We start from the raw sequence: 72,089 nt of genomic DNA on the forward strand, positions 1-72,089 counted from the left end.
CGACCACTACCTCTGAAAAGACAATCGCAGTTCTAAGAACCATATTTGCAAGGAATGGGTTGCCGGAACAAATATGTTCAGATAACGGACCACAGTTCGTGTCAGAAGAATTCCAGAAATTCATGAAAAAGAATGGGGTGAAACACTATACATCTGCCCCATATCATCCGGTTACCAATGGGTTGGCCGAGAGATTTGTACAAACGTTCAAAAAGGCGATAAAGGCCATGAGCGAAGACCATATTCCACTACAACACAAGGTGGACAATTTCCTGATGGCATATCGAAACGCCACGCATGCAGTGACAAATCAAAGCCCTGCCATAATGTTCTATAACAGGAGGTTGCGGTCCCGGTTGGATTTGTTAAAACCCAATGTGCGTAGGGAAGTCGAAAACAAACAATTCCAGCACGTAAATAACAAGGCCACTCGGAGTTTCGAAATAGGACAACCAGTGTTGGCCAGGGACTATAGGAATGATAAATGGCAATCCGGAACAATTCGTGCCCGACAAGGACCCTTGATGTACACGGTAGACGTTGGAGAGAATGTAATACGTCGTCATGCTGACCAACTTGTGGAATCGAGAACAAGGGTCGACCCCATGTCTACGGCAGAGACACCAGTTGAAGAAGTTATTGAGCCTGTAGCATCTACCTCAGACTCGTATGTACATGATGATGTTCAATCCATAGGAGATCAAATGGATCAGTCACCCCAGCAACGAGAACCAGAGACCCCTGAAAGGCGTTATCCGGCCCGGATCAGGAGGACTCCTCAGAGACTGAATCTTTGAACAGTTTTGTGTGAAAGTTGTATACATGTTATCCATGTATTGTTTAAATTGGGGTGTACACTGTTCAGCTAAAAGGGGAGGAATTGTAGTGTATGTAACCTGTACCACCTTAAGAGGATACCTTAAGGTGATGGACTACTTTTTGATGGCTCCTGTACATTGTAGTACCGGTGGCGACCACACCGGTATATAAACCCTGTGGAGCAAAGTGTATTCCAGTTCAGCCCTGACCCTCAGTTACTAAAGACCTGTTTAAGTATTTCTGTTGTCTGTGTCCAGTTATTCAGCATAACTGCATTTGAAAGCACAGACTCAACACGAAGGGTGCTCGGGAGCGGGCGGGGAAGTGGCTTTGAGCCCAAGATCAGCCATGATCTTATTGAATGGCGGAGCAGGCTCTAGGGGCCAAGTGGCCTATTCCTGCTCCTATTTCTTATGTTCAAAGCAGATAACTTCCCACTTCTCCACATTATATTCCATCTGCCATGTTCTTGCCCATTCACTTAACCTGTCGATATCCCTTTGCAGCCTCTTTGTCTCCTCCTCACAACTTATTTTCCCACCTAGCTTTGTATCGTCAGCAAACTTGGATACATTGCACTCGGTCCCCTCATCTAAGTCATTGATGGAGATTGTGAACAGCTGAGGCCCCAGTAATGATCCTTGCGGGACCCCACGAGTTACAGCCTGCCAGCCCGAAAATGAGCCATTTATTCCTACTCTCTGTTTTCTGACCGTTAACCAGTCCTCAATCCATGCTAATATTACCCCCAATCCCATGAGCCCTAATTTAGTGTGACAGCACCCTGGGAGGAAAGGGCACCTGCTCCTGATCGCCACCCACTTAACTTGACATGGTCGGACTGTCTACACCACAACTCCAGATATCCACAGCCATGCCTCAGCTGTCCAGAGCCTTGCTCAGGCCCCATCCGGAGGACTGCCTTCAGTTTCAGGCACCGCACCTCAGAAAGGGACACACTGGCCTCGGAGGGGGTGCCGGGCCGATTCACCAGGAGGACACCGGGGCTGAGAAGGTCTCATTATGGGGACAGAACCATCGAATGAAACAGCACAGAAGGAGGCCATTCGGCCCACCGTGCCTGTGCCGGCTCTTTGGTCGAGCTCTCCGATTAGTCCCACTCCCCCCTGCTCTTTCCCCCGCGCCCTGTAAATGTCTCCCCTTCAAGTATTTACCCACTTCTTTTTTGAAAGTTACTATTGAATCTGCTTCCACCGCCCTTCCAGGCAGCGCGTTCCAGATCATAACTGGCTGTGTTTAAAATCTGTTTCCTCATGTCGCCCTCTGGTTCTTTTGCCTGAAATCTGTGTCCTCTGGTTACCGACCCTCCAGCCACTGCAAACAGTTTCTCCTTATTTACTCGATCCAAACCCTTCATGGTTTTGACCCCCTCTATCAGATCTCCCCTGAACCTTAGCCGGGCAGGTGGAAGGGGTATCAGTGGGAGAGCATTGTGGGGGTAGTGATCATAAAAACATAGAAACATAGAAGATAGGAACAGGAGTCGGCCATTCAGCCCTTTAATGAGATCATGGCTGATCATCCAAATTCAGTCCCCTGTCCCTGCCTTCTCCCCATATCCCTTGATCCCTTTAGCCTGAAGAAATATATCCAACTCCTTCTTGAATAGCCATGATCGCATTGAATGGTGGAGCAGGCTCGAGGGGCCGAATGGCCGACTCCTGCTCCTATCCTCTATGTTTCTATGTTTCTAAAATAGACTTTGCTGACTCAGCAAACCTCATTTGCTTTGCTGTTTTTTGGCTGACTAAATAAAAGTGTTTTTTGGCTGCATGCAGGTATTTAATTGAGTTAGTTCAGGCTTGCTGTCAGTCCTGGCCCTGGTCCCGCCCCTTCCTGCACCTCATTGGCTGACACCGCTGTCAATCGACACCACGAGTGGGAAGGGAGGGTGATTGACAGGCGACGATTAATAGAAGCGCCTGCCCGCGCTGTGATTGGTGCAGGGGAAGGCAAGTGGGCGTGTCCGGCCCCACGTGGGGGAGTCACAGGATGGCTGGAGCGCATGCGCAGCCCGCCTCGCACCAATGGGACGCTTTTCAAATATTTTATTTGCGAAACAAATTGAAAACACTCATTAATTCCCCCAACCTCCTCCCCTCTAAAGTGCGATTATTATTATTCTTGTTTTTCCTCAATTGTGTGGGGTGTCTTTTTTTTACCTTGCGGTGGCGTGCGCCGATCCAACCGACCCCTGGGCGTTGCGTGCTGGCGTCAGCGCGTAATCGGAGGGGGGTGTGATTGACGCGAGGCGCCCGCCAATCAGGAGCGCGGAAAACGCTGGGAGGACCGGGCGGGCTGACGGTCCTCCAACCAATGGCGGCGCGGGACCTCGGTGGGCTGCGGGCCGCAGGCCGCTTTCCTGCTTTCATTGTCTGCAGGAGCTGTTAAAGGGAAGGGGAGGAGGGGGTGGAAAAAACCAGCTTGTGAGTGTTTATTCCTTTGTATTACCTTTATTGCAAGGCTGTTCATCAACTGCATTCATTTAAAAATAAGTGAACCTTTTCTCTTTTTGACTTTTATCCAGAACAAAGAGCCCTGGTGCTGTGAACATTTTGGTGGGCAGCCACTTTTAAAGGGACAAAGACCAGCATTCTTCCTCCTCTCTCTCTCTCTCTTGTGAGTATTTGTGGTGGGTGAGAGAGGGGGGGGGTCAAAGGGGACTGCGGCCCCTTTTCAACAAAAACAATTGCTTGGCCATTTAAAGGGGAATGGGTGCCCCCCAGGTATTTAAAGAGGCAGTGCCTCTCTCTTTCTGTATCATGTAAGAGCAGGGAGGTTCTGCTTGAACTGTACAAAACACCAGTTAGGCCACCGGCTAGAGTGCTGCGTGCAGTTCTGCTCGCCCCATTGCAGGAAAGATGTGACTGCTCGAGACGGGAGATTTACGAGGATGTTGCCAGGGCTACAGAATTTCAGCTACAAGGAAAGATTGAATACATAGAAACATAGAAGATAGGAGCAGGAGTAGGCCATTCGGCCCTTCGAGCCTGTTCCGCCATTCAATGAGATCATGGCTGATCATCCAAATTCAGTAGCCTGTCCCTGCCTCCTCCCCATATCCCTTTAGCCTTAAGAAATATATAAGTACAGGAGTAAAGAAGTGTTACTCCAATTATATAGGGCCTTGGTGAGACCACACCTGGAGTACTGTGTACAATTTTGGTCTCCTTACCTAAGGAAGGATATACTTGCCATAGAGGGAGTGCAACAAAGGTTCACGAGATTGATTCCTGGGATGGCGGGACTGTCGTATGAGAAGAGATTGAGTAAACTAGGCCTGTATTCTCTTGAATTCAGAAGAATGAGAGGGGATCTCATTGAAACGTATAAAATTCTAATAGGACTAGACAGACTAGATGCAGGAAGGATGTTCCCGATGGCGGGGGAGTCCGAAACCAGGGGTCACAGTCTAAGGATAAGGGGTAAGCCATTTAGGACAGAAATGAGGAGGAATTTCTTCACCCAGAGAGTGGTGAACCTATGGAATTCTCTACCACAGAAGGCAGTGGAGGCCAATTCATTAAATATATTCAAGAAGGAGTTAGATATATTTCTTAAGGCTAAAGGGATATGGGGAGAAGGCAGGGACAGGGTACTGAGTTTGGATGATCAGCCATGATCTCACTGAATGGCAGAGCAGGCTCGAGGGGCTGAACGGCCTACTCCTGCTCCTATCTTCTATGTTTCTATGTCTTAAAGAAGGATAGCGAGGCGGAGAGGTTCAGGGAGGGCATTCCAGAGCTTAGGGCCGAGGCAACAGAAGACACGGCCACTGATGGTGCAGCGATTATAATCAGGGATATTCAAGAGGGCAGAATTGGAGGAGCGCTGATGTCTCGGGGGGGGGGGAGCGGGGAGGGGAGGAGGTTGTTTTCTTTGGAACCGGGGAGGCTGAGGGGAGACCTGATTGAGGTGTATAAAATTCTGAGGGGCCGAGATAGGAAGGACCTATTTCCCTTGGCAGAGAGGTCCACAACCAGGGGGCGTAGATTTAAAGTAATTGGTCGGAGGTTTAGAGGGGAGTTGAGGAGAAATGTTTTCACCCAGTGGGTGGTGGGGGTCTGGAACTCACTGCCTGACAGGGTGGTAGAGGTAGAAACTCTCATCACATTTTAAAAAGTACTTGGATATGCCCTTGAAGTGCCGTAACCTACAAGGCTACGGACCAAGTGCTGGAAAGTGGGATTAGTGTGGATAGCACTTAATCGGCCGGCACGGACAAGATGGGCCGAATGGCCTCCTCCTGTGCCGTAATTTTTCTGTGATTCTATCGCGGGGGGCGGGTGGTTGTGAGGCTGAAGGGAATAACTAAGGTAGGGATGGGCGAGGCCATGGAGGGATTTGAAAACAAGGATGAGAATTTTGAAATCGAAGCATTGCTTAACCGGGAGCCAATGTAGGTCAGCGAGCACAGGGGTGATGGGTGAACGGGACTTGGCGTTGAGTTACGACACGGGTAGTTTTGGATCACTTCAAGTTTACATAGGGTAGAATGTGGGAGGCCAGCCGGGAGTGCGTTGGAATAGTCGAGTCTAGAGGTAACAAAGGCCCGGGTGAGGGTTTCAGCAGCGGATGAGCTGAGGCAGGGGCGGAGACGGGCCATGTTACCGAGGTGGAAGTAGGCGCTCGTTGTTATGCTGTGGATATGTGTTCGGAAGCTCATTTCAGGGTCAAATATGACACCAAGGTTGCAAATAATGTGGTTCAGCCTCAGAGAGATGTTAGGGAGAGGGATGGAGTCAGTGGCTAGGGAACAGAGTTTGTGGCAGGGACTGAAAACAATTGCTTCAGTCTTCCCAATATTTAATTGGAGAAAATTTCTGCTCACCCAGAACTGGATTAGAGATCGTGGAGGGGTCGAGAGAAGTGGTGGTGAGGTAGAGCTGGGTGTCATCAGCGTACATGTGGAAACTGACGCTGTGTTTTCAGATGTCGCCAAGGGGCAGCATTTAGATGAGAAATAGGAGGGGCCCAAGGATAGATCCTTGGGGGACACCAGAGGTAACGATGCAGGAGTGGGAAGAGAAGCCATTGCAGGTGATTCTGTGGCTACGATTAGATAGATAAGAATGGAACCAGGCGAGTGCAGTCCCGCCCAGCTGGACGACGGTGGAGAGGTGTTGGAGAAGGATGGAGTGGTCAACCGTGTCAAAGGCTGCAGACAAGTCACGAAGGACGAGAAGGGATAGTTTACCTTTGTCACAGTCACAAAGGATGTCATTTGATGAGACTTTGATGAGACTTGATTTGACTTCAGGGCCAAGTCAGTGAGGTGGATTGGGCTGTTTCTGGCCCGCTGGTTATTGTGGGCAGGGCTGGACACCAGTGGGACCGGCTCTGCCCTGTTTGTTCTTTGAGGCAATATTAGCCAAAAAAAATTCCTGCTTCCCCCCCCTTACCATTTCTACACTCCTTTTACAGGGTTTTAGAAGTGGAGCATTTACAGACAGGAAGCTCAAACCAAACATCACCTCAAATTCTGACAGAGCTATGCGATTCATCAGGACCTGATTCAATCGCTCCTTGAATCTGCTGGCACCCCTGTGAGTTCACACTGATTAGAGACCTTTTAAATGTTCTGAAAGAGCTTCAAAGTCTACAAATACCTGAAGCGACACCAGTGCCTACACACTGGGGGAAACCCGGGCCCTGTGTGTGGAAGGGATTCACTCAGCCATCCGTTCCGATGATACACCAGCAAGTTCACACGAGGGAGAGACCTTTAACCCGCTCCGTGTGTGGGAAGGGATTAATTGCACCCTCCGTGCTGCTGAGACACCAGCTTGTCCACACTGATGAGAGACCTTTGACCGGCTCCGTGTTTTTGAAGTGATTCTCTCATTCTTCCACCCTCCTGAGACACCAGCTTGTTCACAGTGATGAGATTAAATGTTCTGTCTGTGAGAAGAGATTTAAAAGGTCCCAGGACCTGAAGAGACACCAGCTGGAGAGAGCAGGAGAGATTCTGTTCACCTGCTTCGTGTGTGAGAAGAGATTCACTCGGTCCTCGAATCTGCTGGCACACCAGCGAGTTCACACTGGGGAGAGGCCGGTGAAACATTCCGACTGTGGGAAAAGCTTTCAAATGTCCCAGGAGCTGAAGGGACACCTGCTGGAGAGAGCAGGAGAGAGACCATTCACCTGCTCCGTGTGTGGGAAGGGATTCGCTCAGCCATCTCACCTACTGACACACCAGCGAGTTCACACTGGGGAGAGACCATTCACCTGCTCAGTGTGTGGGAAGGGATTCACTCAGTCATCCAACCTGTTGAGACACCAGCAATATCACACTGAGGAGAGACCATTTAAATGTTCTGACTGTGGGAAGAGCTTTAAAACCTCTGGGAATCTGAAGCAACACCAGCGAGTTCACACCGATGAGAGACCATTTACATGTTCTGTCTGTGGGAAGAGTTTTAAAACCTCTGGGGATCTGAGCGGACACCAGCGAGTTCACAGTGGGGAGAGGCCATTCACCTGCTCCGTGTGTGGGAAGGGATTCACTCAGTCATCAAGCCTGGTGAGTCACCAGCAAGTTCACACTGGGGAGAGGTCATTCACCTGCTCCGTGTGTGGGAAGAGATTCACTCGGTCATCCCACCTACTGACACACCAGCGATATCACACTGATGAGAGACTATTTAAATGTTCTGTCTGTGAGATGAGCTTTAAAACCTCTGAAGATCTTACGCAACACCAGCGAGTTCACTCCAATCAGAGACCATTTACATGTTCTGTCTGTGGGATGAGCTTTAAAAGCTCCAGGAATCTGAACGGACACCAGCGAGTTCACACTGGGAAGAGACCGTTCACCTGCTCTGTGTGTGGGAAGGGATTCACTCGGTCTTCCCACCTGCTCACACACCAGCGAGTTCACATTGTTCTGTAGCGCAGGGCCCTGTAGACAGCAGGGGTGACATGAACATGGAATGGATGAATGTTTTATAAATTCTTGTACTGCTGTTTAATCTTTAAGATTGCTGTGCTGATGATTCCCTTTGTTTCACTGTTCATAGAAAGATAGGAGCAGGAGTAGGCCATTCGGCCCCTCGAGACTGCTCTGCCATTCAATGAGATCATGGCTGATCATCCAAATTCAGTACCCTGTCCCTGCCTTCTCCCCATATCCCTTGATCCCTTTAGCCTTAAGAAATATATCTAACTCCTTCTTGAATATATTTAATGAATTGGCCTCCACCGCCCTCTGTGGTAGAGAATTCGACAGGTTCACCACTCTCTGGGTGAAGAAATTCCTCATCTCTGTCCTAAATGGCTTACACCTTATCCTTAGATGGTGTTACATAGAAAGTACAGCACAGAAACAGGCCATTCGGCCCAACTGGTCCATGCCAGTGTATATGCTCCACACCCACCCTACTACAATTAACCCGATCAACATCTCCTCCCATTCCTTTCTCCCTTGTGTGGCTTCCCAATAAATCCATCTGTGCTGTTCACCTCAACTACTCCCTGTGGTAGCGAGTTCACCAGTCTCACCATTCTCTGGGTAAAAAATTTTCTTCTGAATTCCCTCATTGATTTAATAGTGACTTTTATATCTATAGCCACATAAATATGATGAGATTCTGTTAAGCTGACCAGTATGTTGTTGTACTTTGTCTTTTTCTGATGAATGAAACATTACTGAGCCCCTGTACCTGTGTTATGGGATGAAGTGCCAGACAAGAAAAGACACAACGTCTGGGTGTGAATCTGATAATAACCTCACGGACCGTATAGGTGTGATAACCAGACAGGCTTGTGGTTATAGTCTGGTCACAGATGGACTAAATTCCCTGAGTTAGCAGGAGTTCAGGAGGCAGTCAACAGACGGGTCCAAACAATCCCATTTCCTGAGCGGTAACCAAGCTTGTGTATAAGAACAGGCCACTTAAGCTGTTGTCAGTTGGAACAGACTTGAGAAGATCGCGCGAATCCACTGTACTTCTATTCTCCAGATTGAGGGAATTATCACCCGATCTGTGTTATGCAGCGCTCTTAATAAAGCCTGGAGAGACAATTTGTGTTTATGTGAGCTTGATTATCTGGTATCTGAAATCCTGGGACTCCCGATCATTAGAGTCAACCTCAGTGTGTGGAAAGGGATTCCCTGGTGTATCCCACCCGCTGACACACCAGAGTGTCCACATTGTGACTGCGGTGGGTCGATTAGGGGAAGTTGAAAAGGTAGGTTCAATTTATTTTATTTCAGGAGCCTAACCTAGGTGGAAAAGGTTCCAGGACAGGAGGCGGCAGTGAAAATACAACACCAGAAAACAGGTAGGTGACTGGTTGGTGAGTACTTTCACAAACTTATTCTAAGTAGAATTCAATAATTAAGCTAAATCGTAGTAAATAAAAGGGTATTGTAAGGGTTAAGTCATGGAAGGGCAGCTCGGACCCGTGTCATGCTCCTCCTGTGCCATGTGGGAAATCAGGGACACTGTCCCTGACAACTATGTGTGCAGGAAGTGTGTCCAGCTGCAGCTCCTAGCGGACCGCATGGCGGCGCTGGAGCTGCGAATGGACTCACTCTGGAGCATACGCGATGCTGAGGATCTTGTGGATAGCACATTCAGTGAGTTGGTCACACCGCAGGTAAAGGCTAGCTCAGACAGTAAATGGGTGACCAAAAGGCAGGGTAAAGGCAGGAAGGTAGTGCAGGAGTCACCTGCGGTCATCTCCCTCCAAAACAGGTTTACCGTTTTGGGTACTGTTGGGGGAGATGACTTATCAGGGGAAGGCACCAGCAGCCAGGTTCAGGGCACCATGACTGGCTCTGCTGCACAGAAGGGCGGGTAAAAGAGGGATAGGGCTATAGTGATAGGGGATTCAATTGTAAGGGGGATAGACAGGAGTTTCTGTGGCCGAGACCGAGACTCCAAGATGGTATGTTGCCTCCCTGGTGCAAGGGTCAAGGATGTCTCGGAGCGGGTGCAGAGCATTCTGAAGGGGGAGGGGGATCAGCCAGTTGTCGTGGTACATGTAGGTACCAACGATGTAGGTAAAAAGAGGGAGGAGGTCCTACAAGCTGAATTTAGGGAGTTAGGAGCTAAATTGAAAAGTAGGACCTCAAAGGTAGTAATCTCTGGATTGCTACCAGTGCCACGAGCAAATAAGTTTAGAGAGAGTAAGATAGATAAGCTAAATACGTGGCTTGAGCAGTGGTGCAAGGGAGAGGGATTTAAATTCTTGAGGCATTGGAACCAGTTCTTGGGGAGGAGTGACCTGTACCAAGGGGACGGTCTACACCTGAACTGTGAGGGAGCCGATGTCCTCGGGGTAATATTTTCTAGGGCGGTTCGGGAGGATTTAAACTAATTTGGCAGGGGGATGGGAACCTAGGTAGTGGAAAAGAGGGAAGTCATATGAAGTCAGAAATAGATGGTAGAAAGGTGAGAAGCAATAAGCAAAGGAGAGAAACACAAAGGGCCAAACTAATTCATAATGAGAGTGTGAAAAAAGCAAGCCTGAAGGCTTTGTATCTTAATGCTAGAAGCATTAGGAACAAGGTGGATTAATTAGTTGTGGAAATAGAGGTAAACAAGTATGATTTGATTGGGATTACAGAAACGTGGCTGCAGGGTGGGCAAGGCTGGGAACTTAACATCCAGGGATATACAATATTTAGGAAGGATCGGCAAAAAGGTAGGGGAGGTGGGGTAGCATTGCTGGTAAAGGAGGGGATTAATGCAATGGAAAGGAAGGATATTAACTCGGATGAAACGGAATCTGTATGGGTAGAAATGAGAAATAGCAAGGGGAGGAAAACGTTAGTGGGTGTGATATATAGGCCTCCAAATAGTAATATGGAGGTGAGGGAAGGCATAAAAAGGGAAATTAGAGAAGCGTGCGATAAGAGCACAGCTGTCATCATGGGTGACTTTAATTTACATATTGATTGGACTACCCAAACTAGTAAAAATTCTGAGGAGGAGGAATTCCTGGAATGTTTTCGGGACGGTTATCTGGACCAATATGTCGAGGAGCCGACTCGAGATCAGGCCATTTTAGACTGGGTATTGTGCAATGAGAAGGGACTTATCAGCAATCTTCTTGTACGAGGCCCCTTGGGTCAGAGCGATCATAATATGATCGAGCTCTCAGTCGAGATGGAGAGTGAGGAAATTGAATCAGAGACTAAGGTCCAGAACTTAAATAAAGGGAATTACGAGGGTATGAGACGGGAATTGGGTAAGATTGATTGGGTGGTGTTTCTGGGGGGATTGACAGTGGATAGACAATGGCAAGCATTCAAAGATAGAATGGAAGAATTCCAGAACATGTTTATACCGGTTTGGCACAAAAATAAACCTAAAAAGGTGACTCAACCGTGGATAACGAGGGAAATTAGGGACAGCATAAAATCAAAAAAAAGGGCATATCAACTGGCAAAAAAAAGCACCAGACCGGAAGATTGGGGGCAGTACAAGATACAGCAAAAGAGGACAAAGGGATTAATCAGGAAGGGGAAAATAGAATACGAAAGTAAACTTGCAGCAAACATAAAGACAGACTGCAAAAGCTTTTATCGGTATATCAGGAGGAAAAGACTGGTAAAATCCCAAGTCGGTCCCTTGCAGTCCGATTCGGGAGAATATATAATGGAGAATAAGGAAATGGCAGACCAATTAAACTCATACTTTGGTTCTGTATTCACAAAGGAGGACACAAATAACCTCCCAGGAATATCGGCAAACATAGGGACTAATGAGAGGGAGGAGCTGACAGAAATTAGTATCTCTAGGGATATGGTGCTGGGTAAGTTGAGGGGACTGAAGGCCGACAAACCCCCGGGGCCTGATAAACTACATCCTAGGGTACTTAAGGAGGTGGCCCTGGAGATAGCAGATGCTCTAAGGATCATCTTCCGGAACTCCATTGACTCGGGAACAGTACCCGTGGATTGGAGGGTAGCTAATGTTACCCCAATATTTAAAAAGGGGGGTAGAGAGAAAGCAGGGAATTATAGACCAGTAAGCCTTACATCGGTTGTGGGCAGAATGCTAGAGTCCATTATTAAGGATAAAATAGCGGAGCACTTGACAAATGGGGAAAGGATCGGACAGAGTCAACATGGATTTACAAAGGGTAAATCGTGTTTGACTAATCTGCTGGAATTTTTTGAGGAAGTAACTGGTAAAATAGATGGGGGAAGAGCCAGTGGATGTGGTGTACCTTGACTTCCAGAAAGCCTTCGATAAGGTTCCACACAAAAGATTATCATGCAAAATTAAGGCTCATGGGATTGGGGGCAAAGTATTAACGTGGATAGAGAACTGGCTGGCGGATAGAAAACAGAGAGTTGGAATAAACGGCTCGTTTTCGGAGTGGCAGGCAGTGACCAGCGGGGTGCCGCAAGGATCTGTCCTGGGACCCCAGCTGTTCACAATATATATAAATGATCTGGATCAGGGAATTGGATGCAATATTTCCAAATTCGCTGACGACACTAAACTAGGAGGAGGGGTGGGCTCTGATGAGGATGTCAGGAGGCTACAGTGCGATTTGGACAGGTTGGGGGAATGGGCGGATACGTGGCAGATGCACTATAATGTGGATAAATGCGAGGTTATCCACTTTGGGGGTAAAAACAGGAGGGTAGATTATTATCTAAACGGCAATAGATTGGGAGATGGGGAAGTGCAGAGGGACCTGGGTGTTCTTGTGCACCAGTCACTGAAGGAGAGCATGCAGGTGCAACAGGCGATTAAGAAGGCAAATGGTATGTTGGCCTTCATATCAAGGGGGTTCGAGTATAGGAATAGGGATACCTTACTACAGCTGTACAAGGTGCTGGTGAGACCGCATCTGGAGTATTGTGTACAGTTTTGGTCGCCCCATCTGCGGAAGGATGTTCTTGCCATGGAAAGAGTGCAACGGCGATTCACCAGGCTGATACCTGGAATGGCGGGAATGACCTACGAAGAGAGATTAAATAGTTTGGGCTTGTACTCACTGGAGTTTAGAAGATTGAGAGGGGATCTCATCGAAACATATAAAATTATGGCAGGCCTGGACAGGCTGAATTCAGAGAGAATGTTTCCAATGGCCGGGGAGCACAGAACCAGGGGCCACAGTCTAAAAATAGCGGGCAAATCATTTAAAACAGAGATGAGGAAGAATTTCTTCACTCAAAGAGTGGTGAGCCTGTGGAATTCCCTGCCACAGAGGGCTGCGAAGGCTAATTCAATAAATATTTTCAAGAGAGAATTGGATATATTTCTGAAGGCTAAGGGGATTAAGGGTTACGGAGAAAAGGCGGGGACGGGGTACTGAACTGGTAAGATCAGCTATGATCTCAGACGAAGATCAGCCATGATCTCATTGAATGGCGGAGCAGGCTCGAAGGGCCGAATGGCCTACTCCTGTTCCTATCTCTATGTTTCTATTCCACTGTTTCTGATGCCTTTAATCACATCCAGGACTGAACCATGTTAATTCAGGCAACTGGGGCTTGTTAATGTTAAAACCCCAATAACTGGGCTGGATTTAAAGATTATTCCCTGTTCTCTCAGTACTAGTGAGCAGAGAGAAGCTGATGTTATAGAATCATAGAGCACAGTAGGATGCCTTTCGACCCATCGTGCTGGTGCTGGCTCTCTGAAAGAGCGATGCAATTAGTCCCACTGCCCTGCTCTTTCCCCACAGCCCTGCAAATTTCTGCTTTTAGTATATATCCAATTCCCTTTTGAAAGTTACTATTGAATCTGCTTCCACCTCCCATTCAGGCAGTGCATTCCAGATCATCACAATTCGCTGTGTAAAAAAAGTCTCCTCATTTCCTCTCTCGATTCTTTTGCCAATGATCTGAAATCAGTGTCTTCTCGTTACCGACCCTCCTGCAACAGCTTCTCCTTGTTTGCTCAATCAAAACCCCTCATAATTTGGAGCACCTCGATCACAGCTCCACTTAACCGTCTCTGCTCCAAGTTATATTGCTAACGTTTTGTGAATTGTTGCTGTGAAAGAAAAGACCGCCATCCATGGCTAAGTAAAGTAATAAAGGATAGTATCCGACTGAAAACAAGGGCATATAAAGTAGCCAAATCTAGTGGGAGGATAGAAGATTGGGAAGCATTTAAAAGCCAGCAAAGAATAACTAAAAGATTAATTAAGAAAGGGAAGATAGATTATGAAAGTAAACTAACAAAAAATATAAAAACAGATAGCAAGAGTTTCTAGTTATATAAAAAGAAAAAGGGTGGCTAAAGTGAATGTTGGTCCCTTAGAGGACGAGACCGGGAAACTAGTGGTGGGGAACATGGAGATGGCAGAAACGCTGAACAAATATTTTGTATCAGTCTTTACAGTAGAGGACACTAAAAATATCCCAACACTGGACAAACAGGGGGCTATAGGGGGGGAGGAGCTAAACACGATTAAAATCACTAAGGAGATGGTACTCGGTAAGATAATGGGACTTAAGGCAGATAAATCCCCTGGACCTGATGGCTTACATCCTAGGGTCTTGAGAGAGGTAGCGGTGGGGATTGCGGAGGCATTGGTGGTAATTTTCCAAAACTCCCTGGATTCAGGCAAGGTCCCAGCAGATTGGAAAACTGCTAATGTAACGCCCTTATTTAAAAAGGGAGGTAGACAAAAGGCTGGAAACTATTGATCAGTTAGCTTAACATCTGTGGTTGGTAAAATGTTGGAGTCCATTATTAAGGAAGCAGTAACAGGACATTTGGATAAGCATAATTTAATCGGACAGAGTCAGCATGGTTTTATAAAGGGGAAGTCATGTTTGACAAATTTGCTCGAATTCTTTGAGGATGTAACAAACAGGGTGGATAAAGGGGAACCAGTGAATGTGGTGTATTTGGACTTCCAAAAGGCATTTGACAAGGCGCCACACAAAAGATTACTGCACAAGATAAAAAATCACGGGATTGGGGGTAATATACTGGCATGGGTGGAAGATTGGCTATCTAACAGAAAACAAAGAGTTGGGATAAATGGTTCATTCTCGGGCTGGCAATCAGTAACTAGTGGTGTTCGGCAGGGGTCAGTGCTGGGACCCCAACTCTTTACAATCGATATTAACGATTTGGAGGAGGGGACCGAGTGCAACATATCCAAGTTTGCCGACGATACAAAGATGGGAGGGAAAGCAGTGAGTGAGGAGGACATAAAAAACCTGCAAAAGGACAGACAGGCTAAGTGAGTGGGCAGAAATTTGGCAGATGGAATGTAATGTTGGAAAGTGTGAGGTTATGCACTTTGGCAGAAAAAATCAAAGAGCAAGTTATTATCTAAATGGAGAGAAACTGCAAAGTGCTACAGTACAAAGGGATCTGGGGGTCCTGGTGCATGAAACACAGAAGGTTAGTATGCAGGTACAGCAGGTGATCAGGAAGGCCAATGGAATCTTGGCTTTTATTGCAAGGGGGATGGAGTATAAAAACAGGGAAGTCTTGCTGCAGTTATACAGGGTATTGGTGAGGCCACACCTGGAATACTACGTACAGTTTTGGTTTCCATATTTAAGAAAAGATATACTTGCTCTCGAGGCGGTTCAGAGAAGGTTCACTCGGTTGATTCCAGAGGTGAGGGGGTTGACGTATGAGGAAAGGTTGAGTAGGTTGGGCCTCTACTCATTGGAATTCAGAAGAATGAGAGGCGATCTTATCGAAACATATAAGATTATGTGGGGGCTTGATCGGGTGGATGCGGGGAGGATGTTTCCACTGATGGGTGAGACTAGAACTAGGGGGCATAATCTTAGAATAAGGGGCTGCCCTTTCCAAACTGAGATGAGGAGAAACTTCTTCACTCAGAGGGTGGTAAATCTATGGAATTTGCCACCTCAGAGAGCTGTGGAAGCTGCAACATTAAATAAATTTAAAATGGAGATAGACAGTTTCTTAGCAGATAAGGGAATTAGGGGTTACGGGGAGAGGGCAGGGAAGTGGACGTGAGTCTAGGTTCGGATCAGCCATGATCCTATTGAATGGCGGAGCAGGCCCGAGGGGCCGTATGGCCTACTCCTGCTCCTACTTCTTATGTTCTTATGAAATCTCTTCCTGCACTGAAGCCAGGTTCTGTGAGTTACTGACAATGAGTTGACCTCCTCTGCCACCTGATCCACACAGCCTTGGTCTGCTGGGGAGGCTTCTTCCTCCCTGAAGAAGGGAAGAGCACCTCTTTATGAGCTCTTGCTCCCTCAACTAAAGCCTGCAGGGCAACGTCGTCAAACCTGGGAGCAAACCTCGGTCTCTCGCTGGCCATTCTTCCTCCAGGTCCCTCTAACATGAATGGCCAAAGGTTGGCAGTCTGCAGAAGAAGCACGGCTTGTTGCAGACCTTAAATGCAGCAGCAATGATGACATCATTGGAGGCGACTTTCAGACTGGAAAAACTAATTGGGCCATGGGTTCCCACACGCTGGAACTCAATTGGCCAATTAATTAAAATCGCATCAATCTCCCACATCGATTTAGATTCGTGTGGATAACACGAAATGTGGATTACACGACCCCAACCCGCCCCTGAATTAAAATCCAGCGCATCGTGTCTCTGTCCTTCATGAAAGGATATTACATTTTCCCTGTAGCCGAGAGTGTGAGTCCCGATGGCTGTGTTGCCTGCCCGGTGCCAGGGTTAAGGACATCTCGGGTATGGAGAGGAACTTGGAGTGGGAGGGGGAGGATCCAGTTGTCGTGGTCCATGTAGGAACCAATGACATAGGTAGGACTAAGAAAGAGGTTCTGCTGAGTGAGTTTTAGGAGTTAGGATCCAAATTAAAAAGCAGAACCACAAAGGTAATAATCTCTGGATTATTACCTGAGCCACGAGCAAATTGGCATAGGGTCAATAAGATCAGAGAGTTGAATGCGTGGCTCAAGGATTGGTGTGGGAGAAATGGGTTGTAGTTCATGGGGCACTGGCATTAAGTTTTAAGCTTTAAGCTTTAAGCTTTAAGTTCCTTGGAGTCCACATCACGGAAGACCTCTCCTGGTCCCTCAATACCTCCTCTCTGGTGAAGAAGGCCCAGCAGCGCCTATATTTCCTAAGGAGGCTGAAGGGATGTAACCTGTCACCCCTGATCCTCTCTAACTTTTACCACTGCACAATAGAGAGCATCCTGACGAACTGTATCACAGTATGGTATGGCAGCTATCGCTACTATGACCGGAAAGCCCTGCAGCGGGTAGTCAAAACTGCCCAACGCATTACCGGCACCCGGCTACCGACCATAGAGCACATATACCAGAAACGCTATTTACGGAGGTCACGGTCCATCATCAAAGACCCTACCCACCCCAGCCACAGTCTGTTCGCCCTCCTGCCATCTGGGAGACGCTACAGATGCATTCGCACCTGAACGACCAGATTTAGGAACAGCTTCTTTCCCAGGGCTGTCATCCTACTGAACTCCACAAATAAACTCTGAAGCCTGCACATCTGCCAATGCACTTTATTATGGTTATGTTTATGTTAATGTATTACAAGCCAAATGTATGTTGAATGTTTAAATGTCTTAATCTAAATGTACACTCTCGGGAGCTGCAAGCCTACATTTCGTTGTACTGCACTTGTGCACTAACAATGACAATAAAAGTTGATTTGATTTGATTTGATTTGATTACTGGGGAAAGAGGGAGCTGTTCCGTTGGGACGGGCTTCACTTGAAGCATGCGGGGACCAGTGTCCTGGCGAATCGAATAATAGCAGTCATCATCAATAATAGCAGGCAGAAAGGGTATGGGTGACCAACAGGCAGAGTAGTAGGCGCAGGCAGGTAGTGCAGGGGTCCCTTGTGGCCATCTCCCTCTCAAACAGATATACCGCTTTGGATACTGATGGGGGGGATAGCTTACCAGGGGAAGGCAGCAGCAGCCAACTTCCTGGCACCAGGGGTGGCTCTGCTGCACAGGACGGGAGGAAAAAGAGGGGTAGAGCTATAGTAATAGGGGATTCTATTGTAAGGGGAATAGATCTGCGGCTGCAAAAGGGACTCCAGGATGGTGTGTTGCCTCCCTGGTGCAAGGGTCAAGGATGTCTCCGAGCGGCTGCAGAACATCTTGGAAGGGGAGGGTGAACAGCCAGTTGTCGTGGTGCATATAGGTACCAACGATATAGGTAAAAAATGGGATGAGGTCCTAAAAGCTGAGTATAAGGAGTTAGAAGGTAAATTAAAAAATAGGACCTCAAAGGTAGTAATCTCAGGATTGCTACCAGTGCCACGTGCTAGTCAGAGTAGAAATAGAAGAATATTTCAGATGAATACGTGGCTAGAGGAATGGTGCCAGGGGGAGGGATTCAAATTCCTGGGATATTGGAACCGGTTCTGGGGGAGGTGGGACCAGTTCAAACCGAACGGTTTGCACCTGGGCAGGGCCGGGACCGATGTCCTAGGGGGAGTGTTTGCTAGTGCTCTGGGGGAGGGTTTAAACTAAAATGGCAGGGGGTTGGGAACCTGAGCAGGGGGACAGAGGAAAGGGAAACGAGGATAAAAGCAAAAGATAGGAAGGAGAAAAACAAAAGTGGCAGTCAGAGAAATCAACGGTTTAAATCAAACATGGTCACAGTAAATAATAATTCCAATAGGTCTAAGAGCATTAAAAAAACAAGCCTGAAGGCTTTGTGTCTTAATGCGAGGAGCATTCGTAATAAGGTGGATGAATTAACTGCGCAAATAGAGGTAAACAAGTATGATTTGATTGGGATTACGGAAACATGGCTCCAGGGTGGCGAAGGCTGGGAACTCAACATCCAGGGGTATTCAATATTCAGGAAAGATCGGCAAAAAGGAAAGGGAGGTGGGGTAGCATTACTGGTTAAAGAAGGGATTAACACAATTGTAACGAAGGATATTACCTCTGATGATGTGGAATCGGTATGGGTAGAACTGAGAAATACCAAGGGGCAGGAAACGTTAGTGGGAGTGGTATATAGACCTCCAAACAGTAATGCGAAGGTTGGGGATGACATTAAAAGGGAAATTAGAGAAGCGTGCAAAAAGGGCACAGCAGTCATCATGGGTGACTTTAATCTACATATAGATTGGGCGAACCAAATTAGTAACAATACTGTGGAGGAGGAATTCCTGGAGTGTTTACGGGATGGTTTCCTGAACCAATATGTCGAGGAACCAACCAGAGATCAGGCCATCTGAGACTGGGTATTATGTAACGAGAAAGGATTAATTAGCAATCTTGTTGCACGAGGCCCCTTGGGTCGGAGCAATCATAATATGATCAAATTCTTCATTAAGATGGAGAATGAAGTAGTTAATTCAGAGACTAGGGTAGAGGTTTCAAACTCTCTTCCGCAAATGGCAATTGATGCTAGATCAATCGTTCATTTTAAATCGGACACTGATAGATTTTTGTTAACCAAAGGTATTAAGGGATATGGGCCAAAGGCGGGTGTATGGAGTGAGGCTGCAGACCAGCCATGATCTCATTGAATGGCGGAGCAGACTCGAGGGGCCGAATGGCCGACTCCTGCTCCTATCTTCTATGTTTCTAAAATAGACTTTGCTGACTCAGCAAACCTTATTTGCTTTGCTGTTTTTTGGCTGACTAAATAAAAGTTTTTTTGGCTGCATGCAGGTATTTAATTGAGTTAGTTCAGGCTTGCTGTCAGTCCTGGCCCTGGTCCCGCCCCTTCCTGCATCTCATTGGCTGACACCGCTGTCAATCGACACCACGAGGGGGAAGGGAGGGTGATTGACAGGTGACGATTGATAGAAGCGCCTGCCCGCGCTGTGATTGGTGCAGGGGAAGGCAAGTGGGCGTGTCCGGCCCCCGGGCCCACGTGGGGGAGGCAAAGGCTGGCTGGAGCGCATGCGCAGCCAGCCTCGCACCGTTGGGAAGATTTTCAAATATTTTTTTTGGCGAAACAAATTGAAAATACAAATTAATTCCCCCAACCTCCTCCCCTCTAAAGTGCGATTATTATTATTCTTGTTTTTCCTCATTTGTGTGGGGTGTCTTTTTTTTACCTTGCGGTGGCGTGCGCCGATCCAACCGACCCCTGGGCGTTGCGTGCTGGCGTCAGCGCGTAATCGGAGGGGGGTGATTGACGTTAGGCGCCCACCAATCAGGAGCGCGGAAAACGCTGGGAGGACCGGGCGGGCTGACGGTCCTCCAACCAATGGCAGCGCGGGAGGGAGGGGGGCGGGACCTCGGTGGGCTGCGTGCGCCGATCCAACCGAACCCCCTGGGCGTTGCATGCATGCGTCAGCGCGTAAGCGGAGAGCGAGTTGATTGACGCGCCCGCCAATCAGGAGCGCGGAAAACGCTGGGCGGACTGGGCGGGATGACGGTCCTCCAACCAATGGCGGCGCGGGAGGGAGGGGGGCGGGACCTCGGTGGGCTGCAGGCCGCTTTCTTGCTTTCATTGTCTGCAGGAGCTGTTAAAGGGAAGGGGAGGAGGGGGTGGAGAAAAACCAGCTTGTGAGTGTTTATTCCTTTGCATTACCTTTATTGCAAGGCTATTCATCAATTGCATACATTTAAAAATAAGTGAACCTTTTCTCTTTTCGACTTTTATCCAGAACAAAGAGCCCTGGTGCTGTGAACTTTTTGGTGGGCAGACACTTTTAAAGGGACAAAGACCAGTATTCTTCCTCCTCTCTCTCTCTCTTGTGAGTATTTGTGGTGGGTGAGAGGGGGGGGGCAGTGAGTCAAAGGGGACTGCGGCCCCTTTTCAACAAAACAATTGCTTGGCCATTTAAAGGGGAATGGGTGCCCCCCCAGGTATTTAAAGGGGCAGTACCTCTCTCTTTCTGTATCATGTAAGAGCAGGGAGGTTCTGCTTGAACTGTACAAAAACACCAGTTAGGCCACCGGCTAGAGTGCTGCGTGCAGTTCTGCTCGCCCCATTGCAGGAAAGATGTGACTGCTCGAGACGGGAGATTTTCGAGGATGTTGCCAGGACTAGAGAATTTCAGCTACAAGGAAAGATTGAATACATAGAAACATAGAAGATAGGAGCAGGAGTAGGCCATTCGGCCCCTCGAGCCTGTTCCGCCATTCAATGAGATCATGGCTGATCATCCAAATTCAGTACTCTGTCCCTGCCTTCTCCCCATATCCCTTTAGCCTTAAGAAATATATAAGTACAGGAGTAAAGAAGTTGGAGTCGATTATTAAGGAAACAGTAACAGAGCATTTGGATAAACATAATTTAATAGGACAGAGTCAGCATGGTTTTATGAAGGGAAAGTCATGTTTGACAAATTTGCTCGAATTCTTTGAGGATGTAACATATAGGGTGGATAAAGGGGAACCAGTGGATGTGGTGTATTTGGACTTCCAAAAGGCATTTGACAAGGTGCCACACAAAAGATTACTGATTAAGATAAGAAATCACGGGATTGGGGGTAATATACTGGCATGGGTGGAAGATTGGCTATCTAACAGAAAACAAAGAGTTGGGATAAATGGTTCATTCTTGGGCTGGCAATCAGTAACTAGTGGTGTTCCGCAGGGGTCAGTGCTGGGACCCCAACTCTTTACAATCTATATTAACGATTTGGAGGAAGGGACCGAGTGCAACATATCCAAGTTTGCCGATGATACAAAGATGGGAGGGAAAGCAGTGAGTGAGGATGACATAAAAAACCTGCAAAAGGACATAGACAGGCTAAGTGAGTGGGCAGAGATTTGGCAGATGCAATATAATGTTGGAAAGTGTGAGGTTATGCACTTTGGCAGAAAAAATCAAAGAGCAAGTTATTATCTAAATGGAGAGAAAGTGCTACAGTACAAAGGGATCTGGGGGTCCTGGTGTATGAAACACAGAAGGTTAGTATGCAGGTGCAGCAGGTGATCAGGAAGGCCAATGGATTCTTGGCTTTTATTGCAAGGGGGATGGAGTATAAAAACAGGGAAGTCTTGCTGCAGTTATACAGGGTATTGGTGAGGCCACACCTGGAATACTGCGTGCAGTTTTGGTTTCCATATTTAAGAAAAGATATACTTGCTCTCGAGGCAGTTCAGAGAAGGTTCACTCGGTTGATTCCGGAGATGAGGGGGTTGACGTATGAAGAAAGGTTGAGTAGGTTGGGACTCTACTCATTGGAGTTCAGAAGAATGAGAGGCGATCTTATCGAAACATATAAGATTGTGAGGGGGCTTGATCGGGTGGATGTGGGGAGGATGTTTCCACTGATGGGTGAGACTAGAACTAGGGGGCATAATCTAAGAATAAGGGGCTGCCCTTTCAAAACTGAGATGAGGAGAAACTTCTTCACTCAGAGGGTAGTAAATCTATGGAATTTGCTACCCCAGAGAGCTGTGGAAGCTGCGACATTAAATAAATTTAAAATGGAGATAGACAGTTTCCTAGTAGATAAGGGAATTAGGGGTTACGGGGAGAGGACAGGGAAGTGGACGTGAGTCTAGATTCGGATCAGCCATGATCGTATTGAATGGCGGAGCAGGCCCGAGGGGCCGTGTGGCCTACTCCTGCTCCTACTTCTTATGTTCTTATGTACTTCCAATTATATAGGGCCTTGGTGAGACCACACCTGGAGTACTGTGTACAATTTTGGTCTCCTTACCTAAGGAAGGATATACTTGCCATAGAGGGAGTGCAATGAAGGTTCACGAGATTGATTCCTGGGATGGCGGGACTGTCATATGAGAAGAGATTGAGTAAACTAGGCCGGTATTCTCTTGAATTCAGAAGAATGAGAGGGGATCTCATTGAAACTTATAAAATTCTAACAGGACTAGACAGACTAGATGCAGGAAGGATGTTCCCGATGGCGGGGGAGTCCAGAACCAGGGGTCACAGTCTAAGGATAAGGAGTAAGCCATTTAGGACAGAAATGAGGAGGAATTTCTTCACCCAGAGAGTGGTGAACCTGTGGAATTCTCTACCACAGAAGGCAGTGGAGGCCAATTCTTAAATATATTCAAGAAGGAGTTAGATATATTTCTTAAGGCTAAAGGGATCAAGGGATATGGGGAGAAGGTAGGGACAGGGTACTGAATTTGGATGATCAGCCATGATCTCATTGAATGGCGGAGCAGGCTCGAGGGGCCGAATGGCCTACTCCTGCTCCTATCTTCTATGTTTCTATGTCTTAAAGGAGGATAGCGAGGCGGAGAGGTTCAGGGAGGGAATTACAGAGCTTAGGGCCGAGGCAACAGAAGACACGGCCACTGATGGTTGAGTGGTTATAATCATTGATGCTCAAGAGGGCAGAATTGGAGGAACGCAGATATCTCCGGGGGGTGGGGGGGTTGTTTTCTTTGGAACCGAGGAGGCTGAGGGGAGACCTGATTGAGGTGTATAAAATTCTGAGGGGCCTAGATAGGGAGGACCTATTTCCCTTGGCAGAGGGGTCCACAACCAGGGGGCATAGATTTAAAGTAATTGGTCGGAGGTTTAGAGGGGAGTTGAGGAGAAATGTTTTCACCCAGTGGGTGGTGGGGGTCTGGAACTCACTGCCTGACAGGGTGGTAGAGGCAGAAACTCTCATCACATTTTAAAAAGTACTTGGATGTGCACTTGAAGTGCCGTAACCTACAAGGCTACGGACCAAGTGCTGGAAAGTGGGATTAGTGTGGATAGCACTTAATCGGCTGGCACGGACAAGATGGGCCGAATGGCCTCCTTCTGTGCCGTAATTTTTCTGTGATTCTATCGCGGGGGGGCGGGTGGTTGTGAGGCTGAAGGGAATAACTAAGATAGGGAGGGGCGAGGCCATGGAGGGATTTGAAAACAAGGATGAGAAGTTTGAAATTGAAGCATTGCTTAACCGGGAGCCAATGTAGGTCAGCGAGCACAGGGGTGATGGGTGAACGGGACTTGGTGCTGAGTTACGACACGGGTAGTTTTGGATCACCTCAAGTTTACGTGGGGTAGAATGTGGGAGGCCAGCCAGGAGTGCGCTGGAATAGTCGAGTCTAGAGCTAACAAAGGCCCGGGTGAGGGTTTCAGCAGCGGATGAGCTGAGGCAGGGGTGGAAAGGGGCCATGTTACCGAGGTGGAAGTAGGCAGTCTTTGTTATGCTGCGGATATGTGTTCGGAAGCTGATTTCAGGGTCAAATATGACACCAAGGTTGTGAACAGTGTGGTTCAGCCTCAGAGAGATGTTAGGGAGAGGGATGGAGTCAGTGGCTAGGGAACAGAGTTTGTGGCAGGGACTGAAAACAATGGCTTCGGTCTTCCCAATATTTAATTGGAGAACATTCCTGCTCACCCAGAACCGGATTAGAGGTCGTGGAGGGGTCGAGAGAAGTGGTGGTGAGGTAGAGCTGGGTGTCGACAGCGTACATGTGGAAACTGACGCTGTGTTTTCAGATGATGTCGCCAAGGGGCAGCATTTAGATGAGAAATAGGAGGGGCCCAAGGATAGATCCTTGGGGGACACCAGAGGTAACGATGTGGGAGCAGGAAGAGAAGCCATTGCAGGTGATTCTGTGTCTACGATTAGACAGATAAGAATGGAACCAGGCGAGTGCAGTCCCACCCAGCTGGACGACGGTGGAGAGACGTTGGGAGAAGGATGGAGTGGTCAACCGTGTTAAAGGCTGCAGACAAGTCAGGAAGGACGAGGAGGGATAGTTTACCTTTGTCACAGTCACAAAGGATGTCATTTGATGACACTTGATTTGACTTCAGGGCCAAGTCAGTGAGGTGGATTGGGCTGTTTCTGGCCCGCTGGTTATTGTGGGCACGGCTGGACACCAGTGGGACCGGCTCTACCCTGTTGGTTCTTTGAGACAAAATTAGCCAAAAAAAAACCCTTCTTCCCCACTTACCCTTTCTACACTCCTTTTACAGGGTTTTAGAAGTGGAGCATTTACAGACAGGAAGCTCAAACCAAACATCACGTCAAGATCTGACAGAGTCGCTCAATTCATCAGGACCTGATTCAGTCGCTTCTCCAATCTGCTGGCACACCCGTGAGTTCACACTGATGAGAGACCTTTTAAATGTTCTGAAAGAGCTTCAAAATCTACAAATACCTGAAGCGGGGAGAAACCCGTGTCTGGGAAGGGATTCACTCAGCCATCCGCTCCAATGATACACCAGCAAGTTCACACTAGGGAGAGACCTTTAACCCGCTCCGTGTGTGGGAAGGGATTAATTGCACCCTCCATGCTGCTGAGACACCAGCTTGTCCACACCGATGAGAGACCGTTGACCTGCTCCGTGTTTTTGAAGCGATTCTCTCATTCTGCCACCCTCCTGAGACACCAGCTTGTTCACATTAAATGTTCTGACTGTGGGAAGAGATTTAACAGGTCCCAGGATCTGAAGAGACACCTGCTGGAGAGAGCAGGAGAGATTCTGTTCACCTGCTCCGTGTGTGGGAAGAGATTCACTTGGTCCTCGAATCTGCTGGCACACCAGCGAGTTCACACTGGGGAGAGACCGGTGAAACATTCCGACTGTGGGAAAAGCTTTAAAAGGTCCCAGGAGCTGAAGGGACACCAGCTGGAGAGAGCAGGAAAGAGGCCATTCACCTGCTCCGTGTGTGGGAAGGGATTCGCTCGGCCATCCCACCTACTGATACACCAGCGAGTTCACACTGATGAGAGACCATTTAAATGTTCTGACTGTGGGAAGAGCTTTAAAAGCTCCATGGAACTGAAGTTACACCAGCGAGTTCACACTGATGAGAGACCATTTAAATGTTCTGACTGTGGGAAGAGCTTTAAAAGCTCCGTGGAACTGAAGGTACACCAGCGAGTTCACACTGATGAGAGACCATTTACATGTCCTGTCTGTGGGAAGAGCTTTAAAAGCTCCACGGAACTGAAGTTACACCAGCGAGTTCACACTGATGAGAGACCATTTAAATGTTCTGACTGTGGGAAGAGCTTTAAAAGCTGCGCGGAACTGAAGGTACACCAACGAGTTCACACTGATGAGAGACCATTTACATGTTCTGTCTGTGGGAAGAGCTTTAAAAGGTCCGGTGAGCTGAAGAGACACCAGCGAGTTCACACTGGGGAGAGGCCGTTCACCTGCTCAGTGTGTGGGAAGGGATTCACTCAGTCCTCGAATCTGCTCGAACACCAGCGAGTTCACACTGGGGAGAGGCCGTTCACCTGTTCCGTGTGTGGGAAGGGATACACTCAGTCCTCGACTCTGCTCGAACACCAGCGAGTTCACACTGGGGAGAGACCGTTCACCTGCTCCGTGTGTGGGAAGAGCTTTAAAAGCTCCGCGGAACTGAAGGGACACCAGCGAGTGCACACTGATGAGAGACCATTTACATGTTCTGTCTGTGGGAAGAGCTTTAAAACCTCTGGGGAGCTGAAGGGACACCAGCGAGTTCACACTGATGAGAGACCATTTAAATGTTCTGAGTGAGGAGGACATAAAAACCTGCAAAAGGACATAGACAGACTAAGTGAGTGGGCAGAAATTTGGCAGATGGAATATAATGTTGGAAAGTGTGAGGTTATGCACTTTGGCAGAAAAAAATCAAAGAGCAAGTTATTATCTAAATGGAGAGAAACTGCAAAGTGCTACAGTACAAAGGGATTTGGGGGTCCTGGTGCATGAAACACAGAAGGTTAGTATGCAGGTACAGCAGGTGATCAGGAAGGCCAATGGAATCTTGGCTTTTATTGCAAGGGGGATGGAGTATAAAAGCAGGGAAGTCTTGCTTTGTTATACAGGGTATTGGTGAGGCCACACCTGGAATATTGCGTACAGTTTTGGTTTCCATATTTAAGAAAAGATATACTTGCTCTCGAGGCAGTTCAGAGAAGGTTCACTCGGTTGATTCCGGAGATGAGGAGGTTGACTTATGAGGAAAGGTTGAGTAGGTTGGGCCTCTACTCATTGGAATTCAGAAGAATGAGAGGCGATCTTATCGAAACATATAAGATTGTGAGGGGGCTTGATCGGGTGGATGCAGGGAGGATGTTTCCACTGATGGGTGAGATTAGAACTAGGGGGCATAATCTTAGAATAAGGGGCTGCCCTTTCAAAACTGAGATGAGGAGCAACTTCTTCACTCAGAGGGTGGTAAATCTATGGAATTTGCTACCCCAGAGAGCTGTGGAAGCTGCGACATTAAATAAATATAAAACGGAGATAGACAGTTTCCTAGCTGATAAGGGAATTAGGGGTTACGGGGAGCGGGCAGGGAAGTGGACGTGAGTCTAGGTTCGGATCAGCCATGATCCTATTGAATGGCGGAGCAGGCCTGAGGGGCCATATGGCCTACTCCTGCTCCTACTTCTTATGTTGTAAGAGCTTTAAAAGCTCCGGGAACCTGAAGAGACACCAGCGAGCTCACATTGATCTGTAGCGCAGGGCCCTGTAGAAAGCTGGGGCATCATGAACATGGAATGGATGAATGTTTTGAAATTCTTGTACTGCTGTTTAATCTTTAAGGTTGTTGTGCTGATGATTCCCTTCGATTGACTGTTCATGGTGTTACATAGAATGTACAGCACAGAAACAGGCCATTCGGCCCAACTGTTCCATACCGGTGTTTATGCTCCACACCCACCCTACTTCAATTAACCCGATCAACATATCCTCCCATTCCTTTCTCCCTCGAGTGGCTTCCCCATAAATCCATCTGTGCTGTTCACCTCAACTACTCCCTGTGGTAGTGAGTTCCCCATTCTCACCATTCTCTGGGTAAAGATATTTCTCCTGAATTCACTACTGGATTTATTAGTGACTTTTATATTTATAGCCACATAAATATGATGAGATTTTGTTCAGCTGACCAGTATGTTGTTGTTCTTTGTCTTTTTCTGATGAATGAAACATTACTGAGCCCCTGTACCCGTGTTATGGGATGAAGTGCCAGACAAGTGAAGGCACAACGTCTGGGTGTGAATCTAATAATAACCTCACGGACCGTATAGGTGTGATAACCAGACGGGCTTGTGGTTATAGTTTGGTCACAGATGGACTAAATTCCCTGAATTAGCAGGAGTTCAGGAGGCGGTCAACAGACAGGTCCAAACAATCCCATTTCCTGAGTGGTAACCAAGCTTGTGTATAAGAACAGGCCACTTAAGCCGTTGTCAGTTGGAACAGACTCGAGAAGGTCGCACGTGAATCCACTGTACTTCTATTCTCCAGATTGAGGGAATTATCACCCGATCTGTGTTATGCAGCGCTCTTAATAAAGCCTGGAGAGACAATCTGTGTTCTTGTGAGCTTGATTATCTGGTATCCGAAACCCTGGGACTCCCGATCATTAGAGTCAACCTCAGTGAGTGGAAAGGGATTCCCTGGTGTATCCCACCCGCTGACACACCAGAGTGTCCACAGTGTGACTGCGGTGGGTCGATTCCACTGTTTCCGATGCCTTTAATCACATCCAGGACTGAACCATGTTAATTCAGGCAACTGGGGCTTGTTAATGTTAAAATCCAGCCCAGTTATTGGGGTTTTAATATTCTTTATAAATAAATCAGCTTTGTTTGAAACACACAATCTATTGAGTCCCTGTTTCTACAATAAGCTAATGGATGACTTGTTACATACATTCCCTGTCCTTTCAATAATTTAACTGTGAGCTGTGGTCAGTTGGTGGCACTCTTGCCTCTGAGTCCCACTCCAGAGACTTGAGCACAAAAATCTAGGCTGACACTCCAGTGCAGTGCTGAGGGAGTGCTGTACTGTCGGACGTGCCGTCTTTCCAATGAGATGTTAAACCGAGGCCCTGTCTGCTCTCTCAGGTGGACATAAATGATCCCATGGCACTATTTCGAAGACGAGCAGGGGCGTTATCCCCAATGTCTTGGCCAATATTTATCCTTCAATCAATGTTGGTACATGGAACTCAGTGTGGAAACATGAATAAAATGGGCAATGAATTGGCTTACAAAAATGGCTTCACACAAGGAAAGTCTAGATTAGATTAAAAAGCAGCCCCAGCTGTGCAAAGTGCAAAAGCTAGCAGAACAGAGAATCTGCCTCAGCCTGAGGCCAAGTGTTAACGAAGTGCTAACGACCAGATCAGGGCCACTGAAAGGGCCTAACTGCTGACTAGAGAATGATTGACTAGCCATTGTTCGGTGCCCACAGCAGTGAGACAAGTCAGGACCTGCTTGCCAGACTGAAGACCAGATCATGGTCAAACTGAAAGGGCTTGAGTGATTCCCATTGGAGAACGCTTGTTGCCAGGGAAGTGATGTAACAAAACAATTGTTGCCAGGAAAGTGATGTAGTGACCCTTGTTCCACGGTATAATAGGGGCTTCCCCACCGGTATTCTCTCTCTTAGCCAGAAGGCGTGTGGAACATCAAGAGGGTCAGACATCTCCCGGGGACATAAATGCTGGCACCACGTGTCTAACCCGGGGTGACCCTCGGGACACGAATGTACTGTCGATATGCTGTATGCCCACTCCGAACAGTAATGAATAAAATGATGTTTTAACTCTCCGAACCCTCGAGCCTGGAATTCTTCGTACTACGGAACTCAAGAAGAGGACCAGAAAAACCCGGTTCTTACAACTTGGCGTAGTCGGCAGGATCGCAAGACATCAAGAAAGGGGAAAAAGGTAAGCACTGGAATTTATTGTGCCCTTTTTGCACCCTGTCTCTGCGATCTTTATTGAACGAACCAACCGGGTAGCGTACCCTCTGGCTGGCGGTTAACGGAGCACAGGTCCCATTGCTAGCTAGCACGCGGCGGAGTCCGGGACGACTCTAGTCTATTTTAAACTTATTCGTTAAGTCTACGACCTGTGGCAACATGACGGAACCAAGTAGAAAACCAACGATGGAAAAAGGAGGCAGAGCCCCTCCTGAGACCACGTTAGAAGAAATAGTAATCCAACTCAAGCAGTATATAGAAAGTACATTCGATGTCCCCCAACATGAATATAATATCGAACAAAAATTTGGTGCCTCAAAAGGACAATGGTCCCTTGATGATATAAAAAGAGCATGGGGCAAGACCACCCGTATGAAAGGAGGGAAAAGAAAAACGGGCTGGGTATTGGCCACCTTGAAACAGTGTAGGTAGAGAGGGGAAATAACTCGGAAGGCGGCAGAGGCCAAAGAAAAAGAACAAAAAACAGCTCTCCATGAACAGATAACAAAATACAGAACCGAGTTAGAGAAACACCAAAAATGCCTTGAAAAAGCAAACGAAAGAGCAGAAAAGTGGAAGGCAAAAACCAAGAAGGAAACGGAAATACACAGGGAAAGTCCCGGAGTGGTGATGATTACTCCGACGCCCTTGTATCCTACCTATCCTGCAGCGCCCCCTACAGCCCCTCCGGCATATGAACAGCCCACGCTCCAACCCCGATCAAACGAAGCCCATATTGCTAAAATAAATACTCCTCTTACGGACTCATCAGACGAAGAAGATACAACCGAGAAACCACCCCCACGCCTTGCCCCCATCAGGTTACAAAAACACAAAGTAGGCGGCCGAAATCTCCGAATTTATACCTATTACCCGGCCAACCCAAAAGATATAGATCAATGGGCAACTGATATGCCGCACCCAAAGAAAAGCTGAGTAAAAGCCTGGCAGTTCTTGGAACGAAAAAGGACAATCTATAACCTGCACCCATTTGATGGATGCCAGGTTATAGCAGTAGTAGTTAGCGCAAGAGAGTCGGCCGCCCTGACGGCAATAGTAAATATGGCCGTCACCAGACGAGCAAACGCCCTACTTAACGCAGCCAGACAAGCACACCAAGTGGCCTTAGCGGCGCACCAAGCAGCCAACCCACCTCCAGCTGTCGGAGCCCAACTCCCTGCCGTACCACCTCCAGCACCACCAGTCCTAATAGTCCCCCCTGACCTAGCTCTGATAGAATCAGAAGCCGATAGGACAGAAGAGTGGACGGCCATTAGAAATTGGCTACAGGAAAGGGGCCTGACCAATCCAGACTGGTCCAAAATAGCCTCCTGTGTCCAAAAAGAAAAAGAAGACCCCAATGACTTCGCCGGTCGTTTCGCCAACCAGTGGTTAGAGTACTCTGGCATGGGACAGAATACCGAAGCAGAGGTGGATGCCTGCACCCATGAACCATTGAAAAACACCTTTATGAATGGTTTGAGACCTGACCTGGCAAAATTGGTAAAATTAACAATGGCAAACTGGAAAACAAACGCAGTTTCTTTTGCGGACCTGACCCAACAAGCCGTAACCCAGGATAGAGAACACTGTGCCAAGCTCCGAGTCATGGAACTAAACCCCCCGGAGCGAGTAAACTCTGCACCCCCCTGGGAAAACCCAGATAAGAAACCAGGCACTTGCCACAAATGTGGGAAAGAAGGACACTGGGCTAGAACATGCTGAGTGGGCAACAGGGGTAGAGGAAGAAGCAATAACGGAGGAAGAGGTGGGGGAGGACAATGGCAAGGACAGGCAGTCCCAGATAATCAACCCGGCACAAATCCGTGGCAGACCCTGGGCGCCGCCGGCCTGGATGACACCCAGGCAATTACCCCCTCCCCACCGACCCTTAGCCCTGGAGAGATGGCGATGGTAGAAATGTACCGGAACTCAAACTCCACCGGAAGGGAAACCTTCGACAGCATGGCCCGACAGCATTCAAAAAACCAATAGACCCCACCAACGAACCCCCGAAGGTAGAGATACCTTGGCAACTGAGAGCTTTAATCACCCAAGCCAGGGACGGCCTCTATATGACTTTGTTGGTGGGAAAAACAGATAACTCACCCCCACTGGAAGTAGACTGCCTATTGGATACAGGAGCAGAATTGACGGTCCTCCCCACACAATATGCCCAAGACTGCCCATTAGATGGAAAAACTAAGAAAGCCTTAGGGGCCAGCGGAGAAGACATCATCTTACATAGAACCCACAAAATGACCTTGTGTTTCGGCCCCTATGAAACAAGGGAACATATATGGATTGGGCCCGTCATCGCCCCCATCATAGGCTTGGACATATTGACAAAGCTAGACTTTAGCCTACACTTCACTGGGAATGGAGACATAGGCTGGATGATCCAAAACAGCCCCCGCTGGATAAGAGCTGTGAAAGAGAATAGTAAGGACGAGTGGGGCCTGAAGGACCATCCTATCTGGGCGCGAGATAAATATGAGTGCGGAACCCTACGAATGGACCCCGTAACGTTCACAGGGAAGCCGCCACCTTCCACAAAACAGTACCCTATAAGCCCCGCCGCCATCGCCGGCATTTTGCCTATAATCGAACAATTAGAAAAACGAGGGGTGTTAATTAAGACACACTCTGCCTCCAACAGTCCCGCATGGCCAGTGGAAAAATCCAATGGACAATGGCGACTGACCATTGATTATCGAAAGGCCAACGAGTGCATAGAACAAAAGACCCAATTGGTGGCGGACCCATCAGTTATCTTTAACTCCTTGGGATCTGAGGAAGAAATATTCTCAGTAATAGATATGGCCAATGGCTTTTGGGCCGTACCCTTAGCCAAAGAGGTGCAGCCGTGGTTCGCCTTTACGGTAAACCAACAACAGTACACCTGGACAAGGATGCCACAGGGCTTCCACAGTAGTCCTACGGTGTACCACCGAGCGATACAGACGGACCTACGAACACTGCCCCCTCTGGAATCTACGGTGATCCAATATGTAGATGATATCCTTATAGCCTCAAAAACAAAAGAGCAACACCAAAAAGACCTTCTGATAATCCTAGGGCACCTAGAGCGGGCAGGACACAAAGCAACGTGGGATAAAGCACAGATTAATAGAACCACAGTCACATACCTAGGACAACAGATATCCAAGGGAAATAGGGGACTGACAGAGGATAGAAAAAAAGCAATTCAAATGGCCGCATGCCCACGAACTGTAAAAGCCCTGAGATCATTTCTAGGCCTGTGTAACTTCAGCCGCCTCTGGATAGAATCATACAGCCAAAAAGCGCAGCCTTTGACCAAACTGCTAAAGGACAATCTGGGACTCAGGGATCAGATCGCATTAAATCCAGAGCAAATGCGGACGTTCAAAGAACTGAAGCGCACTCTATGTAGCGCACCGGCTTTGGACATTCCCGATGCGCGGATGCCATTCCGCCTCTATGTACACGAAAAGGACGGCTATATGACAGCAGTACTAACCCAGGCCCACGGAGATAGACACAGGCCCGTAGGATACTATAGTACCCAGTTGGATTTGGTGGCCCAAGGATGGGGTAGCTGTCTGAGAGCTATGCAAGCAACCTGCCTAGCAATAGAAGTTACAGCCCCGGTAGTTTTATCACAAAAGCTGGTGGTCCAATGCCCACACACCGTCCATGCCATGTTAGGAATGAATAAGGTAGCTCAAGTGACCGCCTCTCGATGGACCACGATTATGGAAACAGATAATTTGACCATTACTAAATCCGGGCCGGGCAATCCAGCAAGCATGATGCCCCTGACAAACCCCGGAGAACTAGAAAGTGATCACGACTGTGTAAACCTGTTAGACGCCATGCAGCAGAGGGCTGAGACGCAGGAACTACCCTTACACAATCCCGAAATGGCCCTTTACACGGATGGGTCATCCTTTGTGGAAAAAGGAACCCGATTGGCAGGGTGGGCGGTCACAACAGAATTCGCAGTAGTACGAGCAGGAAGTATGGGAGGAGGGGACTCAGCACAACAGGCAGAACTAGTCGCACTCACCCAAGCCTGCCTCTATGCTCGAGACAAGACGGCCAATATATATACCGATTCTAGATATGCCTTTGGCATCGCTCATGACTTTGGACAATTATGGAAACAAAGAGGTTTTCTGACAGCTGCAGGTACACCCATAAAAAATGGAAGAGAGGTAACAGCATTAATGGAGGCCATCCAGTTACCCGAAGAAGTGGCCATACTAAAATGTAAGGGCCATAACAAAGAGGATACCCCTGAAGCTAGGGGCAACGCTAGGGCAGATGAAGCAGCAAAATACGCCGCCCGTACCATTACCCCCCCAACACCTCAGGTGCGATATATCACGACAAACAACGACCAAGGGGACATCCTACTAATGCAAAGAGGGACCCCAAGGGAGGAACAATGGACATGGTTAGAAAATGGGTTGCAACCCAATAAAGATGGCATATGGCAACATCTTAAAATGGGAGCAGTAGGATGCCCAAAGAAACTGATGCCGTTTTTGGCCCAACAAATACACTCGTGTGGACACATAGCCGCACAGCAAATGACAGCCAGATTCCAGAGAAATTGGTGGGCAAAAGGGTTTCGAACTCAAGCTCAAAGAATAGTGGAGCAATGTGTGACATGCCAGAAAGTAAATCCCGGACAAAAAATTGAAGTACCAATGTTAAAAGCACCTGCTCCGGCAGGGCCCTTCCAACATTTGCAGGTCGACTATATTTCCTTGCCAAAATGTCAGGGATATACAGATGTATTGGTGATAGTCGATCACTTTTCACGATGGATTGAAGCCACCCCAGTTCGAAGCACCACCGCTGCTGCAACCGCGAAAGTCTTGTGTAAAGATTACATTCCTAGATGGGGCGTGCCCTTATGTATTGACTCAGACCAAGGCACACATTTTACGGGGGAAATAATTAAAGAACTTTGCAGACTACTACAAATACAATGGTCATTGCATTGCCCATACCACCCCCAATCATCGGGACAAGTGGAAAGAGCAAACAGGACAATTAAACAACGGCTCACTAAGTACCACTCTGAAGGAGTGCCATGGCCTCAGGCCCTACCCCTTGTCCTATGTAGTATTCGAGCCACCCCGAATAGGACCACTGGACTCAGCCCCTATGAGGTCGTTACCGGTAGACCAATGTCGCTACCCGGAACAATAGATCTACGTAGGGCTGACATTCATCTTCTAAGTGACACAGTACTAAAGTATTGCAAAGATCTAACAGATGCTGTCAGTTTTGCTTCCCAACAGGTCAGCGCAGCTTGGCAAGAACCCCCACGGGGAGGACACAGCTTAGTCCCCGGGCTACAAGTTTGGGTAAAGAAAATAAAGCCAGCCCTCCTGGAAGACAAGTGGGAAGGTCCGTATGTCATCCTGTTGACTACAGGAGCAGCCGTGAAAGTACAAGGAAAGAAGGCTTGGATACACGCGTCACACATGAAAAGAGATACGACAGGAGCCCCAACAGAAGAATAAATTGGACTTATTGTGTACCATGATTCCCATCAACATATTGCTAGCCATCTCCTTTACCCCTTTTCTAACATGGGTAGGAGGCATAGAGAATAACTTATTTGAAGGATGATTTACATGGCTGAAAACATTGGGACAGAAATGACTGTATGGTTTGATTGTTATAAGTGGTGTAATTTTGGGAATTATTATTGTTGTAAATAGTATCAAATGTTGTATAAGTCATGCAGGAGCTACTATACCCCCTCGCCTCTCCCGAATTAGGGTAGAAGTAGACACAGCAAAGCAGGGGGAACCCCCAGAGGAAGCCTGTTCGGTCCTACACAGTTATCTGTAAATTCGAAATTAAAACCCTTTTGGTTGTGTTCATGGCCAGAACACAGACAAAACGGAGACACAGGGTATGTTTTTGATAAAGTGCACTATCAAGAGTATACCTTGTATATAATGATTCTTGTAGATTGTATAAAGAATCAAAGGGAGGGATGTGGAAACGTGAATAAAATGGGCAATGAATTGGCTTACAAAAATGGCTTCACACAAGGAAAGTCTAGATTAGATTAAAAAGCAGCCCCAGCTGTGCAAAGTGCAAAAGCTAGCAGAACAGAGAATCTGCCTCAGCCTGAGGCCAAGTGTTAACGAAGTGCTAACGACCAGATCAGGGCCACTGAAAGGGCCTAACTGCTGACTAGAGAATGATTGACTAGCCATTGTTCGGTGCCCACAGCAGTGAGACAAGTCAGGACCTGCTTGCCAGACTGAAGACCAGATCATGGTCAAACTGAAAGGGCTTGAGTGATTCCCATTGGAGAACGCTTGTTGCCAGGGAAGTGATGTAACAAAACACTTGTTGCCAGGAAAGTGATGTAGTGACCCTTGTCCCACGGTATAATAGGGGCTTCCCCACCGGTTGTGATGAAATATTCCATTCGTCACTGCCTGTGACTGTGGTCGGTTTCAGTGTCATTTCCCTTCCCCCAGTCCTCATTGTATTGTTTATTGGAATGTGCTGGAATGTGCTGTGTGTAGGGCTCCGCCCATACCTGGCCCCTTTTGTAAGCCAGCTCAGTCTGGCCTCAGTCTCCAGAAGCAAGATACCTCTCTCTCTTATGTGTTACTTTCTAAGTTAATAAAAGCCTTGTTTTGTTTCGCTAACATCGAGTCTCGGAATTATTGAGGCACATCAATTTTATTAACTTATTTTTCAACACTATGGATCAACTCCTGAAACCCGAACATTTGGATTTGGATCAACATGCTCCGGAGGCATCAGCACGCTTTGGACACTGGTTTGAGTGTATGGAATTCTTCCTGGACAATTCCGCAGCCGTCAAAGACGCTACGGACGCTGCGAGGATGAGACTCGGAATTCTGCGGAATTGGGTAAGCCACCGGGTTTACCCACTCATCCAAGACGCCGATACGTACCTGGCCGCCTGCGACATCTTAAAGGCGCATTACCAGCAGCCTACGAATGAGGTGTATGCTAGGCATCTGCTCGCTACTCGCGCACAGCGACCTGGGGAATCGGTGGAGGAGTTCCTAAGCACCCTGAAAATGCTTGGCAAAGACTGCAAGTGCTGAGATGTAAAAGCCGCAGTGTACACTGACGAGCTTGTTCGTGATGCCTTTATCACAGGCCTCAGCTCCACTTACATCCGGCAAAGACTGCTGGAAAAAACGGGGTTGGACCTGAAACAGGCTGCGGACACCGCGCGATCCCTGGATGTGGCCCAGAGAAACTCGGACGCCTACTCTTCAGCCCGCGCCGTCCACGCCGCCACGTGTGCACCGAGGGTGCCGCCATCTTGGAAGGCATCTTCCCCGCCCGGCAGCCCGACACCGGCGGGGCCCCGCTCTCCCCCCAGAAGCCCTACGACAGCCGCGACGCGTCAGGGACCCAACTGCTACTTCTGCGGGCAGCCAAAACACACCAGAAACCTGTGCCCGGTGAAAGGCACCACCTGCTTTAAGTGCGGTAAGAAGGGGCACTTCGGGAAGGTGTGCAGAGGGAACCCCACCGGAAAACCAACCGCCGGAAAACCCGCCACCGCCGCGTGTGCGCCGTGGTAGCGGCCATCTTGGGCGCCATCTTGCCCGACCTCGTGGGGTCCGCCATCTTATGAGCAGACAGCGTGGACGCCATCTTGTATCGATCAGGGCCCTACAGTGGCATCGGTCACAGTGGACCAGACCAGGCCGCACCCGCTATCCAAATCAATGGTGGACATCGAGGTAAACGGGTGCCGGGTTAAATGTTTAATTGACAGTGGAAGCACGGAGAGTTTTATCCACCCTGAACTGGCACAACAACTCTCCCTAAAGGTGGTCCCTGCTCAGGGTACCATCTCTATGGCTGATAAAACCCAGACATCGACCATTCTGGGTTACTGCACGGTACAATTGGGCATTAACGGAACTGTATACGATAATTTTAAAGTATTAATCATGAAGAACCTATGTGCGAGCGTGATCTTGGGCCTGGATTTCCAGTGCAACCACCAAAGCATCACGCTCAAGTACGGTGGGTCCCAGCCGCCCCTCACAGTGTGCGGTCTGGCTACCCTGAAGGTAAAGCCGCCTTCGCTATTCGCGAACCTTACCCCTAACTGCCGGCCAATAGCGACCAAAAGCAGGAGGTACAGCTGGGAGGACAGGTGGTTTATCGCGACCGAGGTAGACAGGCTCCTGAAAGAGCGCATTATTGAACGCAGCAACAGCCCGTGGCGCGCCCAAGTGGTAGTGGTAAGGGGTAGCGAGAAGAAACGGATGGTGATCGACTATAGTCAAACGATCAACAGGTACACCCAACTAGACGCCTACCCGCTACCCCGCATATCAGAAATGGTGAACCAAATCGCCCAATACCGGGTGTTCTCCACCATCGACCTCAAGTCAGCGTACCACCAGCTCCCTATCAGACCAGAGGACCACCCGTACACCGCCTTCGAGGCGAACGGACGCCTCTACCAATTCCTCAGAGTCCCCTTTGGGGTGACGAATGGGGTCTCGGTCTTTCAGAGGGAGATGGACCGCATGGTCGATGACCACCACTTGCAGGCAACCTTCCCCTACCTCGACAACGTCACCATCTGCGGCCACAATCAGCAGGATCACGACTCGAACCTCGAGAGGTTCCTGGAAACCGCACAAAAACTCAACCTCACCTACAACGAGGACAAGTGCGTTTTCAACACCACGCGCCTCTGCATACTAGGCAGCGTGGTGGAGAATGGGGAAATCGGACCAGACCCCGACCGATTGCGCCCCCTACGGGAGCTGCCCCTGCCCAACACTCCCAAAGCCCTGAAAAGGTGACTGGGTTTATTTTCTTATTATTCCCAATGGGTCCCCAACTACTCCGACAAAGCCCGCCCCCTCTTGAAAGCATCCTCTTTTCCGCTCTCTGCTGAGGCCCACGCCGCCTTCAAAAGCATTAAGCAGGATATTGAGCGGGCCACGCTACAGGCAGTGGACGAGAACACTCCATTTCAAGTGGAAAGTGATGCGTCTGACTTCGCCTTGGCGGCCACCCTCAACCAGATGGGGCGGCCCGTAGCTTTCTTCTCGAGGACCCTCCAAGGGCCCGAGATCAGACACTCCTCCGTGGAAAAGGAGGCCCAAGCCATCGTGGAGGCAGTGCGCCACTGGCGCCACTACCTAGCCGGCAAACGCTTCACCCTACTTACCGACCAGCGGTCGGTAGCGTTTATGTTCAATAATAAACAGAGGGGGAAGATTAAAAATGATAAGATTCTTAGGTGGCGGATCGAGCTCTCCACCTTCGAGTACGACATCATTTACCGGCCAGGGGCCCTTAACGAATCCCCTGACGCCCTCTCACGAGGGATGTGTGCCAGCGCCACCGGGGATCGGCTACAGACCCTCCACAACGACCTCTGCCACCCAGGGGTCACGCGGCTGTTCCACTTCATAAAGTCCCGTAACTTACCCTACTCGATTGAGGAAGTTCGGTCTCTGACCAGGAACTGCCACACTTGCGCTGAGTGCAAGCCTCGGTTCTACCGCCCAGATAGAGCCCACTTAATCAAAGCTACACGGCCCTTTGAGCGGCTCAGCTTAGATTTCAAGGGCCCCCTCCCGTCCGTCGACCGCAATGTTTACTTCCTGAACATTGTGGACGAATACTCCCGGTTCCCATTCACCTTCCCCTGCCCAGACATGACCAGCGCCACGGTCATTAAATGCCTCAACAGCCTGTTCTGCCTGTTCGGTATGCCGAGCTACATCCATACGGATAGGGGGGCGTCCTTCATGAGTGAAGAGCTACGCCAGTACATGCTGTCCAAGGGGATCGCCATGAGACGTACCACCAGCTACAACCCCCGGGGTAACGGCCAAGTGGAACGAGAGAACGGGACAGTATGGAAAGCAGTCACTCTAGCTCTAAGGACCAAGGGCCTCCCTATCTCCCGCTGGCAGGAAGTCCTCTCGGATGTGCTCCATTCGATACGGTCGCTATTGTGTACGGCCACTAATGCCACGCCTCATGAACGAATGTTTGTCTTTCCCCAGAAATCCACCTCAGGCGTATCCATGCCGTCATGGCTCTCCACCCCAGGTCCGGTACTCATGCAAAGGCATGTGAGGGGCCACAAGACGGACCCTCTCGTGGAGCCAGTACACCTACTCCACGCCAACCCCCAATACGCATATGTCCGGCACGCCAACGGAAGGGAGGACACCATGTCCATAAAAGACGTCGCCCCAGCCGGCATCGACAACAACCACGGCAATAGCAGCAACAACGATCACAGCAACTCTTACCCACCCACTACTCTTTCATCACCCCCGGAAGAACATCGACCAATGGCACCCCCACCAACTACCCCTTCAACAACCCTGGCGGCACCCCCGGCAGAGACCCAGGAGGCTACTGGGGACACCCAGCCGACACCCGCGGCACCACAACAGCCACGTCGGTCGCAAAGGACTATCAAACCCCCGAACAGACTAAATCTATAGAAGGGGTGAATGTGATGAAATATTCCATTCATCACTGCCTGTGACTGTGGTCGGTTTCAGTGTCATTTCCCTTCCCCCAGTCCTCATTGTGTTGTTTATTGGAATGTGCTGTGTGTAGGGCTCCGCCCATACCTGGCCCCTTTTGTAAGCTAGCTCAGTCTGGCCTCAGTCTCCAGAAGGAAGATACCTCTCTCTCTTACGTGTTACTTTCTAAGTTAATAAAAGCCTTGTTTTGTTTCGCTAACATCGAGTCTCGGAATTATTGAGGCACATCACCGGTATTCTCTCTCTCTTAGCCAGAAGGCGTGTGGAACATCAAAAGGGTCAGACATCTCCCGGGGACATAAATGCTGGCACCACGTGTCTAACCCGGGGTGACCCTCGGGACACGAATGTATTGTCGATATGCTGTATGACCACTCCGGGCAGTAATGAATAAAATGATGTTGTTTTAACTCTCCGAACCCTCGAGCCTGGAATTCTTCGTACTACGGAACTCAAGAAGAGGACCAGAAAAACCCGGTTCTTACAACACCATCCAGGATAAAGCAGCCCGCTTGATTGGCACCCCAGCCACCACCTTAAATATTCACTCCCTCCACCACCAGCGCACTGTGGCTGCAGTGTGTACCATCTACAAGATGCACTGCAGCAACTCGCCAAGACTTCTTCAGCAGCACCTCCCAAACCCACGACCTCTACCACTTAGAAGGACGAAGGCAGCAGGTGCATGGGTACACCACCACCTGTAAGTTCCCCTCCAAGTCACACACCATCCTGACTTGGAAATATATCGCCGATCCTTCGTCGTCACTGGGTCAAAATCCTGGAACTTCCTCCCTAACAGCACTATGGGAGCACCTTCACCACAAGGACTGCAGCGGTTCAAGAAGGCGGCTCACCACCACCTGCTCAAGGGCAATTAGGGATGGGCAATAAATGCTGGCCTTGCCAGCGATGCCCACATCCCATGAATGTAAAGGGAGCTGTATTCTGTATCTCATCCCTGCTGTACCTGTCCTGGGAGTTTTTAATGGGACAGTGCGGAGGGAGTCTTAATCTGTATCTAACCCATGCTAATCATCCACTTAATTTTTTTAATAGAATAATAAACTATAACAATTTAATCTCATCTTCTAACCCTTTCTAAAATTGTGCTAGTTGCCCATGCACTGAGTGTATCCGAGCATTGCTCCAATGGACGCCGCACGGCTCATCCCGGTATCTGAAATCACAGGAATCAACTTTCATTGATCTTCTCCTCCTCCTCCTATTGCTTGCTCCAAATGTATCTCTGCGCTACTCAGCCGACCGAGACAATGGCGGTGGTTGTTACCCAGAATGCCCTATCTATAAACGCGACTTTTTCCAACTGGCAGGCAGTGACTAGTGGGGTACCGCAGGGATCAGTCCTAGGACCCCAGCTATTCACAATATATATTAATGATCTAGACGAGGGAACTAGATGTAATAGCTCCAAGTTTGCAGATGACACAAAGGTGGGTGGGCGCGTGTGCTGTGAGGAGGATGCAGAGAAACTCCAGTATGATTTGGGACAGGTTGGGTGATTGGGCAGATGCATGGCAGATGCAATATAACGTGGATAAATGCGAGTTTATCCACTTTGGTGGCAAAGACGGGAAGGCAGATTATTATCTGAACGGCAATAGATTGGGAAAAGGGGAAGTGCAACGAGACCTGGGTGTCCTTGTGCACCAGTCGCTGAAGGTAAGCATGCAGGTGCAGCAGGCGGTTAAGAAGGCAAATGGTATGTTGGCCTTCATAGCGAGAGGATTCGAGTACAGGAGCAAGGACGTCTTGCTGCAGTTGTACAGGGCCTTGGTGAGACCACACCTTGAGTATTGTGTGCAGTTTTAGTCGACTTATCTGAGGAAGGATGTTCCTGCCATGGAGGGAGTGCAGTGAAGATTCACCAGACTGATACCTGGGATGGCAGGAATGACGTATGAGGAGAGATTGGGTCAACTGGGCTTATATTCGCTGGAGTTTAGAAGAATGAGAGGGGATCTCACTGAAACTTATAAAATTCTAACAGAACTAGACACTAGATGTAGGAAGGATGTTCCCGATGGTGGGGGAGTCCAGAATCAGGGGTCACAGTCTAAAGATAAGGGGTAAGCCATTTAGGACTCAGATGAGGAGGAATTTCTTCACCCAGAGAGTGTTGAACCTGTGGAATTCTCTACCACAGAAGGCAGTAGAGGCCAATTCATTAAATATATTCAAGAAGGAGTTAGATATATTTCTTAAGGCTACAGGGATGTTAAACTATGCCATGTTCTTCGCAGCCTTCAACATATCATCGATGACGACGAACACCTTGCTAAGGCCATCCCCACGCCGCCACTACTCGCATTCAAACAGCCGCCTAACCTCAAACAGACGATCTTTCGCAGCAAATTACCCAGCTTTCAGGAGAACAGCGACCACGACAACACACAACCCTGCCGCAGCAACCTCTGCAAGACATGCCAGATCATCAACACAGATACCGTCATCACACGTGAGGACACCACCCACCAGGTACATGGTACATACTCATGTGACTCGGCCAACGTTGTCTACCTCATACGTTGCAGGAAAGGATGCCCCGGAGCATGGTACATCGGCGAGACCATGCAGACACTGCGACAACGGATGAACGGACACCGCGCAACAATTGTCAGGCAGGAGTGTTCCCTCCCAGTCGGGGCACACTTCAGCAGTCAAGGACATTCAGCCTCCGATCTTCGGGTAAGCATTCTCCAAGGTGGCCTTCGAGACACACGACAACGCCAAATCGTCGAGCAGAAACTGATAGCCAAGTTCCGCACTCATGAAGACGGCCTCAACTGGGATCTTGGGTTCATGTCACGCTACATGTAACCCCACCTGACGTAGGGTCATCCAGACTCGAGTCGTCGTTGGCTTGTTCTCTCTACACAGATGCCACTGGACCTGATGTGATTTCCAGCAAAAAAAAATGATTTTTGTCTGTTTTTTGTTTTCCATACAGACCCCAGCATCTGCAACATTTGACCCCTTGTGACCCCACCTCATTGTTCTTTGATATAATGTTTTCCTGACTGACCTGTTTGGACACCATTCACACCTTTGATTCATAGAAGATAGGAGCAGGAGTAGGCCATTCGGCCCTTCGAGCCTGCTCCGCCATTTAATGAGATCATGGCTGCCGAGTTGTGATAAATGGCAGTTAGAAAAATTACCTGTAATCATCTGGCATTATTCTCTGACTATATAAGCTGTGTCTTTATGCATCTCTTCACTTCACCTGACGAAGGAGCAGCACTCCGAAAGCTTGTGATTTCAAATAAAGCTGTTGGACTATAACCTGGTGTTGTGTAACTTCTTACATTTGTCCACCCCAGTCCAACATCGGCATCTCCACACCATGGCAAATGGAATTCAATCTGGAGAAGTGTGAGGTAATGTATTTGGGGAGGGCTAACAAGGCAAGGGAATACACTATCAATGGTAGGACACTGAGAAGTGCAGAGGATCAGAGGGACCTTGGAGTGCCTGTCCACAGATCCCTGAAGGTAGGACAGGTAGATAAGGTGGTTAAGACAGCACACGGGATACTTGCCTTTATTAGCCGAGGCATAGAATGTAAGAGCAGGGAGGTTATGCTTGAACTGTATAAAACACTAGTTAGGCCACAGCTAGAATACTGCGTGCAGTTCTGGTCACCACATTACAGGAAGGATGTGATTGCACTAGAGTGGGTGCAAAGGAGATTTAGCAGGATGTTGCCTAGGCTGGGGAATTTTAGCTATGAGGAAAGATTGGATAGGCTGGGGTTGTTTTCTTTGCAACAGAGGAGGCTGAGGGGAGACCTAATTAAGATGTATAAAATTATGTGGGGCCTAGATAGAGTGGATAGGAAGGACCTATTTCCCTCAGCAGAAGGGTCAATAACCAGGGGGCATAGATTTAAAGTAGTTGGTCAGAAGTTTAGAGGGGATTTGAAGAGAAATGTTTTCACCCAGGGGTTGGTGGGGGTCTGGAACTCACTGCCTGAAAGGATGGTAGAGGCAGAAACCCTCATCACATTTAAAAAGTACTTGGATATGCACTTGAAGTGCCGTAACCTACAAGGCTACGGACCAAGTGCTGGAAAGTGGGATTAGGGTGGATAGCTCTTTGTCGGCCGGCACGGACAAGATGGGCCGAATGGCCTCGTGTGCTGTAAATTTCTTTGATTCTATGATTCATTGATCATCCCATTCCCAAGCTGACTCTGTGTTAACACCTCAGGCGAGCCGTCCCACATAGGGTGACTCCCTCAACCTGTTCTCCCGGTTACAGAACCAGTTTGTCTCTCAGGAATGCGGAAGTCTCTGTTGTCTGTCCACCAACTCACTCGTGACCTCACATGTTGCAACAAGTCTGCTGCCTGAGCAGTTTGCAGTGTTATTAGCGCTGTAGGTCTCTTAGCAACCACCTCCCTTATCGAGGCAAACGGCTCATCTCATTCCAAACTTCAGCATTCTCTGTCTTTTAGCTTCAATCTGTCTGTGTCCACCCAGTGACAACACTGAGCCCCTCCCTCCAACCACTGACACTCGCCCTCTTGCTGAGAAAGAAAGACTTGCATTTATATAGCGCCTTTCACAACCTCAGGATGTCCCAGAGCGCTTTACAGCCAATGAAGAACTTCTGAAGTGTAGTCACTGTTGTAATGTAGGAAACGCAGCAGCCAATTGGCGCACAGCAAGCTCCCACAAACAGACAATGTGACAATGACCAGATAATCTATTTCAGTGATGTTGATTGAGGGATAAATATTGACCCCAGGACACCGGGGAGAACTCCCCTGCTCTTCTTCAATGTAGTGCCATGGGATCTTTTACATCCACCTGAAAGAGCAGACGGGGGCCTCGGTTTAACATCTCATCCGAAAGACGGCACCTCTGACAGTGCAGCACTCTCTCAGTACTGGAGTGTCAGCCTAGATTTTTATGCTCAAGTCTCTGGACTGGGACTTGAACCCACGACCTTCTGACTCAGAGGTGAGAGTGCTGCCCACTGAGCTAAAGTGCCTGGAGCTAAGCCAGCTGGGATACTTGACATAGGATTACATCGGATATACGGCACAGAAACAGGCCATTCGGCCCAACCAGTCCATGCCGGTGTTTATGCTCCACTCGAGCCTCCTCCCGTCTTTCCTCATCTAAATCTATCAGCATAACCCTCGATTCCCTTCTCCCTCATATGCTTGTCTAGCCTCCCCTTAAATGCATCGATACTATTCGCTTCAACCACTCCCTGTGGCAGCGAGTTCCACATTCTCACCACTCTCTGGGTAAAGAAGTTTCTGCTGAATTCCCTATTGGATTTCTTGGTGACTATCTTATATTGAGGCCTCTAGTTATGCTCTTCCCCACAAGTGGAAACATTCTCTCTGTATCCACTCTATCAACATTTTTCATAATTTTAAAGACCTCTATTAGGTCACCCCTCAGCCTTCTGTGTTCAAGAGAAAAGAGACCCAGCCTGTTCATCCTTTCCTGATATGTATACCCTCGCATTTCTGGTATCATCCTTGTAAATCTTCTCTGCACCCTCTCCAGTGCCTCTATGTCCTTTTTATAATATGGCGACCAGAACTGTACACAGTACTCTAAGTGTGGTCTAACCAAGGTTCGATACAGGTTTAGCATAACTTCACTACTTTTCAATTCTATCCCTCGAGAAATAAACCCTAGTGCTTGGTTTGCTTTTTTTATGGCCTTGCTAACCTGTGTCGCAACTTTTAGTGATTTGTGTATTTGTACTCCGAGATCCCTTTGTTCCTCTACCCCACCTAGACTCGCACCCTCCCAGTGATAAGTGACCTCCCCATTCTTCCTACCAAAATGTAATACCTCACATTTATCTGTTCAGCCTTGGTCACTCTGCAAAAACTCTGAAATGTTTAATAATGAAATCAGGGAGTCAAAAAGCTCAGGTGAGGCAGTTTAAAAAGACAGTCCCTGACCAGAGATTGCTGGATGCTGACACTCGGTGCTCACGAGGATATAATATCCCCATTCCCCAGGCACGGACATCCAGCACCTCGATCACAGCAACAATTCACAGAACAATGGCAATATAACTTGGAGCAGAGACGGTTAAGTGGCGCTGTGATCGAGGTGCTCAAAATTATGAGGAGTTTTGATCGAGCAAACAAGGAGAAGCTGTTGTCACTGGCAGGAGGGTCGGTAACGAGAGGACACAGATTTCAGATCATTGGCAAAAGAATCGAGAGAGGAAATGAGGAGACTTTTTTTTTACACAGCGAATTGTGATGATCTGGAATGCACTGCCTGAATGGGAGGTGGAAGCAGATTCAATGGTAACTTTGAAAAAGGGAATTGGATATATACTAAAAGCAGAAATTTGCAGGGCTGTGGGGAAAGAGCAGGGCAGTGGGACTAATTGCATCGCTCCTTCAGAGAGCCGGCACCAGCACGATGGGCCGAAAGGCACCCTACTGTGCTCTATGATTCGAAAACATCAGCTTCTCTCTGCTCACTAGTACTGAGAGAACAGGGAATAATCTTTAAATCCAGCCCAGTTATTGGGGGCTCTTAACATTAACAAGCCCCAGTTGCCTGAATTAACATTGTTCAGTCCTGGATGTGATTAAAGGCATCGGAAACAGTGGAATCGACCCACCGCAGTCACAATGTGGACACTCTGGTGTGTCAGCGGGTGGGATACACCAGGGAATCCCTTTCCACACACTGAGGTTGACTCTAATGATCGGGAGTCCTAGGGTTTCGGATACCAGATAATCAAGCTCACAAGAACACAAATTGTCTCTCCAGGCTTTATTAAGAGCGCTGCATAACACAGATCGGGTGATAATTCTCTCAATCTGGAGAATAGAAGTACAGTGGATTCACGCGCGATCTTCTCGAGTCTGTTCCAACTGACAACGGCTTAAGTGGCCTGTTCTTATACACAAGCTTGGTTACCACTCAGGAAATGGGATTGTTTGGACCCGTCTGTTGGCCGCCTCCTGAACTCCTGCTAATTCAGGGAATTTAGTCCATCTGTGACCAGACTATAACCACAAACCCGTCTGGTTATCACACCTATACGGTCTGTGAGGTTATTATCAGATTCACACCCAGACGTTGTGCCTTCACTTGTCTGGCACTTCATCCCATAACATGGGTACAGGAGCTCAGTAATGTTTCATTCATCAGAAAAAGACAAAGTACAACAACATACTGGTCAGCTTAACAGTATCTCATCATATTTATGTGGCTATAAATATAAAAGTCACTAATAAATCCAGGAGGGAATTCAGGAGAAATATCTTTACCCAGAGAATGGTGAACTCACTACCACAAGGAGTAGCTGAGGTGAACAGCACAGATGGATTAATGAGGAAGCCACAGAAGGGAGAAAGGAATGGGAGGAGGTGTTGATCGGGTTAATTGAAGTAGGGTGGGTGTGGGGCATAAACACTGGCATGGACCAGTTGGGCCGAATGGCCTGTTTCTGTGCTGTACATTCTATGGAACACCATGAACTGTCAAGGAAGGGAATCATCAGCTCAACAGTCTTAAAGATTAAACAGCAGTACAAGAATTTATAAAACATTCATCCGTTCCATGTTCATGTCACCCCAGGGCCCTGCACTACAGAACTGTGTGAACTTGCTGGTGTGTCAGCAGGTGGGATGACCGAGTGAATCCCTTCCCACACACGGAGCAGGTGAATGCCCTCTTCCCAGTGTGAACTCGCTGGTGTCCGCTGAGATTCCTGGAGCTTTTAAAGCTCACCCCACAGACAGAACATGTAAATGGTCTCTGATCGGAGTGAACTCGCTGGTGTTCCTTCCGATCACCAGCACTTTTAAAGCTCATCCCACAGACAGAACATGTAAATGGTCTCTCATCAGTGTGAACTCGCTGGTGTTGCTTCAGATCCCCAGAGGTTTTAAAGCTCATCCCACAAACAGAACATGTAAACGGTCTCTCGTCGGTGTGAACTCGCTGGTGTTTCTTCAGATACCCAGAGGTTTTAAAGCTCTTCCCACAGTCAGAACATTTAAATGGTCTCTCATCAGTGTGAACTTGCTGGTGTCTCAACAGGTTGGATGACTGAGTGAATCCCTCCCCACACACGGAGCAGGTGAACGGTCTCTCCCCAGTTTGAACTCGCTGGTGTCTCAACAGGTGGGATAACCGAGTGAATCCCTTCCCACACACGGAGCAGGTGAACGGCCTCTCCCCAGTGTGAACTCGCTGGTGTCTCAACAGGTTGGATGACTGAGTGAATCCCTTCCCACATACGGAGCAGGTGAACGGCGTCTTTCCTGCTCTCTCCAGCTGGTGTCCCTTCAGCTCCTGGGACATTGGAAAGCTTTTCCCACAGTCGGAATGTTTCACCGGCCTCTCCCCAGTGTGAACTCGCTGGTGTGCCAGCAGATTTGAGGACCGAGTGAATCTCTTCCCACACAGGGAGCAGGTGAACAGAATCCCTCCTGCTCTCTCCAGCTGGTGCCTCTTCAGATCCTGGGACCTTTTAAATCTCTTCCCACAGTCAGAACATTTAATCGGTCTCTCATCACTGTGAACAAGCTGGTGTCTCAGGAGGGTGGCAGAATGAGAGAATTGCTTCAAAAACACGGAGCAGGTCAACGGTCCCTCATCGGTGTAGACAAGCTGGTGTCTCAGCAACACGGAGGGTGCAATTAATCCCTGCCCACACATGGAGTGGGGTAAAGGTCCCTCCCTCGTGTGAACTTGCTGGTGTATCATCGGAGCGGATGGCTGAGTGAATCCCGTCCCACACACGGAGCGGGTTAAAGGTCCCTCCCTCGTGTGAACTTGCTGGTGTATCATCGGAGCGGATGGCTGAGTGAATCCCTTCCCACACATGGGGCCCGGGGTTCCCCCAGTGTGTGGCCACTGGTGTCGCTTCAGGTATTTGTAGATTTTGAAACTCTTTCAGTACATTTAAAAGGTCTCTCATCAGTGTGAACTCATGGGTGTGCCAGCAGGTTGGAGGAGTGACTGAATCACGTCCTGAGGAATCGCATAACTCTCCGATCTTGAGGTGATGTTTGGTTTGAGCTTCCTGTCTGTAAATGCTCCACTTCTAAAATCCTGTAAAAGGAGTGTAGAAAGCGTCAGGGGGGGAAGCAGGAATTTTTTTTTTCTTATTTTGCCTCAAAGAACAAACAGGGCAGAGCCGGTCCCACTGGTGTCCGGCCGTGCCCACAATAACCAGCGGGCCAGAAACAGCCCAATCCACCTCACTGACTTGGCCCTGAAGTCAAATCAAGTTTCAAAGTCAAAAATGACATCCTTTGTGACTGTGACAAAGGTAAACTATCCCCCCTCATCCTTCCTGACTTGTCTGCAGCCTTTGACATGGTTAACCACTCCATCCTTCTCCCAACACCTCTCCACCGTTGTCCAGCTGGGTGGGACTGCACTCGCCTGGTTCCATTCTTATCTATCTAATCGTAGCCACAGAATCACCTGCAATGGCTTCTCTTCCCACTCCCGCATCGTTACCTCTGGTGTCCCCCAAGGATCTATCCTTGGGCCCCTCCTATTTTTCATCTAAATGCTGCCCCTTGGTGACATCATCTGAAAACACAGCGTCAGTTTCCACATGTACACTGACAACACCCAGCTCTACCTCACCACCACTTCTCTGGACCCCTCCACGATCTCTAATCTGGTTCTGGGTGAGCAGAAATTTTCTCCAATTAAATATTAGGGAGACTGAAGCAATTGTTTTCAGTCCCTGCCACAAACTCTGTTCCCTAGCCACTGACTCCATCCCTCTCCCTAACATCTCTCTGAGGCTGAACCACACTGTTCACAACCTTGGTGTCATATTTGACCCTGAAATGAGCTTCCGACCGCATATCCGCAGCATAACAAAGACCGCCTATTTCCACCTCGGTAATATCACCCGTCTCCGCCCTTGCCTCAGCTCATCCGCTGCTGAAACCCTCACCTGCGCCTTTGTTACCTCGAGACTCGACTATTCCAATGCACTCCTGGCTGGCCTCCCACATTCTACCCTATGTAAACTTGAGGTGATCCAAAACTACCCGTGTCGTAACTCAACGCCAAGTCCCGTTCACCCATCACCCCTGTGCTCGCTGACCTACATTGGCTCCCGGTTAAGCAACGCTTCGATTTCAAAATTCTCATCCTTGTTTTCAAATCCCTCCATGGCCTCGCCCCTCCCTATCTTAGTTATTCCCTTCAGCCTCACAACCACCCGCCCCCCGCGATAGAATCACAGAAAAATTACGGCACAGAAGGAGGCCATTCGGCCCATCTTGTCCATGCCGGCTGATTAAGTGCTATCCACACTAATCCCACTTTCCAGCACTTGGTCCGTAGCCTTGTAGGTTACGGCACTTCAAGTGCACATTCAAGTACTTTTTAAAATGTGATGAGAGTTTCTGCCTCTACCACCGTGTCAGGCAGTGAGTTCCAGACCCCCACCACCCACTGGGTGAAAACATTTCTCCTCAAATCCCCTCTAAACCTCCGACCAATTACTTTAAATCTATGTCCCCTGGTTGTGGACCCCTCTGCCAAGGGAAATAGGTCCTTCCTATCTAGGCCCCTCAGAATTTTATACACCTCAATCAGGTCTCCCCTCAGCCTCCTCGGTTCCAAAGAAACGCCCCCCTACCCCCGAGACATCTGCGTTCCTCCAATTCTGCCCTCTTGAGCATCCCTGATTATAATCGCTCAACCATCAGTGGCCGTGTCTTCTGTTGCCTCGGCCCTAAGCTCTGTAATTCCCTCCCTGAACCTCTCCACCTCGCTATCCTCCTTTAAGACATAGAAACATAGAAGATAGGAGCAGGAGTAGGCCATTTGGCCCCTCGAGCCTGTTCCGCCATTCAATGAGATCATGGCTGATCATCCAAATTCAGTACCTTGTCCCTGCCTTCTCCCCATATCCCTTGATCCCTTTAGCCTTAAGAAATATCTCTAACTTCTTCTTGAATATATTTAATGAATTGGCCTCCACTGCCTTCTGTGGTAGAGAATTCCACAGGTTCACCACTCTCTGGGTGAAGAAATTCCTCCTCATTTCTGTCCTAAATGGCTTACCCCTTATCCTTAGACTGTGAACCCTGGTTTTGGACTCCCCCGCCATCAGGAACATCCTTCCTGCATCTCGTCTGTCTAGTCCTGTTAGACTTTTAAAAGTTTCAATGAGATCCCCTCTCAATCTTCTGAATTCAAGAGAATACAGGCCTAGTTTACTCAATCTCTTCTCATATGACAGTCCCGCCATCCCAGGAATCAGTCTCGTGAACCTTCATTGCACTCCCTCTATGGCAAGTATATCCTTACTTAGGTAAGGAGACCAAAATTGTACACAGTACTCCAGGTGTGGTCTCACCAAGGCCCTATATAATTGGAGTAAGACTTCTTTACTCCTGTACTTATATATTTCTTAAGGCTAAAGGGATATGGGGAGGAGGCAGGGACAGGGTACTGAATTTGGATGATCAGCCATGATCTCATTGAATGGCGGAACAGGCTCGAGGGGCCGAATGGCCTACTCCTGCTCCTATCTTCTATGTTTCTATGCATTCAATCTTTCCTTGTAGCTGAAATTCTCTAGTCCTGGCAACATCCTCGAAAATCTCCCGTCTCGAGCACACAGTCACATCTTTCCTGCAATGGGGACGACCAGAACTGCATGCGGTGGCCTAACTGGTGTTTTCGTAAAGTTCAAGCAGAACCTCCCTGCTCTTACATGATACAGAGGCACTGCCCCTTCAAATACCTGGGGGGCACCCATTCCCCTTTAAATGGCCATGCAATTTCTTTGGTTGAAAAGGGGCCGCAGTCCCCTTCGACTCACCCCCCCCACCCTCTCACCCACCGCAAATACTCACAAGAGAGAGAGAGAGAGAGAGGAGGAAGAATGCTGGTCTTTGTCCCTTTAAAAGTGGCTGCCCACCAAAATGTTCACAGCACCAGGGCTCTTTGTTCTGGATAAAAGTCAAAAAGAGAAAAGGTTCACTTATTTTTAAATCAATGCAGTTGATGAACAGCCTTGCAATAAAGGTAATACAAAGGAATAAACACTCACAAGCTGGGTTTTTTCCACCCCCTCCTCCCCTTCCCTTTAACAGCTCCTGCAGACAATGAAAGCAGGAAAGCGGTCTGCAGCCCACCGAGGTCCCGCCCCCCCTCCCTCCCGCGCCGCCATTGGTTGGAGGACCATCAGCCCACCCGGTCCTCCCAGCGTTTTCCGCGCTCCTGATTGGCGGGCGCCTCGCGTCAATCAAGCCCCCCCCTCCGATTACGCGCTGACGCCAGCACGCAACGCCCAGGGGTCGGTTGGATCGGCGCACGCAACCGCAAGGTAAAAAAAGACACCCCACACAAATGAGGAAAAACAAAAATAATAATAATCGCACTTTAGAGCGGAGGAGGTTGGGGGAATTAATGAGTGTTTTCAGTTTGTTTCGCAAAAAAAAATATTTCAAACGCTTCCCAACGGTGCGAGGCGGGCACCACATGCGCTCCAGCCAGCCTTTGACTCCCCCACGTGGGCGGCGCCCGGACACGCCCACTTGCCTTCCCCTGCACCAATCACAGCGCGGGCAGGCGCTTCTATCAATCGTCACCTGTCAATCACCCTCCCTTCCCCCTCGTGGTGTCGATTGACACGAGGCTGCCAGTGCGCCTGCGCAGGGCCTCCGGGTGCAGCTGGAAGGCCGGGCCGGGGGAAGAGGCGGAATCAGCGGCCGGGGTAAAGTAAAGTGTTGGGGAATCGATTTAAATCGAGGTGAGGGGGGGAGCGGAGAGCGAGATTATAAAGTAAAATACGAGAAAAACCAAACCTGAGAGTCGGGCGGGCGGGACCTCCGCGGACGCCGAACGGAACGGATTAAGCCGGAACAACGTGATTCTGACTGACGGGAGCGCTGACCAATAGGAAGAGGGCTGAGCTGGGCGGCCTGAACTGGGCGGCCTGGTCCTCCAACCAATGGCGGCACGGCAAGGGGGCGGGGCCGCCACTCGAGCTCAGGTGCGCTGGGGCCGATTGTGACGCGCTGTCCCCAGGTGAGAGCAGCTCAGTCAGCTCAGAGCTGGGGCTGGAATCTGGGAGAGAGGCCGCAGGCAGCGGGCCTGGCAAAGGGGCACAAGCTTCACAATACAAGCTGCTTTCAAATGCACAATTGTTTCCTGCACACAGCCTTGGTCAATCTGCCAAAAAAACTGTTTAACAATTCATCATAACTCCCCTGCTTTAGGAGAGGGGTAGAGTGCAAAAGCAAGGAAGTTATGATGAAACTGTGTAAAAGACTGGAGTCAGCTGTGGCTCAGTGGATAGCAGAATCAGTTGGTTGTGGGTTCAAATCCCGCTCCAGGGAATTGAGCACATAAAGCGAGGCTGATACTCCAGTGCTGTGCGAAGGGTAAGTCATGTTTGACAAATTTGCTTGAAATCTTTGAGGATGTAACATACAGGGTGGATAAAGGGGAACCAGTGGATGTAGTGTATTTGGCATTCGACAAGGTGCCACACAAAAGATTACTGCACAAGATAAAAAATCACAGGATTGGGGGTAATATACTGGCACGGGTGGAAGATTGGCTATCTAACAGAAAACAAAGAGTTGGGATAAATGGTTCGTTCTCGGGCTGGCAATCAGTAACTAGTGGTGTTCCGCAGGGGTCAGTGCTGGGACCCCAACTCTTTACAATCTATATTAACGATTTGGAGGAAGGGACCAAGTGCAACATATCCAAGTTTGCCGACGATACAAAGATGGGAGGGAAAGCAGTGAGTGAGGAGGACATAAAAAACCAGCAGAAGGACATAGACAGGCTAAGTGAGCGGGCAGAGATTTGGCAGATGCAATATAATGTTGGAAAGTGTGAGGTTATGCACTTTGGCAGAAAAAATCAAATAGCAAGTTATTATCTAAATGGAGAGAAACTGCAAAGTGCTACAGTATAAAGGGATCTGGGGGTCCTGGTGCATGAAACACAAAAAGTTAGTATGCAGGTGCAGCAGGTGATCAGGAAGGCCAATGGAATCTTGGCTTTTATTGCAAGGGGGATGGAGTATAAAAACAGGGAAGTCTTGCTGCAGTTATACAGGGTATTGGTGAGGCCACACCTGGAATACTGCGTGCAGTTTTGGTTTCCATATTTAAGAAAATATATACTTGCTCTCGAGGCGGTTAAGAGAAGGTTCACTCGGTTGATTCCGGAGATGAGGGGGTTGACGTATGAGGAAAGGTTGAGTAGGTTGGGACTCTACTCATTGGAGTTCAGAAGAATGAGAGGCGATCTTATCGAAACATAAGATTGTGAGGGGGCTTTATCGGGTGGATGCGGTGAGGATGTTTCCACTGCTGATGAGACTAGAACTAGGGGGCATAATCTTAGAATAAGGGGCTGCCCTTTCAAAACTGAGATGAGGAGAAACTTCTTCACTCAGAGGGTAGTAAATCTATGGAATTTGCTACCCCAGAGAGCTGTGGAAGCTGCAACATTAAATAAATTTAAAATGGAGATAGACAGTTTCCTAGCAGATAAGGGAATTAGGGGTTACGGGGAGAGGGCAGGGAAGTGGACGTGAGTCTAGATTCGGATCAGCCATGATCCTATTGAATGGCGGAGCAGGCCCGAGGGGCCGTATGGCCTACTCCTGCTCCTGCTTCTTATGTTCTTATGTGCTGAGGGAGTGCCGCAATGTCAGAGGGGCAGTACTGAGGGAGCGCCGCACTGTCGGAGGGCCAGTACTGAGGGAGCGCCACACTGTCGGAGGGGGAATACTGAGGGAGCGCCGCACTGTCGGAGGGGCAGTACTGAGGGAGCGCCACATTGTTGGAGGGGTAGTACTGAGGGAGCGCCACACTGTCGGAGGGCCAGTACTGAGGGAGCGCCACATTGTTGGAGGGGTAGTACTGAGGGAGCGCCGCACTGTCGGAGGGGGAATACTGAGGGAGCGCCGCACTGTCGGAGGGTCAGTACTGAGGGGGCGCTGCATTAAACATAGAAACATAAAATTATAGAAGATAGGAGCAGGAGTAGGCCATTCGGCCCTTTGAGCCTGCTCCGCCATTCAATGAGATCATCAAAATCAATCAAATCAAATCAACTTTTATTGTCATTGTTAGTGCACAAGTGCAGTACAACGAAATGTAGGCTTGCGGCTCCCGAGAGTGTACAATTTGGATTAGGACACTTAAACATTTCAACATACATTTGTACATATATATTAGCATAAATACGACCATAATAAAGTGCATCGGCAGATGTGCAGGCTTTAGTGTTTATTTGTGGAGTTCAGTAGGATGACAGCCCTGGGAAAGAAGCTGTTCCTAAATCTGATCGTACGGGTGCGAATGCATCTGTAGCGTCTTCCAGATGGTAGGAGGGCGAACAGACTGTGGCTGGGGTGGGTAGGGTCTTTGATGATGGACCGTGCCCTCCGTAGGCAGCGTTTCTGATATATATGTTCTATGGTCGGTAGCCGGGTGCCGGTAATGCGTTGGGCAGTTTTGACTACCCGCTGCAGGGCTTTCCGGTCATGGGAGCTACAGCTGCCGTACCATACCGTGATACAGTTTGTCAGGATGCTCTCTATAGTGCAGCGGTAGAAGTTAGAGAGGATCGGGGGTGACAGATTACATCCCTTCAGCCTCCTCAAGAAATATAGGCGCTGCTGGGCCTTCTTCACCAGAGAGGAGGTGTTGAGGGACCAGGAGAGGTCTTCCGTGATGTGGACTCCGAGGAACTTAAAGCTGGCCACCCTTTCCACCTCCGCCCCATTGATGTGGATGGGGGTGTGACTTCCGCCTTTGGACTTCCTGAAGTCCACGATTATTTCCTTTGTTTTCTTGGTGTTAAGGGCCAGGTTGTTGTCGGCGCACCACTTCACGAGATGCTGGACCTCCTCCCTGTAGGCTGACTCATCGTTGTTGGTGATCTGGCCTACTACCGTGGTGTCATCTGCAAACTTGATGATGGTGTTGGAACCATGAACAGCCACACAGTCGTGGGTGAAGAGGGAGTAGAGGAGGGGGCTCAGCACACATCCTTGTGGGGCCCCCGTGTTCAGGGTCAGGGGGGGGGAGGTGTGGTTGCCTAATTTGACAGACTGGGGTCTGTTTGTTAGGAAGTCCAGGGTCCAGTTGCAGAGGGAAGTGTTCAGGCCAAGAGTTTGGAGTTTGGTGGCCAGCTTGTTGGGGACGATAGTGTTGAATGCTGAACTGTAGTCTATAAGCAACATTCTGATGTCGGTCTCCTTACCATCTAGGTGATTCAGTGCCGAGTGTAGAGCAGTAGTGATTGCATCCTCCGTTGATCTGTTTGCCCGATAGGCAAACTGGTGTTGGTCAAGGGAGGCAGGAACACTGGCTTTGATGTGAGCCAGGACCAGTCTCTCGAAACACTTCATTATGATGGGTGTGAGTGCGACAGGTCGATAGTCGTTCAGACACATCACAGCCGCTTGTTTAGGCACAGGAATGATGGTGGCGGTCTTGAAGCATGTAGGGACTACTGCCTGGGCCAATGACAGGTTGAAGATGGCGGTGAAGACATCAGCCAGCTGATCAGCACATTCCTTGAGTACCCGTCCAGGGATGCTATCCGGTCCAGCAGCCTTTCGTGTGTTCACTCTGCGTAAAGCGCCCCTTACGTCAGAGGTCGACAGAGTGAGCACCTGGTCTTCCGGGGGTGGCAAGGCTTTGGTAGCCGGCTCCTTGTTGTCCCTGTCGAAGCGAGCGTAGAAGTTGTTAAGCTCCTCCGATCATGGCTGACCATCCAAATCCAGTACCGTGTCACTGCCTTTTCCCCATATCACTTGATCCCTTTAGACTCAAGAAATATATCCAACTCTTTCTTGAATATATTTAATAAACTGGCCTCCACCGCCCTCTGTGGCAGAGAATTCCACAGGTTCACCACTCTCTGGGTGAAGAAATTCCTCCTCATTTCAGTCCTAAATGGCTTACCCCTTATCCTTAGACTATGACCCCTGGTTCTGGACTCCCCGGCCATCAGAAACATCCTTCCTGCATCTAGTCTGTCCAGGCCTGACAGAATTTTAAAGGTTTCGATGAGATCCCCTCTCAATCTTCAAATCTCCAGTGAGTATAAGCCCAATCGACACAATCTCTCCTCATACGTCATTCCTGCCATCCCAGGTATCAGCCTGGTGAATCTTCGCTGCACTCCTTCCATGGCAAGAATGTCCTGCTTCAGGTAAGGTGACCAAAACTGCACACAATACTCAAGGTGCGGTCTCACCAAGGCCCTGTACAACTGCAGCAAGACATCCTTGTTCCTGTACTCAAACCCTCTTGCTACGAAGGCCAACATACCATTTGCCTTCTTAACTGCCTGCTGCACCTGCATGCTTACCTTCAGCGACTGGTGCACAATAACACCCAGGTCTCTTTGCACTTCCCCTTCTCCCAATCTATTGCCATTCAAATAATAATCTGCCTTCCTGTTTTTGCCACCAAAGTGGATAACCTCACATTTATCCACATTATAGTGCATCTGCCATGTTTCTGCCCAATCACCCAACCTGTCCAAATCGTACTGGAGTTTCACAACATCCTCCTCACAGCATACCCTCCCACCCAGCTTTGTGTCGTCTGCAAATTTGGAGATATTACATCCAATTCCCTCGTCCAGATCATTAATATATATTGTGAACAGCTGGGGTCCTAGGACCGATCCTTGCGGTACCCCACTAGTCACTGCCTGCTACTCGGAAAACGACCCATTTGTTCCAACTCTTTGCTTTCTGGCCGCCAAATAGTTCTCTATCCAAGTCAATACCTTGCCCCCAATCCCATGTGCCTTAATTTTGCACACTAATCTTTTATGTGGGACCTTATCGAAAGCCTTCTGAAAGTCCAAATACACCACATCCACTGGTTCTCCCCCATCCACCAGTTACATCCTCAAAAAACTCCAGTAGATTAGTCAAGCATGACTTACCTTTTGTAAATCCATGTTGACTTTGTCTGATCCTGTCACTGTTTTCCAAGTGCTCTGCTATTGCATCTTTTATAATAGACTCTAGCATTTTCCCCACTACCGATGTCAGGCTTACCGGTCTATAATTCCCCGCTTTTTCTCCACCACCTTTTTTGAATAGTAACATTAGCTACCCTCCAATCCATGGGTACTGTTCTAGAATCTATCGAGTTCTGGAAGATGACCAGCAATGCATCTACTATCTCTAGGGCCACTTCCTTAAGTACCCTGGGATGTAGACCATCAGGCCCTGGGGATTTATTGGCCTTCAGTCCCATCAATTTTCCTAACACCATTTCCCTACAAATACTGATTTCTTTCAGTTCCTCCCTTTCATCAGACCCTATGTTCCCCGGCATCTCTGGGAGGTTATTTGTGTCCTCCTTTGTGAAGACAGAACCAAAGTATGTATTTAGTTGATCTGCCATTTCCTTGTTTCCCATTATAAATTCCCCTGATTCTGACTGCAAGGTATCTACACTTGACTTCACCAATCTTTTTCTCTTCACATATCTATGAAAGCTTTTACAGTCAGTTTTTATGTTCCCTGCTAGCTTACTCTCATATTCTATTTTTCCTTTCTTAATTAATCCCTTTCTCCTCCTTTGTTGACTCCTAAACTGCTCCCAATCCTCAGGATTATTGCTTTTTCTGGCCAATTTATATGTCCTCTCCTTGGATCTTATGCTATCCCTAATTTCCCTTGTTAGCCACGGTTGAGTCACCTTTTTTGTTTTATTTTTATGCCAAACTGGGATGAACAAATTCTGTAGTTCATCCATGTGGTCTTTGAATGTTTGCCATTGCCTATCCACCGTCAACCCTTTGAGTGACATTCCCCAATCAATCCTACCCAACTCGCTCCTCAGACCATCGTAGTTTCCTTTATTTAAATTGAGGACCCTTGTCTCTGAGTCAACTACTTCATTCTCCATCTTAATGAAGAATTCGATCATATTATGATCGCTCCGACCCAAGGGGCCTCGTACAACAAGATTGCTAATTAATCCTTTCTCATTACATAATACCCAGTCTAAGATGGCCTGATCTCTGGTTGGTTCCTCGACATATTGGTCCAGGAAACCATCCTGTAAACACTCTAGGAATTCCTCCTCCACAGTATTGTTACTAATTTGGTTGGCCCAATCTATATGTAGATTAAAGTCACCCATGATGGCTGCTGTGCCCTTATTGCACGTTTCTTTAATTTCCCTTTTAATGCCATCCCCAACCTCCGCCTTACTGTTTGGAGGTCTATATACCACTCCCACTAATGTTTTTTTCTCCTTTGTATTTCTCAATTCTACCCATACAGATTCCACATCATCAGAGCTAATATCCTTCATTACAGTTGTATTAATCCCTTCTTTAACCAGTAATGCTACCCCACCTCCCTTTCCTTTTTGCCTATCTTTCCTGAATATCGAATACCCCTGGATGTTGAGTTCCCAGTTTTGGCCATCCTTGAGCCACGTTTCCGTAATCCCAATAAATCATATTCGTTTACCTCTATTTGCACAGCCAATTCGTCCACCTTATTACAAATGCTCCTCGCATTAAGTCACAAAGCCTCCAGGCTTGTTTTTTTAACGCTCTTAGACCTATTAGAATTATTATTTACTGTGGCCATGTTTGATTTAAACCGTTGATTTCTCTGACTGCCACTTTTGTTTTTCTCCTTCCTATCTTTTGCTTTTATCCCTGTTTTCCTTTCCTCTGTCTCCCTGCTCAGGTTCCCAACCCTCTGCCATTGTCGGAGGGTCAGTGCTCAGGGAGCGCTGCTCCATCGGAGGGGTAGTACTGCGGAAGAGCCGCATTGTCGGAGGGGCAGTGCTCAGGGAGAGCCACACTGTCAGAGGTACCGTCCTACGGATGAGACGTTAAACTGAGGCCCCCGTCTGCCCCCTCAGGTGGACGTAAAAGATCCCGTGGTGCTATTTTGAAGAAGTTATTCCCGGTGTTTTTAGCCCAATATTTATCCCTCAATCAACATGATGAAAAAACATTATCTGGTCATTATCACATTGCTGTTTGTGGGAGTTTGCTGTGCGCAAATTGGCTGCCGCGTTTCCCACATTACAACAGTGACTACACTTCAAAAGTACTTCATTGGCTGTAAAGCGCTTTGGGACGTCCGGTGGTCGTGAAAGGCAGTTAAGAAGGCAAATGGTATGCTGGCCTTCATTACAAGGGGATTTGAGTACAGGAGTAAAGAAGTCTTACTCCAATTATATCTTCTTCTTAGGCAGTCCCTCGGAACCGAGGATGACTTGCTTCCACATTAAAAATGAGTTCTCAACTGTAAGGGTAAATCGGGAGAGCTTCTTCTCCCCGAGATGGAAGCTCTGATATAAAGGGTCGACTGGATCCATGTTTATCTGTAATTTAAACAGAGGTCTGGTCGTCTTCCGAGCTCTTTCCCCTAGAGGAGAGGGTAGAATGGGGGTCTTTAGTGTTAAATGGTTTCACCTGGGTCCATTGTTTCCATCGCATACCCATCGGTTCCTGTAGACAAACACACGTATCACTTGTCATTAATACAGTACATGGCCCCATCCAACGGGCCCCATTCCCTTTCTTCCGATAACTTGCGTCATTACTTGTTGACCAATTCTTGGCAACTTGTCTGGTTTAAGTCCAGCATTCTGCCTTTCTAGATCTTTAATCTGTTGTTGGTTCCTTACTTCTTTATTTAGTGCTTGTACCTCCTGATTTAGTTGTACTAAGTATCGCCTTCATCTATCTTGCACTGGTCCTGGTCCTAAATACATACTTTGGTTCTGTCTTCACAAAGGAGGACACAAATAACCTCCCAAAGATGTCGGGGAACATAGGGTCTAATGAAATGGAGGAACTGATAGAAATCAGTATTTGTAGGGAAATGGTGTTAGGGAAATTGATGGGATTGGAGGCCGATAAATCCCCAGGGCCTGATAATCTATATCCTAGGACCGATCCCTGCGGTACCCCACTAGTCACTGCCTGCCACTCGGAAAAAGAGCCGTTTATTCCAACTCTTTGCTTCCTGTCTGCCAACCAGTTCTCTATCCAAGTCAGTGCCTTGCCCCCAATCCCATGTGCCTTAACTTTACACGCTAATCTCTTATGCGGGACCTTATCGAAAGCCTTTTGAAAGTCCAAATACACCACATCCACTGGTTCTCCCTTATCTATTTTCCCAGTTGCATCCTCAAAAAATTCCAGTAGATTAGTCAAGCATGATTTACCTTTTGTAAATCCATGTTGACTTTGTCCGATCCGGTCACTTTTTTCCAAGTGCTCTGCTATTACATCCTTTATAATGGACTCTAGCATTTTCCCCACTACCGATGTCAGGCTTACCGGTCTGTAATTCCCCGTTTTCTCTCTACCACCTTTTTTGAATAGTGGGGTTAAATTAGCTATCCTCCAATCCATGGATACTGTTCCAGAGTTTATCGAGTTCTGGAAGATGACCAGCAATGCATCTACTATTTCTAGGGCCACTTCCTTAAGTACCCTAGGATGTAGATGATCAGGCCCTGGGGATTTATCGGCCTTCAATCCCATCAATTTCTCCAACACCATTTCCCTACAAATACTGATTTCATTCAGTTCCTCCCTCTCATTAGACCCTATGATCCCCCGACACCTTGCAGCCTCGTGTTGTGGTGGAGTCGAATGAGCATGCGCAGCCCCGCCTCTCTACATTTAAAGGGACACCCAGCCCATCCACATTTAAAGGGTCACCCACCCGCTCCACATTTAAAGGGACACCCACCCCCTCGACATTTATAGGGACACCCGCCCCATCACATTTAAAGGGACCCCACCCCCTCCATATTTAAAGGGACTCCCTCCCCCCGTCTCGTGTGTTCTTCTGATTAAAGGGACTGTGACAATTCCCCCAGCCACCGCACTTTAGCAAGGATGTGAAAGACCTTGAGAGCCAGCCAGTGGCTCAGTTGAGAGCACCCTCGTCTCTCGGTCAGAAAGTTGTGGGTTCAAAGTCCCCACTCCAGGGACTCGAGCACATTAACCTAGGCTGACACTCCAGGGCAGTGCCGAAGGAGCGCCGCACTGTCGGAGGGGCGGTGCCCTGTCAGAGGGGCAGTACTGAGGGAGCGCCGCACTGTGGGAGGGTCAGTACTGAGGGAGCCCTGCACTGTCGGAGGGTCAGTACTGAGGGAGCGCTGCACTGTCACAGGAGCAGTACTGAGGGAGCGCAGCACTGTCGGAGGGGCGGTACGGAGGGAGCGCCGCACTGTCGGAGGGGCAGTACTGAGGGAGCACCGCACTGTCGGAGGGTCAGTACTGAGGGAGCGCCGCACTGTCGGAGGGTCAGTACTGAGGGAGCGCTGCACTGTCAGAGGAGCAGTACTGAGGGAGCGCAGCACTGTCGGAGGGTCAGTACTGAGGGAGAGCCACACTGTCGGAGGGGATGTACTGAGGGGGGGCTGTACTGAAGGAGTGCTGCACTGTCGGAGTGGCAGTACTGAGGGAGCGCTTCACTGTCGGAGAGGCAGTACTGAGGGAGCCCCGCACTGTCGGAAGGGCAGTACTGAGGGAGCGCTTCACTGTCGGAGGGGAAGTACTGAGGAAGCGCTGCACTGTCAGAGGAGCAGTACTGAGGGAGCGCAGCACTGTCGGAGGGGCGGTACGGAGGGAGCGCCGCACTGTCAGAGGGGCAGTACTGAGGGAGCACCGCACTGTCGGAGGGTCAGTACTGAGGGAGAGCCACACTGTCGGAGGGGATGTACTGAGGGGGGGCTGTACTGAGGGAGTGCTGCACTGTCGGAGGGTCAGTATTGAGGGAGTGCTGCACTGTCGGAGGGGCAGTACTGAGGTAGCGCCGCACTGTCGGAGGGGCAGTACTGAGGGAGCGCCGCACTGTCGGAGGGGCAGTACTGAGGGAGCGCGGCACTGTCGGAGGGGCAGTACTGAGGGAGTGCTGCACTGTCGGAGGGGCAGTACTGAGGGAGCGCCGCACTGTCAGGGGCAGTACTGAGGGAGTGCCGCACTGTCGGTGGGGCAGTACAGAGGGAGCGCCGCACTGTCGGAGTGGCAGTACTGAGGGAGCCCCGCACTGTCGGAAGGGCAGTACTGAGGGAGCGCTTCACTGTCGGAGAGGCAGTACTGAGGGAGCGCTTCACTGTCGGAGGGGAAGTACTGAGGGAGCCCCGCACTGTTGGAGGGGCAGTACTGAGGGAGCACCGCACTGTCAGAGGGCCGTCTTTCGGAAGAGACGTTCAGGTGGACATAAAAGATCCCATTATTTCGAAGAAGGGCAGGAGAGTTATCCCCGGTGTCCTGGCCATTATTTATCATGCAAATTGGCTGCAGTGTTTCCCACATTACAACAGCAACTACACTTCAAAAAGTACTTCATTGGCTATAAAACCGTTGGTCGTGAAAGGCGCTGTATAAAGGCCAGTCTTTCTTTATTTTCTCTCCTGTATTTACATTAATTACTTATATAAACCTGTTTTACTGTCTCTTGCAAGGGGAGAATTGCAGACGGGCAGCTTAACGCAAACTTCACACGAAGATCTGACAGAGTCACTCGATTCATCAGGACCTGAATATCATCGACATATGGAAGCGGAAAGCAGCAATCAGAATGCGGGCAAACTGCACACGTGTGTTGTGTGTGGACGTGGATTCAACCGAAGGTTCAGCCTGGGGAGGCACAAGTGTAACCAAAGCGAGGAGAATCCGTGCAAATGTTGGGAATGTGGGAAGGGATTCACTTGCGTTTCCGAGCTGGAGACTCATCAACGCAGTCACTCCATGAAATGGCCGTTCACCTGCTCCGTGTGCGGGAAGGGATTCACTCAACAATCCGCCCTGCTGAGACACCGGCGAGTTCACACCGGGGAGAAGGCGTTCGCCTGCTCTCACTGTGAAGAGAGGTTTAACCAGTCTTCCCACCTGTTGATACACGAGCGTGTTCACACCAATGAGAGACCTTTTCAGTGCTCCGACTGTGAGAAGGGCTTCAGAAGATCCAGCGACCTGATACAGCACCAGCGAGTTCACACCAGGGAGAGGCCGTTCACCTGCTCCATGTGCGGGAAGGGATTTGTCCAGTCCGACACCCTGCGGAAACACCAGCTGGCTCACATTTACGAGAGGCCGTTCTCCTGCTCCGAGTGCGGGAAAGGATTCACACGTTCCGACTCTCTGCTGATACACCAGCGACTTCACACTGACGAAAGGCCGTTCTCCTGCTCAGAGTGCGGGAAAGGATTCACTCGACCCTCCTCTCTGTGGGAACACCAGCGAGTTCACACTGATGAGTGGCCGTTCACCTGCTCCGAGTGCGGGAAAGGTTTCACTCGTCCCTCCGCTCTGCTGATACACCAGCGAGTTCACACTGACGAGAGGCCGTTCTCCTGCTCCGAGTGCGGGAAAGGATTCACTTGTCCCTCTTCTCTGCGGCTGCACCAGCGAGTTCACACTGACGAGAGGCCGTTCACCTGCTCCGAGTGCGGGAAAGGATTCACACGTTCTGACTCTCTGCGGGAACACCAGCTGGTTCACACTGACGAGAGGCCGTTTAAATGTTCCGACTGCGACAAGAGTTTCAAATGCTCCAAGGGCCTGGAGATGCATCGACGCATCCACACCGGGGAGAGGCCGTTCAGCTGCTCTCGCTGCGGGAAGAGGTTTACCCACTCATCCGGTCTTTGGAAGCACCAGCGCACTCACACTGGGAAGATGCCGTTCCCCTGCTCAGTGTGTGAAAAGGGATTCACCAGTTCATCTCACCTGCTGAGACACCAGCGAGTTCACACCTGAGCGCACTGGTCCCATTCTGCTGTTAATCACATGAAGGACTGTTCTGTGTTAATAATGGCAATTACGGGGTTGGGGGGGTGCGGTTTGAAGATGCTGATAACCCCAGTAACTAGGCTGGAGTTTAAGAGGGGTCAGCCTCAGCTCAGTGGGCGACACTCTCACCTCTAGAGTCAGAAGGTCGTGGGTTTGAGTCCCACTCTGGAGACTTGAGCACGTAATCTAGGCTGACACTCCGGGGCAGTACTGAGGGAGAGCTGCCCTGTCACAGGTGCCACCTTTCGGATGCGACGTTAAACCACTGCCCCGTCTGCCCTCTCAGGTGGGTGTAAAAGATCCCGTGGCCGCTATTTTGAAAAACGGAAGGGAGAAAGGATCTCGACTCGGAAGATCAGGAAGTAGATGTGAAACTGGAATGTCGCTTGAAATGATTGTAAGACTGAATTTAACTGTGACTGTAATAATCGTGTTTTGTAGGTAACAGAGCGTGGGAAAAACCAGTACGAATCCAGTATGAGGTGATTTTGGTGGTGCCTCCTGTGTCACTACCACCACAACTACCATGCTTTACGGGTCTAACAGGACCTGTCCCATCAACCAACACGTTTTTAAGTACGAGCTGCACAGTTATGTGGCACAATTCAGACCCGACATTCCCTATTGTTTGAGGGTTTCAGTGAGCTCATGATACGACTGAACTCCTCCCTAAAACATTTTTTATGTTTTGGAGCAAGACAACTGGAGAATAGATATTGAAATTGAAAGCATAAGGGACAACACACACTGGTGGGATATTGGGCTTAATACATCAGCATGCCCTTAGGCTCCTATTATTTCACACGCTCTGGTTGTTCTCCAACTTGTAATGATTTTGTATTTGAGATATGTAACCCATGTAGTAAAACTTTGAACTATGTAAGATCAGAAGTTTGTTTAAGATCTACCCAGTTAAACACAAATGTCACAAGGTAGGGAGTCAAAAACTGTTAGGACTAATAAGACAACATAGGGACAAACATGGAAATTCCTCATTGGATTAGGATAATTTCCCATGTACTGGTCATATCCCAACTTGTAGTAATGATGTGCTTACTATTCTACACCTGCTACCTGAAACACCTAAAGTCCAATGCCCAATCACATTTAAATATGATCACAGCCCAGAACATGTTAGAGTTACATAAACGGAAGAAAAATAATCCATATGTAAGATTTTAGTTTTGAGGGGTCGGCAAATGCCTCGCCGTCAAGGTAGGGATATGTGGGATAGGGTGTACCTGTAGGATTTAGTAAACATTATTAAGATTCTATAACCAATTTTATATAACTATAATATGTGAAATTGTATGTTAAGATCCTAAAAGCCTGTATAAAATGGAGAATGGCTGAGCGCAAAGCAGGATGGGATTATGCCAACCTGACTCAAAACCTGTTTAAAATTACTGAAGTAATGGAATGTTGTGCTAAGTTTATGGAGACGAGGAATTCAGCAATATTATGTTTAAAGAGATAAAAACTAGAGAGATAGATAAGAGTTGGAGACGTCCTTCATTGGTCCAGCTATCGGATGGACCGACTGTTTTGTCAACATTCTAGGAAGTGTTCTGTGAAAAGTGAAGATCTGAGATAAGGGTACTTTGTAATGTAGAGAGAAAAAGTCAGAAGGATCAAACAAGGTCATAAGATGGGTAACGAGGGAGCAAGACTTTTTACCAGGTGTTAGAGGGTTAATTACGCCACGTCGGCAAAACGAGAGGGAAAAGGGGTATAAAGATACAGGTTTTGAACATCGAAAGCAGCGCACCGTGTAACCAGAGATTGATAGGAGCTTCGGTCAACAGAACACAGCAAGATCCCAAGGAAGCGCGCATGGGTCAACGGAACACAGCAAGATACATCAGGAGACTTGCGCCGCGCTCACTCAGAAGGAACGCCGGGGTTTGAACGAACAGACTGTGACTATCTTCTTGTTAAGTACTACTTCTTTGTACCGGATGTTTAATGCTTAATAAACCTCTTTTACTGATACACAATATACCTGTACCCAGAGTGGTTTGTGTAGTCACGGACTGTTTTACTGATACACAATATACCTGGACCCAGAGTGGTTTGTGTAGTCACGGACTGTTTTACTGATACACAATATACCTGGACCCAGAGTGGTTTGTGTAGTCACGGACTGTTTTACTGATACACAATATACCTGGACCCAGAGTGGTTTGTGTAGTCATGGACTGTTTTACTGATACACAATATACCTGTACCCAGAGTGGTTTGTGTAGTCACAGACTGTTTTACTGATACACAATATACCTGGACGCAGAGTGGCTTGTGTCGTCACGGACTGTTTTACTGATACACAATATACCTGGACCCAGAGTGGTTTGTGTAGTCACAGACTGTTTTACTGATACACAATATACCTGTACCCAGAGTGGTTTGTGTAGTCACGGACTGTTTTACTGATACACAATATACCTGGACCCAGAGTGGTTTGTGTAGTTACGGACTGTTTTACTGATACACAATATACCTGGACCCAGAGTGGCTTGTGTAGTCACGGACTGTTTTACTGATACACAATATACCTGTACCCAGAGTGGTTTGTGTAGTCACGGACTGTTTTACTGATACACAGTATACCTGGACCCAGAGTGGCTTGTGTAGTCACGGACTGTTTTACTGATACACAATATACCTGGACCCAGAGTGGTTTGTGTAGTCACGGACTGTTTTACTGATACACAGTATACCTGGACCCAGAGTGGCTTGTGTAGTCACGGACTGTTTTACTGATACACAATATACCTGGACCCAGAGTGGTTTGTGTAGTCACGGACTGTTTTACTGATACACAATATACCTGGACCCAGAGTGGTTTGTGTAGTCACGGCCTGTTTTACTGATACACAATATACCTGTACCCAGAGTGGTTTGTGTAGTCACGGACTGTTTTACTGATACACAATATACCTGTACCCAGAGTGGTTTGTGTAGTCACGGACTGTTTTACTGATACACAATATACCTGGACCCAGAGTGGTTTGTGTAGTCACGGACTGTTTTACTGATACACAATATACCTGTACCCAGAGTGGTTTGTGTAGTCACGGACTGTTTTACTGATACACAATATACCTGTACCCAGAGTGGTTTGTGTAGTCACAGACTGTTTTACTGATACACAATATACCTGTACCCAGAGTGGTTTGTGTAGTCACGGACTGTTTTACTGATACACAATATACCTGTACCCAGAGTGGTTTGTGTAGTCACGGACTGTTTTACTGATACACAATATACCTGGACCCAGAGTGGTTTGTGTAGTCACGGACTGTTTTACTGATACACAATATACCTGGACCCAGAGTGGTTTGTGTAGTCACGGACTGTTTTACTGATACACAATATACCTGGACCCAGAGTGGTTTGTGTAGTCACGGACTGTTTTACTGATACACAATATACCTGTACCCAGAGTGGTTTGTGTAGTCACAGACTGTTTTACTGATACACAATATACCTGGACCCAGAGTGGTTTGTGTAGTCACGGATTGTTTTACTGATACACAATATACCTGTACCCAGAGTGGTTTGTGTAGTCACGGACTGTTTTACTGATACACAATATACCTGGACCCAGAGTGGTTTGTGTAGTCACGGACTGTTTTACTGATACACAATATACCTGTACCCAGAGTGGTTTGTGTAGTCACAGACTGTTTTACTGATACACAATATACCTGGACCCAGAGTGGTTTGTGTAGTCACAGACTGTTTTACTGATACACAATATACCTGGACCCAGAGTGGTTTGTGTAGTCACGGATTGTTTTACTGATACACAATATACCTGGACCCAGAGTGGTTTGTGTAGTCACAGACTGTTTTACTGATACACAATATACCTGGACCCAGAGTGGTTTGTGTAGTCACGGACTGTTTTACTGATACACAATATACCTGTACCCAGAGTGGTTTGTGTAGTCACGGACTGTTTTACAGATACACAATATACCTGTACCCAGAGTGGTTTGTGTAGTCACAGACTGTTTTACTGATACACAATATACCTGGACCCAGAGTGGTTTGTGTAGTCATGGACACATTATTATAACAGCTTTTGAAAGCTACATCAGTCATTGGGAAAATGCTGGAATCCATTGTTAAGGAAGTGGTATTAAGTCACTTAGAAAATCATAACATGATTAGGCAGAGTCAACATGGTTTTATGAAAAGGAAATCGTGTTTCACAAGTTTATTAGAGTTTTTTGAGGATGTAACTATCAGGGGAGATAAAGGGGAACCAGTGGATGTAGTATATTTGGATTTCCAAAAGGCATTCGATAAGGTGCCACAGAAAAGGTTATCACACAAGATTAGGACTCATGGGGTTGGAGGTAATATAGTAGCATGGATAGAGGATTGGTTAACGGACTGAAAACAGAGAGTAGGGATAAACAGATCTTTTTCAGGTTGGCAGGCTGTATCTAGTGGGGTGCCGCGTGGATCAGTGTTGGGCCCTCAGCTATTTACAATCTATATTAATGACCTAGATGAAGGGACCGAGTGTAATGTATCCAAGTTTGCTGATGATACAAAGCTAGGTGGGACAGTAAGCTGTGAGGAGCCTTTGGACCTTCTGCCAATCACCTTAAACCTGTGTCCTCTGGTTCTCGAGCCTTCCGCCAATGGGAACAGTTTCTCTCATTCTACTCTGTCCAGACCCCCTCCCGATTTTGAACACCTCCATCAAATCTCTCAACCTTCTCTGCTCTAAGGAGAACAACCCCAGCTTCTCCAGTCTCTCCACATAACTGAAGTCCCTCATCCCTGGTACCATTCTGGTCAATCTCCCCTTAACCTTCTCTGCTCCAAGGAGAACAATCCCAGCTTCTCCAGTCTCTCCACATAACTGAAGTCCCTCATTCCTGGTACCATTCTGGTCAATCTCCCCTTAACCTTCTCTGCTCTAAGGAGAACAACCCCAGCTTCTCCAGTCTCTCCACATAACTGAAGTCCCTCATTCCTGGTACCATTCTGGTCAATCTCCCCTTAACCTTCTCTGCTCTAAGGAGAACAACCCCAGCTTCTCCAGTCTCGCCACATAAATGAAGTCCCTCATTCCTGGAACCATTCTGGTAAATCTTTTCTGCAGCCTCTCTAAGGCCTTCACATCCTTCCTAAAGTGCGGTGCCCAGAATTGGACAAAATAAGAAAGAAAGACTTGTATTTATAAGAACATAAGAAATAGGAGCAGGAGTCGGCCATTCGGCCCTTCGAGCCTGCTCCGCCATTCAATGAGATCATGGCTGATCTTCTGCCTCAACTCCATTCACCGGCCCTATCACCATATCCCTTGATGCCCTTACTAGTCAGAAATCTATCGACTTCTGTTTTGAATATACCCAATGACTGAGCCTCCACAGCCCTCTGGGGTAGAGAATTCCAAAGATTCACCACCCTCTGTGTGAAGAAATTTCTTCCCATCTCAGTCCTGAATGGCCTACCCTTTATCCTGAGGCTGTGGCCCCTGGTTCTAGACTCCCCAGCCAAGGGAAACATTCTCCCAGCATCCACCCTATCAAGCCCTGTAATAATTTTGTCTGCTTCAATGAGATCCCCTCTCATTCTTCTGAATTCAAGAGAATACAGGTCTAGTTTACTCAATCTCTTCTCATACAACAGTCCCGCCATCCCAGGAATCAATCTCGTGAACCTTCGTTGCACTCCTTCTATGGCAAGTATATCCTTCCTTAGGTAAGGAGACCAAAATTGTACCCAGTACTCCAGGTGTGGTCTCACCAAGGCCCTATATAATTGGAGGCAGCGTTGGTGGTACCTCTCCAGTGATTTGAGGTGCACTGGAGAGGTACCACCAATGCTGCCTCCGCAAGATCCTGCAAATTTATTGGCAGGATAGACGCACCAACGTCAGTGTTCTTGCTCAGGCCAACATCCCCATCATCGAAGCTTTGACCATGCTCGATCAGCTCCGATGGATGGGTCACATTGTCCGCATGCCCGATACAAGACTCCCAAGACAAGCGCTCTACTCGGAGCTCCGGCACGGCAAGAGAGACCCAGGTGGGCAGAGGAAACACTTCAAGGACACCCTCAAAGCCTCCTTGGAAAAAGTGCAGCATCCCCACCGACACCTGGTAATCCCTGGCCCAAGACCGCACAAAGTGGAGGAGAAGCATCCAAGAAGGCGCCGAACACCTCGCGTATCTGGGAGCAAGGGGAAGCCAAGCACAAGGAGTGCACGTCAACCCAAGCACCCCACCCACCCGCCCCTTCAACCACCATCTGCCCCACCTGTGACAGAGACTGTAGCTCCCGCACTAGACCCATCAGTCACCTGCGAACTCATTTTTAACATGGAAGCAAGTCATCCGTGGTTCCGCCTAAGAAGAAAGAAGATATAATTGGAGTAAGACTTCTTTACTCCTGTACTCAAATCCTCTTGTAATGAAGGCCAGCATACCATTTGCCTTCTTAACCGCCTTTCACGACCACCGGACTTCCCAAAGCGCTTTACAGCCAATGAAGTACTTTTGAAGTGTATTCACTGTTGTAATGTGGGAAAAGCGGCAACCAAATTGCACACAGCAAGCTCCCACAAACAGCAATGTGATAATGACCAGATAATCTGCTTTTTCGTCATGTTGATTGAGGGATAAATATTGGGCTCAAAACACCGGGGATAACTTCTTCGAAATAGCACCATGGGATCTTTCACATCCACATGAGGGGGCAGACGGGGGCCACGGTTTAACGTCTCATCTGTAAGATGGCACCTCCGACAGTGCAGCGCTCCTTCATTACTGCCCCTCAGACAATGCAGAGCTGCCGCAGCATTGCTTCCCCCGACAGTGCGGCACTCTATCAGTACTGCCCCCCGACATTGCAGCGCTGCCTCGGTACTGTCCCTCTGACAGTGTGGTGCACCCTCAGCACTGCCCCTCTGACAGTGTGGTGCTCCCTCAGCACTGCCCCCCCGACAGTGCGGCGCTCCATCAGTACTGCCCCCCCGACATTGTGGCGCTCCCTCAGCACTGCCTCTCTGACAGTGCGGCGCTCCCTCAGTACTGCCCCTCTGACAGTGCGGTGCTCCCTCAGCACTGCCCCCCCGACAGTGCTGCGCTCCCTCAGTACTGCCCCTCCGACAGTGCGGCGCTCCCTCAGTACTGCCCCTCTGACAGTGCGGCGCTCCCTCAGCACTGCCCCCCCGACAGTGCTGCGCTCCCTCAGTACTGCCCCTCCGACAGTGCAGCGCTCCCTCAGTACTGCTCCTCTGACAGAGCGGTGCTCCCTCAGCACCGCACTGCAGTTTCAGCCTCGCTTTATGTGCTCAAGTCCCTGGAGCGGGATTTGAACCCATGTCCCTGGAGCGGGATTTGAACCCACAACCTTCTGACTCTGCTATCCAC

Source organism: Somniosus microcephalus, unplaced genomic scaffold (genome assembly GCF_052327205.1).
Source record: "Somniosus microcephalus isolate GS21.2 unplaced genomic scaffold, FLI_Smic_1.0 scaffold127, whole genome shotgun sequence".
Classification (NCBI taxonomy): domain Eukaryota; kingdom Metazoa; phylum Chordata; class Chondrichthyes; order Squaliformes; family Somniosidae; genus Somniosus; species Somniosus microcephalus.